We start from the raw sequence: 72,089 nt of genomic DNA, 5'->3' as shown, positions 1-72,089 counted from the left end.
AGTGGAATTGAATCCCCATCCCAACGCTATTTCCACACACAACCTTCTCTCTGTACAGAAGAAAAAAACTAGTGCTTCAGGGCACAAGTGTTAGATGCCTGGGTTAATGTTTATCCCTGGGTGAACATTTATCCCTGGGTGAACATTTATCCCTAGGTTAATGTTTATCCCTGGGTGAACATTTATCCCTGGGTGAACATTTATCCCTGGGTGAACCTTTATCCCTGGGTTAATGTTTATCCCTGGGTGAACCTTTATCCCTGGGTTAACATTTATCCCTAGGTTAATGTTTATCCCTGGGTTAATGTTTATCCCTGGGTGAACCTTTATCCCTGGGTGAACCTTTATCCCTGGGTTAACATTTATCCCTAGGTTAATGTTTATCCCTGGGTGAACATTTATCCCTGGGTGAACCTTTATCCCTGGGTTAACATTTATCCCTGGGTGAACCTTTATCCCTGGGTTAATGTTTATCCCTGGGTGAACCTTTATCCCTGGGTTAACATTTATCCCTAGGTTAATGTTTATCCCTGGGTTAATGTTTATCCCTGGGTGAACCTTTATCCCTGGGTGAACCTTTATCCCTGGGTTAACATTTATCCCTAGGTTAATGTTTATCCCTGGGTGAACATTTATCCCTGGGTGAACCTTTATCCCTGGGTTAACATTTATCCCTAGGTTAATGTTTATCCCTGGGTGAACCTTTATCCCTGGGTTAACATTTATCCCTAGGTTAATGTTTATCCCTGGGTGAACATTTATCCCTAGGTTAATGTTTATCCCTGGGTGAACATTTATCCCTAGGTTAATGTTTATCCCTGGGTGAACATTTATCCCTAGGTTAATGTTTATCCCTGGGTGAACATTTATCCCTAGGTTAATGTTTATCCCTGGGTGAACATTTATCCCTAGGTTAATGTTTATCCCTGGGTTAACATTTATCCCTAGGTTAATGTTTATCACTAGGTGAACATTTATCCCTAGGTTAATGTTTATCACTAGGTGAACATTTATCCCTAGGTTAATGTTTATCACTAGGTGAACATTTATCCCTAGGTTAATGTTTATCACTAGGTGAACATTTATCCCTAGGTTAATGTTTATCACTAGGTGAACATTTATCCCTAGGTTAATGTTTATCCCTGGGTGAACATTTATCCCTAGGTTAATGTTTATCACTAGGTGAACATTTATCCCTAGGTTAATGTTTATCACTAGGTGAACATTTATCCCTAGGTTAATGTTTATCACTAGGTGAACATTTATCCCTAGGTTAATGTTTATCACTAGGTGAACATTTATCCCTAGGTTAATGTTTATCCCTGGGTTAACATTTATCCCTAGGTTAATGTTTATCACTAGGTGAACATTTATCCCTGGGTTAATGTTTATCCCTGGGTTAACATTTATCCCTAGGTTAATGTTTATCACTAGGTGAACATTTATCCCTAGGTTAATGTTTATCACTAGGTGAACATTTATCCCTAGGTTAATGTTTATCCCTGGGTTAACATTTATCCCTAGGTTAATGTTTATCACTAGGTGAACATTTATCCCTGGGTTAATGTTTATCCCTGGGTTAACATTTATCCCTGGGTGAACAAATGCCTGTGTGCAAGGAGGGTAAGCTAGCTCTAGGACAGTTTTAGCCTGGGTTAAAGAGAGGGCTAAGGAGGTGCAGTCTGAAAAGCCCTAGAGGCAGAGAGAGAAGAAAGAGAGAGAGAGAGACGGAGAGAGCGAGAGAGAGGAGCACCGCAGCAGTCGCTCTGTGCAGCGAGTCTCCGTCAGTAGCCAACTCTAATGAAAAGATGTGCGTGTGTGTAATACCTCTGGTCACGTGTCTTTCTTACAGTTCTCAATGATCTGGTGTTTCCATTAGTGATGCCAAACAGGAGGAGGAGCACCTCACACACCATTGTCATTGTACACACAACGTGGTGTGTGTGTGTGTGTGTGTGTGTGTGTGTGTGTGTGTGTGTGTGTGTGTGTGTGTGTGTGTGTGTGTGTGCAGGGCCGGCTCCAGGCATAAGTGACTTAAGCGGTGGCTTAGGGTCCAAGGCCGCTAGGCACCCCCTACCCCAGAATGTTTAACAGTTACATTTTTATTTTTAGAACTCTGTCAGGATCCTAACTTACTGTTGAGAGTTAGAATAGTAGCATACACAATGTGCAAGTTCAATATTTGGTTGTGCATCAGCAATTTTTCTCTTGTTAGCCATGTCAGCTAACAGTTTTTAGATTGGTTAGTCTACCGATCAGTCACACAGGGCACGTGACCAGGTGCCCTGACCTCCAGGGGTCCCCCTTTCATTTTGTTAATCACTTTCACTCAGATATCATTAAGATGGCATAAGTCATGGCAAAATATGTAGAATTGCAGGAAATTAGCTTTAAAACTACCAAGAAAATGATCTGCCCCATGGCAAAATGAGTAGAATTGCATGACGTTTGTTAGAAACTTGCTAAAATGTTTCTATGCCCCATGGCAAAATGAGTAGAATTGCATGACGTTTGTTAGAAACTTGCTAAAATGTTTCTATGCCTCATGGCAAAATGTGTAGAACTGCAGAAATGAAAGACATTTTTTTAAATGTGCTCAGTGAGACGTATGGGTTAGCGTTTATCCCTGGGTGAAGAAATTCCTGTGTGCAAGGAGGGAAAGCTAGCTCTAGGACAGTTTTAGTCTGGGTTAAAGAGAGGTCTAAGGAGGTGCAGTCGTTATCATTAACATGGTATCAGTCATGGCAAAATGTTTGGAATTGCAGGAAATTAGCTGCAAAACTGCCCCATGGAAAAAATAGTAAAATTGGGATGGGAGAAAGGGATGGGAAAGAAGCAGGGATGGACAGAAGGAGTGGGAGGGAGGGAGGATAATGACACCTCACAACACAATTCCCTGGGCTCATAGCCCAGACACAGAGGAAAAATGGCCTTGGGCTCATAGCACAGACACAGAGGAAACAGTGACCCTGAGCACATAGCACAGACACAGAGGAAACAGTGACCCTGGGCTCATAGCACAGACACAGAGGAAACAGTGACCCTGGGCTCATAGCACAGAAACAGAGGAAACAGTGACCCTGGGCTTATAGCACAGACACAGAGGAAACAGTGACCCTGGGCTCATAGCACAGAAACAGAGGAAACAGTGACCCTGGGCTTATAGCACAGACACAGAGGAAACAGTGACCCTGGGCTCATAGCACAGACACAGAGGAAACAGTGACATAGGCTCATAGCATAGACACAGAGGAAAAGTGGCCTTGGGCTCATAGCACAGACACAGAGGAAACAGTGACCCTGGGCTCATAGCACAGACACAGAGGAAACAGTTCCTTGGGCTCATAGCACAGAAACAGAGGAAACAGTTCCTTGGGCTCATAGCACAGACACAGAGGAAACAGTGACCCTGGGCTCATAGCACAGACACAGAGGAAACAGTTCCTTGGGCACATAGCACAGACACAGAGGAAACAGTGACCCTGGGCTCATAGCACAGACACAGAGGAAACAGTGACCCTGGGCTCATAGCACAGAAACAGAGGAAACAGTGACCCTGGGCTTATAGCACAGACACAGAGGAAACAGTGACCCTGGGCTCATAGCACAGAAACAGAGGAAACAGTGACCCTGGGCTTATAGCACAGACACAGAGGAAACAGTGACCCTGGGCTCATAGCACAGACACAGAGGAAACAGTGGCATTGGGCTCATAGCACAAACACAGAGGAAACAGTGACCCTGGGCTCATAGCACAGACACAGAGGAAACAGTGGCATTGGGCTCATAGCACAAACACAGAGGAAACAGTGACCCTGGGCTCATAGCACAGACACAGAGGAAACAGTGACCCTGGGCTTATAGCACAGACACAGAGGAAACAGTGACCCTGGGCTCATAGCACAGACACAGAGGAAACAGTGGCATTGGGCTCATAGCACAAACACAGAGGAAACAGTGACCCTGGGCTCATAGCACAGACACAGAGGAAACAGTGACCCCGGGGGGGACTTTATACTGACATCTAAAAAAAATGATATCCTTATGACTCGCACTCAGTGAGACTCAGACTTTACCACTGTCTGAGTCTAACACTCAGTCTACCACTGAGTGTTCGATAATGAAACATCTGAATAAGAATATTATTTAAAAAAAGACAGTGTGTGTATGTGTTTGTTAGTTAAAATTACACAAAAATGGGCCCCAATTTTTATTTGCTTTAATTCAGCACTGCTAGGGCAATTCAGCACAGCAGGAGCGACCGTAACACAACCAAAATGTTGAAGTTTAGCACCACATGACAGTGGCCAGCGACTTTCTGGTGCACAACAAGAGCATCTATGGGTGCAGCCACTCCCCAGTACTGAGAATTCCTGAAGATAAATCCAGGAGAGTCAGAAAGTAATTAGCCTCCCCTACGAATTTACTCACTTGCTAGTTTGATTCAGCCATATTGACTTTTTCAATTCAAACTTCAGATTTAAATTGACAATTAAAGGAAATAGACCTCTCCATTGTTTTTCTGCCTCATGTCTAGCATAAGCGGTGCGAGGACAGAGCAGACACACATCACATCAGCGTTAAGGGTTAGTCGCACTGCAGCGTGATGTGTGTGTATCTGGGTTGGACTGACAGTTAGCCTAAGGCAGCCCTATCAGAGATGGACTTTACATAACAGCTGAGTCACACAGGATCTGTTTTTTTAATGTTCTGAGGTGTGTGTGTGTGTGTGTGTGTGTGTGTGTGTGTGTGTGTGTGTGTGTGTGTGTGTGTGTGTGTGTGTGTGTGTGTGTGTGTGTGTGTGTGTGTGTGTGTGTGTGTGTGTGTGTGTGTGTGTGTGTGTGTGTGTGCGTGTGTGTGAGATGAGGAGGGAGATGGGTTGGATGGCCTGTGTATGTGTGTGGCACTGAGTCCCACTGAGCCTTTTCCTGCTCTACTTTCTCAGGCTGTCACTAGAGCAACACACTCACCTGTCTTACACAAGGCAATCATGGACAAAGATTTGAACAGGCCACAGAGCCATCAGTGTATCACTGGCTGTTCTCTCCTCTCCCTGTCAGACACAGGGGAAATGCAGCATCAGAAGTGTCTCAGACAAAGTTTTCTCTCTGTCTGAAAGAATACACTACGGAGGTTTTGTCTGTCTGAAAAGGTTTACTAAGGTCTCCTTTTGTCTCCTCCTACCATTTAAAATAACTGATTTACAGAAGTTTGAAACTTTTTCGCATTTGTAATGAAGATTTTGTGGAACACATCTCCCAATGTGCAGACTGGATGGATTACTATCCATTATGAGATACATATAGTCAATGCATGACATACCGCTTGATTAGAGTATTGGTCACGTTAGATACACTACATGGCCAAAAGTATGTGGACACCTGCACGCCAAACATCTCATTCCAAAATCATGGGCCTCAATATGGAGTTGCGAGGACTTGTTTCCATTTAGCCACAAGAGCATTAGTGAGGTCGGGCACTGATGTTGGGCAATTAGGCCTGTCTCACAGTCGCCATTCCAATTCATCCCAAAGGTGTATAATGGGGTTGTGTTCAGGGCTATGTGCAGGCCAGTCAAGTTCTTCCACACCAATCTTGACAAACCATTTCTGTATGGACCTCGCTTTGTGCACAGAGGCATTGTCATGCTAAAACAGGAAAGGGCCTTCCCTAAAATGTTGCCACAATATTGGATGCACAGAATCATCCAGAATATAATTGTATGCTGTAGCGTTAAGATTTCCCTTCACTGGAACTAAGGGGCCTAGCCCGAACCATGAAAAACAGTCCCGTACCATTATTCCTCCTCCACCAAACTTTACAGTTGCCACCATGCATTGGGGCAGGTAGAATTTTCCTGGCCACCAAACCCAGATTTGTCTGTCGGACTGCCAGATGGGAAGCGTGATTTATTACTCCAGAGAACACATTTCCACTGCTCCAGAGTCAAATGGCAGCGAGCTTTAAGCCACTCAAGCTGATGCTTGGCAATACACATGGTGATCTTAGGCTTGTGTGCAGCTGCTCGGCCATGGAAACCCATTTCATGAAAATCGCAACGAACAATTCTCGTGCTGACGTTGCTTCCAGAGGCAGTTTGGAACTCTGTAGTGAGTTTTACAACCAAGGACATATGATTTTTACTCACTACACGCTTCAGCACTCGGCGGTCCCGTTCTGTGAGCTTGTGTGGCCTACCACTTCGTGGCTGAGACGTTGTTGCTCCTAGACGTTTCCACGTCACAATAACAGCACTTATAGTTGACCAGGGTAGCTCTACCCGGGCAGAAATCTGACAAACTGACTTGTTGGAAAGGTGGCAGCCTATGACTTGGCCACATTGAAAGTCACTGAGCTCTTCAGTAAGGCCATTCGTCAACCAATGTTTGTCTATGGAGATTGCATGGTTGTGTACTTGATTTTATACACCTGTCAGCAATGGGTGTGGCTGAAATAGCCAAATCCACTCATTTAAAGGGGTGTCCACATACTTTTGTACATGTGGTGTATACAGGCTTTAATAATTAAGCTGACATGAATGTCTAAGTAGCTTTCCTCTCTTTTCTCATGAGTAGTGTGGAAAATATTCCCAGAGGAGGAAAGGAGGAGTTGCTCGGCAGGAAAAGGGGGAGGAAGACAGAGAACCTTTTAAAACTCCAGAACAGTAGAAGGATTATTTTATGGGATGTGTTTGACACGTGTGTGACAGGGGAGTCATTTGGTCTTCAGGTCTGGGGTCTGGGACACTTCTCCTGTCAGTCTGCTCTCCATCTGTTTCTCTCTCTCTCATCATGTGTGTGTGTGTGTGTGTGTGTGTGTGTGTGTGTGTGTGTGTGTGTGTGTGTGTGTGTGTGTGTGTGTGTGTGTGTGTGTGTGTGTGTGTGTGTGTGTGTGTGTGTGTGTGTGTGTGTGTGTGTGTGTGTGTGTGTGTGTGTGTGTGTGTGTGTGTGTGTGTGTGTGTGTTGTGTGTGTGTGTGTGTGTGTGTGTGTGTGTGTGTGTAAGATAGTGTGTTTCTAGGTTGAGGGGCAGTGAATCGACCTATCCTTGTGTGTGTGTAGATCATATGGACCGAGGTTAGGTATGTGTCACACAGGTAGATGACATTATGGAACGGATGTCTTTATATTACTAACACTTTAGGTTATGGTTCCCTTCCTTTATGCAGATGAGCTTCCACATAGACAGTGCTCTGTCTGGGCTTCCACATAGCCAGTGCTCTGTCTGGGCTTCCACATAGACTGTGTTCTGACTGGGATTCCACATAGACAGTGTTCTGTCTGGGCTTCCACATAGACAGTGTTCTGACTGGGCTTCCACATAGACAGTGCTCTGACTGGGCTTCCACATAGACAGTGTTCTGACTGGGATTCCACATAGACAGTGTTCTGACTGGGATTCCACATAGACAGTGTTCTGACTGGGCTTCCACATAGACAGGGCTCTGACTGGGCTATGAGTGAAGTGATCGATGTTGGATGTTTGGAAAATGCTTCTGGAAAATGCTTCTGGACTCAGGCCAGTCAACCTTTCATGGCCAACTATATATTGTCTAGATAAGGATGAATATTTTCCCAGTATTTTAGAAAATGTTCCATCCCAAGAATAAATAACTTTTCTCCCAGGTAACCCACTATTTGTTACGGTTTTCTTCTGGTGAGAGAGAGGAGGACCAAAATGCAGCGTGGTTATTCATAAACATCTTTAATGAAAGATGAAAATACGAACAATTTACAAAAACAATAAACATAACGTGAAACCCAACAACAGTCCTAACTGGTGCAAAACACAGAGACAGGAACAATCAACCACGAAATACCCAAAGAATATGGCTGCCTAAATATGGTTCCCAATCAGAGACAATGATAAACACCTGCCTCTGATTGAGAACCACTCCAGGCAACCATAGACTATCCTAAACTACTTAACTAAACACAATCCCATAAACTACAAAACCCCTAGACAAAACAAACCACATAAATCACCCATGTCACACCCTGGCCTAACCAAAATAATAAAGAGAACACAGAATACTAAGACCAGGGCGTGACACACTATTTCCCCGCAAAATGGAAGAGTCATTCAAAAGCATTATAAAGCAAATAAATATGTCTGGATTTGATTAGAGCTTTGATCAGCATGAAAAGTCAAACCTGATGTTACCTGAGTCTGATGATCCATATATTAAATACATATTATGATCCCAAACCCAAAAAAGCCCAAATGATTGTTCCTCCAGTACATACAGTGGGGAGAACAAGTATTTTCAGATTTTCCTACTTACAAAGCATATAGAGGTCTGTAATTTATATCATAGGTACATTTCAACTGTGAGAGATGGAATCTAAAACAAAAATCCAGAAAATCACATTGTATGATTTTTAAGTAATTAATTTGCATTTTATTGCATGAAATAAGTATTTGATACATCAGAAAAGCAGAACTTAATATTTGGTACAGAAACTTTTGTTTGCAATTACAGAGATCATACGTTTCCAGTAGTTCTTGACCAGGTTTGCACACAATGCAGCAGGGATTTTGGCCCACTCCTCCATTCAGACCTTCTCCAGATTCTTCAGGTTTCAGGGCTGTCGCTGGGCAATACGGACTTTCAGCTCCCTCCAAAGATTTTCTATTGGGTTCAGGTCTGGAGACTGGCTAGGCCACTCCAGGACGTTGAGATGCTTCTTACGGAGCCACTCCTTAGTTGCCCTGGCTGTGTGTTTTGGGTCGTTGTCATGCTGGAAGACCCAGCCACGACCCATCTTCAATGCTCTTACTGAGGGAAGGAGGTTGTTGGCCAAGATCTCGCAATACATGGACCCATCCATCCTCCCCTTAATACGGTGCAGTCGTCCTGTCCCCTTTTCAGAAAAGCATCCCCAAAGCATGATGTTTCCACCTCCATGCTTCACGGTTGGGATGGTGTTCTTGGGGTTGTACTCATCCTTCTGCTTCCTCCAAATACAGCGAGCGGAGTTTAGACCAAAAAGCTCTATTTTTGTCTCATCAGACCACATGACCTTTTCCCATTCCTCCACTGGATCATTCAGATGGTCATTGGCAAACTGCAGACGGGCCTGGACATGCGCTGGCTTGAGCAGGGGGACCTTGCGTGCACTGCAGAATTTTAATCCATGACGGCTTAGTGTGTTACTAATGTCTTTTTTTGAGACTGTGGTCCCAGCTCTCTTCAGGTCATTGACCAGGTCCTGCCGTGTAGTTCTGGGCTGATCCCTCACCTTCCTCATGATCATTGATGCCCCACGAGGTGAGATATTGCATGGAGCCCCAGACTGAGGGTGATTGACCGTCATCTTGAACTTCTTCCATTTTCTAATAATTGCGCCAACAGTTGTTGCCTTCTCACCAAGCTGCTTGCCTATTGTCCTGTAGCCCATCCCAGCCTTGTGCAGGTCTACAATTTTATCCCTGATGTCCTTACACAGTTCTCTGGTCTTGGCCATTGTGGAGAGGTTGGAGTCTGTTTGATTGAGTGCGTTGACAGGTGTCTTTTATACAGGTAACAATTTCAAACAGGTGCAGTTAATACAGGTAATGAGTGGAGAACAGGGGGGCTTCTTAAAGAAAAACTAACAGGTCTGTGAGAGACAGAATTCTTACTGGTTGGTAGGTGATCAAATACTTATGTCATGAAATAAAATGCAAATGAATTACTTAAAAATCATGCAATGTGATTTTCTGGATTTTTGTTTTAGATTCCGTCTCTCACAGTTGAAGTGTACCTATGATAAAAATTACAGACCTCTACAGGCTTTGTAATTAGGAAAACCTGCCAAATCGGCAGTGTACAAATACCTGTTCTCCCCACTGTATATAATAGGCTACTGCATATTACACACGACAGAAAAACATAAATGCACCTAGATGTAGCTAGCTAAACTCAGCAAAAAAATAAACTTCCTCCCGCTGTCAACTGTGTTTATTTTTAGCAAACTTAACATGTGTAAATATATGTATGAACATAGGATTCAACAATTGAGACATAAACGGAACAAGTTCCACAGACATGTGACTAACAGAAATTGAATAACGTGTCCCTGAACAAAGGGGGGTCTAAATCAAAAATAACAGTCAGTATCTGGTGTGGCCACCAGCTGCATTAAGTACTGCAGTGCATCTCCTCCTCATGGACTGCACCAGATTTGCCAGTTCTTGCTGTGAAATGTTACCCCACTCTTCCACCAAGGCTCCTGCAAGTCCCCGGACATTTCTGGGGGGAATGGCCCCAGCCCTCACCCTCCGATCCAACAGGTCCCAAACGTGCTCAATGGGTTTGAGATCCGGGCTCTTCGCTGGCAATGGCAGAACACTGATATTCCTGTCTTGCAGGAAATCATGCACAGAACGAGCAGTATGGCTGGTGGCATTGTCATGCTGGAGGGTCATGTCAGGATGAGCCTGCAGGAAGGGTACCACATGAGGGAGGAGGATGTCTTCCCTGTAACGCACAGCGTTGTGACACACCGCCCAGACCATGATAGACCCTCCACCTCCAAATCGATCCCGCTCCAGAGTACAGGCCTTGGTGTAGCGCTCATTCCTTCGACGATAAACACGAATTCGACCATCACCTCTGGTGAGACAAAACCGTGACTTGTCAGTGAAGAGCATTTTTTGCCAGTCCAGTCTGTTCCAGCAACGGTGGGTTTGTGCCCATAAGCGACATTGTTGCCGGTGATGTCTGGTGAGGACCTGCCTTACAACAGGCCTACAAGCCCCCAGTCCAGCCTCTCTCTCAGCCTATTGCAAAGAGTCTGAGCACTGATGGAGGGATTGTGTGTTCCTGGTGTAACTTGGGCATTTGTTGTTGCCATCCTGTACCTGTCCCACAGGTGTGATGTTCAGATGTACCAATCCTGTGCAGGTGTTGTTACACGTGGTCTGCCACTGCAAGGATGATCAGCTGTCCATCCTGTCTCCCTGTAGCGCTGTCTTAGGCGTCTCACAGTACGGACAATTTTTTGCCCTGGCCACATCTGCAGTCCTCATGCCTCCTTGCAGCATGCCTAAGGCATGTTCACACAGATGAGCAGGAACCCTGGGCATCTGTCACGGCAGATTTCCTCCTCTTCCTCTGAAGAGGTGAATCAAGGATCGGTCCAATATGCAGCGTGGTAGAAGTCCATGGTTTTTAATAAGAAAAACTGAACATGAACACATACAGATTGAGAACCAATCTAGGCAACCATAGACATACAATTTACCTAGACAGGAGACAGCCCCATAAACATACAAACCCCTAGACAAGACAAAACACATACAACCCCCATGTCACACCCTGACCTAACCAAAATAATAAAGAAAACAAAGATAACCAAGGCCAGGGCGTGACAGAACACCCCCCCCCCAAAGGTGCGGACTCCCGGCCGCACACCTAAACCCATAGGGGAGGGTCTGGGTGGGCGTCTGTCCACAGTGGCGGCTCTGGCGCGGGACATGGACCCCACTCCACCATAGTCTTAGTCCGCTTTTGTGGCATCCTAGGAACGGCGACCCTCGCCGCTGACCTAGGATTGGCAACCCTACAAAATGGCCCCACTGGACTGAGGGGCAGCTCCGGACTGAGGGGCAGCTCGGGACTGAGGGGCAGCTCCGGAGTAAGGGCAGCTCCGGACTGAAGGGCAGCTCCGGACTGAAGGGCAGCTCCAGACTGAAGGGCAGCTCCGGACTGGCTGACGACTCTGGCAGATCCTGGCTGACTGGCGGCTCTGGCAGATCCTGGCTGACTGGCGGCTATGGCGGATCCTGGCTGACTGGCGGCTCTGGCGGATCCTGGCTGACTGGCGGCTCTGAGGGATCCTGGCTGAATGGCGGCTCTGGTGGATCCTGGCTGAATGGCGGCTCTGGCGGATCCTGGCTGACTGGCAGCTCTGGCGGATCCTGGCTGACTGGCGGCTCTGGCGGATCCTGGCTGACTGGCGGCTCTGGAGGATCCTTGCAGACTGGCGGCTCTGGCGGCTCCTTGTAGACTGGCGGCTCTGGCGGCTCCTTGTAGACTGGCGGCTCTGGCGGCTCCATGCAGACTGGCGGCTCTGGCGGCTCCTTGCAGACTGGCGGCTCTGGCGGCTCCTTGCAGACTGGCGGCTCTGGCGGCTCCATGCAGACTGCAGGCTCTGGCGGCTCCTTGCAGACTGCCGGCTCTGGCGGCTCTAGCAGCTCTGGACAGGCGGGAGACTCTAGCAGCTCTGGACAGGCGAGAGACTCTAGCAGCTCTGGACAGGCGGGAGACTCTAACAGCTCTGGACAGGCGGGAGACTCTAGCAGCTCTGGACAGGCGTGAGACTCTAGCAGCTCTGGACAGGCGGGAGACTCTAGCAGCTCTGGACAGGCGGGAGACTCTAGCAGCTCTGGACAGGCGAGGCGCATTGTAGGCCTGGTGCGTGGTGCCGACGCTGGTCGTACTGGGCCGAGGACACGCACCACAGGGTGAGTGCGGGGAGGAGGAACCGGGAGTACTGGGCTCTGGACACGCATAGGAAGCCTGGTGCGGGGGGCTGACACCGGAGGGCTGGTGCGTGGAGGTGGCACTGGATAGACCGGACTGTGCAGGCGCACTGGAGCTCTTGAGCACCGAGCCTGCCCAACCTTACCTGGCTCGATGCCCACTCTAGCCCGGCCGATCCGAGGAGCTGGAATGTACCGCACCGGGCTATGCAGCCGCACTGGAGACACTGTGCGCTCCACAGCATAACACGGTGTCTGCCCGGTATCTCTCGCTCTCTGGTAAGCACAGGAAGTTGGCGCAGGTCTCCTACCTGGTTTCGCCATACTCCCTGTGTGCCACCCCCCAAGAAATTTTAGGAGCTGACTCTCGGGCTTCCTACCGCGCCGCCGTGCTCGTTTCTCCAACTCCATTCTCCTGTAACCCTCCTCGAACTGCTCCAGCGAATCCCAGGCGGGCTCCGGCACTCTCCCTGGGTCGACCGCCCACCTGTCTATCTCGTCCCAAGTTGTATAGTCCAGATTCTACTCCCAAGTCCAATAATCCTGACATCGCTGCTCCTCCTGCCGCTGCCTGTCACCACGCTGCTTGGTCCTGTTTTAGTGGGTGATTCTGTCACGGGAGATTTCCTCCTCTTCCTCTGAAGAGGTAAAACAAGGCTCGGACCAATATGCAGCATGGTAGGTGTCCATGGTTTTTAATAAGAAAAACTGAACATGAACACATATACAAAACAATAAACGTGAACTAACCGAAACAGTCCCGTGTGGCACAAACACTGACACAGGAAACAATCACCCAAAAAATACCCAAAGAATATGGCTGCCTAAATATGGTTCCCAATCAGAGACAACGATAGACAGCTGCCTCTAATTGAGAACCAATCTAGGCAACCATAGACATACAATTTACCTAGACAGGAAACAGCCCCATAAACATACAAACCCCTAGACAAGACGAAACACATAAAACCCCCATGTCACACCCTGACCCAACCAAAATAATAAAGAAAACAAAGATAACTAAGGCCAGGGCGTGACAGCATCTTTCTTTTGGTGTTTTTCAGAGTCAGTAGAAAGGCCTCTTTAGTGTCCTAAGTTTTCATAACTGTGACCTTAATTGTCTACCGTCTGTAAGCTGTTAGCATCTTAACGACCGTTCTACAGGTGGATGTTCATTAATTGTTTATGGTTCATTGAACAAGCATGGGAAACTGTGTTTAAATCCTTTACAATCTGTTTAAACCCTTTGAAGATCTGTGAAGTTATTTGGATTTTTACGAATGATCTTTGAAAGACAGGGTTCTGAAAAAGGGAGGTTTCTTTTTTTGCTGAGATTATATGCTCTCTTGGGTAAATAAATTAAACTAGCTCCAGTAGGCTTATATTTTTAAGTGTGAACTGTATTACTGTATTGTAGTATACTGTATTATATGGACTGGAATTATGCACATCATTCAATTCATGATAAAGCAGCAGAGAACATGTGATTTTGGTGCAGCACATGCGTACTAGTTACAGTTACAAGTATAGGCTAGCGAATTTGATTATATATTTTTTTATAAAAGAGGGTCTATTTGTACAATGCGTATTTCCCCTAATGTTATTAGCCTACCTCTTCTTCCTCTATCTATTGTTTCTTCATTCCTTCCTCGCTTTCAACAGTTCAATGAAATAAGTGTCATTGTCCTTCTCTTCCTCATTCTAATGACATCATTGAATAATATAGGACTAGAATCAGATGCAGAAGGATTTCATTTCTCTTCACAGAAGATTGATGGAATGGTTATGAGTCTGAATAAATAACTGTTATAGCGCACCCCCATCCTCGTTCGCTCGTCTTTCAAACTAACTGTGAGTTCTATTGGCTGCTTTTTACAGATAGGTCAGCAAAGAACAGGTGCTTGGATATTTCGCAAGAGACAGAGGTTATACATTAGAAGCTTATTAAGCATAAACCATCATTAATGAGCTAAATTGAAGGCTAATACTGCATTGAATATATTACCTGAAAGAGGTAGGCTAGAACATCTATATATAGGGCTATATATCAATCTAGAACGGGGTTATCTCTCTTGGATGCAATTTGAATGGAGTTGATAGAGAGAAAGACTGAGAGTGCTCCCGTGTGCACTGATTTAAAGCAACGATATTCGAGTGGTAGCCTGTTTCAAAACTCTGCAGCTGCGAATTAAAAAATATATTATTTTTACAATTAATTAAGAAGTTGACCCCCGAAAGCCAGATGGAGATGGGTAAATTAGAGGTGCATTCTGTCTTTATATTACTGTAACATAGGCTATGCTGCAGCAAATGTAGGCCATACCTGTCACAATAAAAAAAAGTGACCATGATGAGATGACAGGTCTACATGCATTGTGAACTGCGCTCCAAACTGAGACGGGATGTCTGTCTGAGCGTTGATTCATCATGCTGAGGTGGTAGAGAAGCCAGATTTAGACATCGCCAATAATTGAACAGTTCCGTTCCACGCCATGCTGTTCAAATAAATAATGTATTACAATTGACCGGTTTCTCGCAATTACTTATCACCGGAAAAGGGAGTGGTTAAGGGTGGTAATTCCCGGTGAATCTCGGTAACCGGGCTCACGCCATTAACCCCCCACCCCCAAACATACAACACACAAACACACATGGTGTCCTTGATGTGTCCTTCAGCCCCTCATGTTGGATGGTTTATTTGTTTCCACCAGGCAGGAGAGAAGCTGTTATTCTGTCAGTCGGCTTCTACAGGTTCAGCTGGATCTGAACACTGTAGGATTGTTGATCTGTTGATCAGGTGATCCTTTATTTAAGTAAAGGGACAAATACAATGGATTTTCTACAGTCACATTAATTTAACAACAGTTAGTTATATTGCACCATCACACTTTATCTTGCGGCTTATCCATCGTTTCCCCTGAACCCACAACAGACAAGGTTCGGGTTTTCGACATGGTTACCATTAGGTCAACCGCAGTGGTAACGCAGAGGGATAATGTCATTCACTGAAACTCTCTCTCTCTCTCTCTCTCTCTCTCTTTCTCTCTCAATTTTCTCTCCCTCTCTCATTCTCTCTCTCTCTCTCTCTCTCATTCTCTTTCTCTCTCTCTTCTCTTTCTTTCTCTGTCTCTCTCTCTCATACATGCACGCAAAGAGCGCCAAATGTCAGCTGAAGTCAAGAACGCCTAAGCGTAAAAAGCAACATTGACTCGGCATGGCTATGATGATTAGCGGAATAAAGGGTAGAATAAATGGCACGCTCATCGTTATTCTTGGTACAAAGTCTTTGGGTGCAGGGTTGTAAAAGCATATATGACAGTAAATATAAAGCATATATGACATCTTTAGATGTTTTAATTGAGCAGCAGCAGAGGTCACAAACGAACGCGTATCGGCAAAAGTCTAGGGAATACAGTACCAGCGACAAACGTCAAATGATTGCTGCATGGCACAAGAAGACATGATATTCTATAGGGGGAAGAATAATCCTGTTTGTTTGATCGTGTTAAATGATAATGCCATTGCCAATGTCAGATCTTAGGCTACGAGATGAACTGAACATGAACTATGAAGCTCACATGCACACCCACACGCGCACGGGCGCACGCACGCACGCACGAACACACACACACACACACACACACACACACACACACACACACACACACACACACACACTGTGATTATAGATAAGTATTGCTAATGCATGTCTTACATCCAAACGCCGGTTCCCGCGCAGCCAACCTCTCCACTCAGACTGGAGAAGATAACATAACATTCCTGTAAGTGATGACATTGTGTCACCTTTTCTGATGGTGATGACACTATGGTCACAGCGACACTACTGTTACTGTTATTGGGGGAAGATGCATGAATAAGACCCCAAAAACTCTAAATGAAGACAAACGTATGCTCCTCGAATTGGATTGTGATTGGCCTAAAATGATTTTTCTTTCTTGCTCGGTCTCTCACAAAAAGAGGTTCTCAGCCTTAAGACATTTCTGGCAAATAAAGGTTAGGTAAAACGACCTTTCATAACGGACTGGAGGTGCCATCGGGAACCGGGTTATGCACGGCACTCTTTCTGTTTTTCTCATGATACTGATGCTGTTAGAGGAAACACTTGTTTTGTCACTTGAGCCACACACACACACACACACACACACGCGCGCGCGCGCGCGCGTAGAGCAGAGGAGGCATGCTGACTTACCAGGGTGACCCTCTGTCAGACGCGTCTCCGTTTTTCGGTGGTGTTCCCGGTGTTAATCAGATCAGATGCCGTGGTCACAGTCCACGTCTCTACAAATGTACCAAAGGATCACATAGAGGATGAGGAGGATGGCGAAGATGAACAGAGCTACTAGAATAGCCTTGTTCACTGGAGAGAGGAACGACTGCATGACAGCTCATCGGCAGACAGTGTGTGACAGCTCACTGTGTGTGTGCGCGCGCGCCTGTGTGTGTTTGTGCGTGCGTAAGGGTTTCTGTGTGTGTGTGTGTGTGTGTGTGTGTGTGTGTGTGTGTGTGTGTGTGTGTGTGTGTGTGTGTGTGTGTGTGTGTGTGTGTGTGTGTGTGTGTGTGTGTGTGTGTGTGTCGGAGTCCGCGCTGAGCGACGCAGTGAAGGACCACGTCTCAATAACACACGTCTCTGATCTCTGTCAGCATCAACTGTTGAGGATGGACGTGTGGACACACTCACTCACACACTCATCTAAACACACACACTCACGCATGCAAACAGCTCAGGGCTTCCCTCCAAATGGAACATCAATTCCTGAGGGCTATTAAACCAAACGGCATCTCCACGTATGAAATCCACAGTCAACAATACTAATAAATCTTAATAAATAATGAATATAGTGAAGGAGAAAGCCTAAATAATACATCTAATAAAATCCATCAGAACCCAGTTGAATAGGTGGATCTCCAAGTTGCGCGCTGTAGCTGCTTTCTGCGAGTCTCGAGAGAAAACCGTTGATTATTATTCCTCTCCGTGAGGCGTGTGGTCAACCCGGTTAAAGGCGCTCGAGGACGACCAGCAGGCAGCACATGCTGTGAGGGGCTTGGTAATAATGATAATAATAACACGGTCCTGTCTCGACTCGAGGCTATACCACATCATTATCGTGGCTATACATTCTCTCTGTTAGTAGTACATCTATATGTATTATATCATATTGTATTATAAGAAATCACAGTGAGGATACTTTTTTCATGCCAGCAATACGATTCGTTAATTTGAACATGATTGAGGTTTATTTCATAGAGCTATGTTATTCATTAGTATAGGTCTATATTTCTAGATTTATTTGTATCATCATCATCATCTTGGTCATCAACATTAGTCTATTAATTTCATTGGAACAATTCGGATAAGATGGTACCTTAACGGTTAACATGCAACAATTTCAAAGATTGTAAAGAGTTATAGTTCATATAAGGAAATCCGTAAATTTAAATAAATTCATTAGGCCCAAATCTATGGATTTCACATGACTGGGAATCTGTTGGTCACAGATACCTTTAAAAAATGTAGGGCTGTTGATCAGAAAACTTGTCAGTATCTGGTGTGACCACAATTTGCCTCATGCAGTGGGACACATAAGAGTTTGTTGATCGGGATGTTGTATTGTGGCCTGTGGAATGTTGTCCCACTCATCTTCAATGGCTGTGTTAAGTTGCTGGATATTCGAGGGAACTGGAACACGCTAGCCTACATCTCGATTCAGAGCATCCCAAACAGCCATTGAAAAGTCTGGTGAGTATGCAGGCTACGGAATAACTGGGACATTTTCAGCTTCCAGGAATTGTGTACAGGTCCTTGCAACATGGGGCCGTGCATTATCATGCTGAAACATGAGGTGATGGTGGCGGACGAATGGCACGACAATGGGCCTCAGGATCTCATCAGGCATCTCTGTGCTTTCTAATTGCCCTTGATAAAATGCAATTGTGTTCATTGTCCGTTGCTTATACCTGCCCATACCATAACCTCACCACCACCATGGGGCTCTCTGGTCACAACGTTGACATCAGAAACCACTCGCCCAGACAACGCGGTCTGCCATCTGCCCCATACAGTTGAAATCAGGATTAATCCATGAAGAGCACACATCTCCAGGGTGGCAGTGGTCATCAAATGTGAACATTTGCCCACTGAATTCGGTTACGACGCCGAACTGCTGTCTGGTCAAGACCCTGGTGAGGACTGCAAGAACGCAGATGAGCTCCCCAGAAAGGTTTCTGACAGTTCGCGCATAAATCATTTGGTTGTGCAAACCCACAGTTTCATCAGCTGTCTGGGTGGCTGGTCACAGATGATCCTGCAGCTGAAGAAGCCGAATGTGGAGATCCCGGGCTGGCACGTGGTCTGCGGTTGTGAGGCTGGTTGGATGTGCTGCCAAATTCTCAAAAACAGCGTTGGAGGCAGCTTATGGTAGAGAAATGAACATTCAGTTATCTGGCAACAGATCTTGTGGACATTCCTGCAGTCAGCATGCCAACTGCACGCTACCTCAAAACTTGAGACATCTGTGGTATTGTGTTGTGTGCACATTTTAGAGTGTCTTTTTATTGTCCCCAGCACAAGGTGCACCTGTGTAATGATACTGCTGTTTAATTATGTTCTTGATATGCCACACCTGTCAGGTGGATGGATTATCTTGGAAAAGGAGAAATGCTCACTAACATTGATGTAGACAAATTTGTGCACAACATTTGAGAGAAATAAGCATTTTGTGCATATGGAACATTTCTGTGATCTTTTATTTCAGCGAATGAAACATGAGACCAAAACTTTACATGTGTTTATATTTTTGTTCCATGTACATATGATTTTCTATTTTCTATACATAGAATATATAGAAAATCCATATAAATAAAACGCAATGATCAGCATGGTGTCAGTTTGGGCTTCGTTAATGACCATATTATAAGAGCACGCACTAATTCAGCGTATTAATTCATCTCAGTACCATTATGAATTACTAGATGGCGACAATAGACCATCCATTTGCACTGGTCTCACTCTCATATTGGTATCGTCACTACACAGGTAGGCTACGTAGAGTTGGGCCACTAAACTCCAGGTTTGTCTGCGAGTATTTGTCCTGTGTCTATGATTCGGTGTCATATTGTCTGTACTTTTCTCAAAAGTCACTGTACAGTTACAGTTCAATAGTACTTTCTTCCACATGGGTCGAAATGTCATATCTCTACACACAAATAACATGACATCGTATAAAGATTTCAGTCCATACTATTGTTAGTGCAGGCTTATGAAAACAGATTTTCAATTAGTCAATCACCTTCCATTCCCATAGAAATTTACGCGACGACTTCGCAGCCAGGCACGTGTTCGCAGCGCACGGTGTCTGATGGAACAATACAGTTTATGTCTAGGGTGTGGCTGGGAGAAAGACACGCCCATTAAAGTTGGTTCCATGCAGTGAAAAAGAAGGTGTAAGAAGATTGCTGCAGCAGAGGAGGCAACATGAAACTATAATCACATCACACACATAGCCAAGAAACTATAATCAGATCACACACATACCCAGTCTACATTACCAGAAACATAATCATTACTACTTGTATTATTTTCACTATTCAACAGAGAAGTCTAAAACTCCAGCTTTGTAATTCGGCACACTGTGTTCCCATGATGTCATACCTGTGGATTCTCCTGCTGGGCAGTTTGGTGATTGGAGCCAAGACACAGGGTAAGAACTTTTACATTCACTAATGTACATTGGTAAGCACTTTTACAACTCATTTTATGGTGCTTTATGTTTCTGTTTCTACTTAGACAAGTTAGTCAAGTACTCACACCTTGTACACCCACTACTTCTATGACATACATCCTCAATCCTTTTCTGTCTATCTCTACCTGAGGCTGATATGCAGAACAAAAATAATGTTGTTTAACCTGCTCTGATGTATCATTATAAATCCACACTGTAGGCTATGTGCCAGATAGCATCATTTTTTCAGCCTGATATGCTGTTGGTGTGTAGATATGCATTATATTGTATGTATATAAGGGAAGGGGGATACGTAGTCAACTGAATGCATTCAACTGTTCCGTGTCTTACGCATTTAATCGACATCCACGTCCTCAGGCACGGGGAACAGTGGGTTAACTACCTTACTCAGGGGCAGAACGACAGATTTTTACCTTGTTAGCTCGGGGATTCGATCCAACAACCTTTTGGTTACTGGCCCAAAGCTTCATAGTCCTATAAGGTGTGGCCTACCGCATGTACAGTATAGTCGTACTGCATGTATCTATAATGTGTGTACACTGGTAAACGTGTGTTTAATAAAGCATTTTGTGACAAATGCTGATGTAAAAAGGTATTTATAAAATTCATTTAATTGAGTGTCCTATAGGGTGTGTCCTACTGGACATGTAGTCATGTGGGTTGTGGACAATGTGATCGATCCCTTTACTGTCTCTGTCTGTGTCCATGTTCTGTTCCTTTCTTTCTTTCTTTCTTCCTTTCTTTTTTCTTTCTCTCTACTCCTGTAGGGTGATTCCATGCCAGCAGAATCTGAAGATATGTTTGGTATCTTAGATTGTTCTAGCAATTCTCACATGGAAACATTGGGAGGAAGGATATTTGAAATGCTTTTTACATTTGTATCACAAACCATTATTATTATTATTATTTTTAATCATGATGAAAGTGGGCATTTTAGGCCCTTTTTAGACCTATACATACCTCCTCTAAGACCCTATGATCTGTGAACCATACATGATACAGACAACATCTTGGTTCCATTATACTCCTTATAGTGTGCTCTAAAATATGGAGTGTCTTGATCCTGAAATACACATTTTCACATTAATTTATTCAACATTAAACATATTAATATTAATATCTCAAAACAACCCTTTTTGATTTAGTTCATTTGAAGACATATTGTTTGGAACAATATACTCTACAAGTACATCACATTTCCAGTGGGCTCTCTGCTAATTCTGAAGGTATGATACATTATATGAGCACCACCAACACAGTGAATGGGAAAATGGATTCAAAGGACACTCCCTCCCTGCCGCTGACTTGCTGAATGTGAAATCCTAAAGGAGTGCTGTGATTGGGTAATGACCTATAATCAGTGGTGCAAAGTATTTAAGTACAAATACTTTACTACTTCAGTAGTTTTTTTGGGTATCTGTATTTACTATTTATATTTTTGACAACTTTATACTTTTACTTCATTACATTCCTAAAGAAAATTCTGTGCTTTTTACTCTATGCATTTTCCGTGACACCCAAAATACTTGTTACATTTTGAATGCTTAGCAGGACAGAAAATGGCCCAATTTGCACACTTATCAAGGTAGCATCCCTGGTCATCCCTACTGCCTCTGATCTGATGGACTCACTAAACACAAATGCTTTGTTTTTAAATGATATCTGAATGTTTGAGTGTGACCCTGGCTATCCGTAAATAACAACAAAAAACTAGAAAATTGTGCCATCTGGTTTGTTTACTATAAGGAATTTTAAATTATTTGTACTTTTACTTTTAATACTTAAGTATATTTAAAACCAAATACTTTTAGACTTTTACTCAAGTTGTATTTTACTGGGTGACTTTCACTTTTACTTGAGTCATTTTCTATTATTAAGGTATCTTTACTTTAACTCAAGTATGAGAATGTATTACTTTTTCCACCACTGCCTATAATGTTAATTTCTCTGTATAAAATGGGTCATATCAATTAAAATAGCAGAGAGCCCACTCTGGAAATGTGATGTTTTTGAAGAGTATATTGTTATAAGCAAAATCAAAATCATTATTATTCATATTTTTTATGTTAAATATAAGAATGTGAAAATGTATATTTCAGAATCTATACACTCCATATTTGAGAGATCACCATAGGGAGTATAATGACACCAAGATGTTGTCTGTACCATGTATAGTGCAAGGATCATAGGATCACAGGAGTCATGTATAGGTCTAAAAGGGCCTAAAATGGCCACTTCTATCATGTTTGTCTAGAAAATGGTTTGTGATACAAATGTAAAAAGCATGTCAAACATACTTCCTCCCAATTAAGTTTCTATGTGAGAATTGACAGAACAATCTGAGATACCAAACACGTGTCCATGTTCTGTCACCCTTCCTCTATTTCACACATTTTCTCTCTCTTCCTCCACTCTCTCTTTTCTCTCTGTCTGTCTCCCTCTACCCCTGTACCCATATATCCTGTACTATCTCTTACCAATAGGCCTGTGTGTTGTCCTTTGACCAATCTCTATTCCACAACTAGCAGGGCTACAGGCATCTGGCTTTAAGAGTGATTGTGACCTGGTATTAATGTGATATCAGAGTTATTACAGTCTCATCTGGCCTAAGTCATGTTGGTTAATGTCGTGAAATAATAGTTTATGTTTTCCACAGACAGAGTCTGAGTCCTGGCTGCCACACCTCCTTCCCCTCAGGAGACTCTGATCTGAAGCCAGTTCATTAATGAAAACTTCACATTATACTGTGATCTCATTGTGCCAACATATTGCTGGAACACAGCTTTACTGTATATCACACATGAGATGAGTTCTGGTCTGTCACAGTGTCATGGTGCTCTAGGCTCTGTTTGGGTGTAGGTGGGTTTGTGTGTACATGATGAATGGGTTGTGTGCGTGTGCGTGTGTGTGTGTGTGTGTTTGTGCGTATGTATGTCAGTACTAAAGGGCTGGGCGCTGCCTCAGTAACCCAATCCAGCCCAGCTGCAGACTACACCCTACACTCAGAACCAGTCTCAGCCTCTCTCATTCCCCCAGGGTTATGTCTATGTGTGTGTGTGAGTGGGTGGGTGAGTGAGTGAGTGTGTAGGAGTGTGTGTGTATTATTGAGGGTGTGTATGGGTGTGTGTGTGTGAGAGAGAGATGATCCCCCACTGTATGTGTGTTTACACCTTTCAAATGTAAACACAGATTAAACAACACACACAAATGCACACACACACAGCTCAGAGCCAGACCAGATGACTTTGTGGCCTTGCCCGAAATCTGTCTTGCCTACTACTTACGAAAACGACATACAGCGTACTAATCGTCCTGCATACTATTTAGAACTTACTGTTTAGTAAAAAACAAATTCAGTAAGAAAGGAATAACAGCACACTAGGCTCATCCTACTGAGAATGTGACATCTAATGCACAGTTATGTTGTTTCCTGCCATTCGTTCATTTTGCTACATTCCATCCCGTTCTTTGATTATCAGTTGTTGTCAAACACACATGGGTCTGAAAAGACGATTCTCTTCCTCAATAGTGTGCAGAGAATTCTACTAGATGAGAGGCTGAAATTAGTATGACATCATTCCATTTAAATCATACTCAATTTAAAAAAAAATACATCCTATAAATATTCTATTTTCACATTCCCAAAATGGCTAATATTTAGAGCGCAAGTACAGGTATTTGGAGATGGCCTTACACCCAGCTCAGAGCCAGACCAGGTCTACATGTAGAGACAGGAGCAGCAGTATATGTTCTAGATCAGTGGTTCCGTAGAATGTTCTAGATCAGTGGTTCTCTGCTGTGAGCCACCTGGATTCTACTGTGACCCTCCAGATACTCAAAACAACTGGTACATCTGAAATGGCAGCCTATTCCCCATAGTGACCTATACTTTTGTCCATTGGGTTCTGTGTGGCCAAAAGTAGTGCATTTATTCCACAGGGTCAGCTGAAACAGGGAAAACAACAACAGGGTCCCTCCACGCCACCACACAATAGAAATACCTGAGAACACAATGTTCTAACTAACTGGAACATATCACCTGTCAACCACCTCACATTGTACTGAGTACCTGCTGTTACCAGAGAGGGCAAGGTTACCCACGCATACAGGCATGCAGGCACGCACACACACACACACACACACACACACACACACACACACACACACACACACACACACACACACACACACACACACACACACACACACACACACACACACACACTTACTCATTAACCATCACTCAAAGTGTAGTGTACTGTACAGTATAGATTCCCTGACATTATAAGCGTCCCAGTGTTTTAAAATGTTTCAGGTTTTTAGCATTATGCCCGGGCGGCGCTGCGTGTGTGAAATGGTGCCCATGTTTTGTATTCTCTTTAGGTTCCTATGGGAATGATAAGAGTAATCATTCCTGTACAGTACATAACATAATATTACATTACATTACAGTATATGTTACAGTATGTTACAGTATGTTGCTGAATGCCAGAGTTGGAGCTGCCCATGTTGTGATTTTCTCTTTTCTGTAGTAAAGCTTTCCTTGAGTTGCAGTTTGCCCTGTTTTTATTATAGCACTATGTGTAAGGGAATTTAAGTGTGTGTTTGTGTGGGGTATACCTGCCTCATCTATCGTTCCAATTGATGATGCCCAGCCCTCACGCTGTAATGTTACGGAACGCCCAAATATGAACATTATGTTCTCTCCTCTCCCTTCTGTTCCAAACTTCCTGTTAACACACACATGTAATACAGGGCTGTCTTTATTAAAGACACACACTCACACACACACACACACACACACACACACACACACACACACACACACACACACACACACACACACACACACATGCGTCTCTGGCATGTCATATATACACACACATGGGACTAGGGGAAAGGCATTGGCACTGCGTCAGTCTCAGGATAAGGTCTCTCTCATGTACATGAGTCATACAGCTTTAGAACATGTCTAATATCACATGAGAACAGCAACACGTATCATTTTTATGTGGTTCCCCCACACACACGTATGTACAGTATGTTTAAGGTACAGTAGTCTAAAGTCCCTGTCTTTCGTTTCCTGACGAAACTCTCACATACAGGACAGTACACACATAAGATGACAAGCCAGTCTGTCTGCCTTTGTCATTGTTGATGTTGGATTGTGTTTGACTATTGATTCTGTTCTCTAGAACAGGGAAGGGCAACTCCAGTCTCTGAGGGCTGCAGAGTGTTCAGGCTTTTGTCCCAACCCAGCTTGAACACCTTCAACTGATCAGCTATTCTGTGTAGACCAGTTGAATCAGGAGATGGATCAGAAGCAGGGCTTGAACAAAAGTCTGCATACACTGTGTCCCTCCTGGACCAGATGGCCATACCTGGTTTAGAGAAGTAAGAAGGTTGACGTGAGAAGGTTGTTTGCTGTTTCGCTGTTACACTCTCTGGCACATTGCTGCACCTTACAGACAATAGGGGAATGTCACAGCCCCCTCTGACTGCAACACACACACGCTCATTAGAGTACACCTGTCATATTTATCTGTGATGTCATAAAATGTGATGGGGTACACTGCTGCTGGCTAAATGAAAAGTCTGTTCCTCTCTCCAGAAGACCCTGCTACAGAGCCAGAAGCGAAGGAACCAGAGGCAGAAGCAGCAGAGCCCGAGGCCCCTGCAGAAGAAGTAGCTTCCGAGGAGGCCCTGGTACCTGAGGAGGCTCCGGCAGAAGAAGAAGCTCCGGCAGAAGAAGAGGAGGAGGCTGCAGAGGAGGAGGAAGTTCCAGCCACAGAGGAAAAGGCTCCGACAGTTGACGATACTCTGTCAGAAGAAGACGCTCTTGCAGAAGAGGCTCCAGCCACAGAGGAAGAGGAGGCTCCGGCCACAGAGGAAGAGGACGCAGAAGTAGTAGACGAACCAGCAGTAAAATCAGAGGCAGCCCCTGAAGCTGAGGCTGAACCAGGTGAGCCAGACACACACACAAACACACACACACATGCACAGCAGGTCAAACACCCCATACGCCTACAGTACATTCATGATCTTTGCATATAAGTGTATAGGACCAGTTTCAATTCATTTAGCTGTATAGCTTTGGGTTTGAGTTCTTGGATCCGTTTGTCCTCACTTTTTCGAAAACTGAATTGGAGGGGATGGAGTTACAGGTGAAGTGGGTGGGGAGGGTCAAGTACAATTTAGTTGGTCTTCTGAGGAATCTGATCGACACAGAGTCAACAGCCAGCCACAGTAACATATTCTGACATTCTAGCCGACGAACTTCTCGTAGGACACTGTACAAGTTCTATTCCAGACAGACAGAAGACACAGAAGAATTTTAGAATGTGTGTTGGAATGCCAGAGAAAGTGCTCTGAAAGCAGTCTTAAACTGTAAATCCAAACACTTCTGCCAGTGTGTTGACCTGAAGTTACTATTCTGTAACGCAGTGGTTCCCCAACTGTTATAGTCTTCTGATTAAATTCAATTTTCATAGAACCGCTTGTTCTCTTGTTCAGATATCAGTAAGTGGACTGGAGGCAGGGCATGAAAGGGATAATGAATCCAGTTGTTTGTGTCTTCCATTTCGGGATTGTACTTGCGTAATTGTGCACCTAGCTCACTCAGGTGGTTCGCTATATCACATTTGACATTGTCCGTAAGCTTGAGTTCATTTGCACACAAAATATCATACGATGATGGAAAGACCTGTGTGTTGTCCTTGTTAATACAGACAGAGAAGAGCTCCAACTTTTTAATCATAGCCTCAATTTTGTCTCGCACATTGACTATAGTTACGGAGAGTTCCTGTAATCCTAGAATCAGATCATTCAGGCGAGAAAAAACATCACCCAGATAGGCCAGTTGTGTAAGAAACCCGTCATCATGCAAGCGGTCAGACAAGTGAAAATTATGGTCAGTAAATGTCTCCCTGTCATGGCTTTTGCGCCATCAGTACAGATATCAACACATCTTAAACACCAAAGTCCATTTGATGTAACAAAGCTGTCCAGTACTTTAAACATATCCTCTCATGTTGTCCTGGTTTCCAGTGGTTTGCAGAAGAGGATGTCTTCCTTAATTGACCCCCCATAAACATAACGGACAAATACCAGCAGCTGTGCCAGGCCCGCCACGTCTGTTGACTCATCCACCTGTAACATAGAATTCACTGTCTTGTATGCGAAGCAGTAATTGTTTCAAAACATCTCCTGCCATGACACTGATGCATTGTGAAACAGTGATGTTTGATGAAGGCGTTGTCTGTATAGTTTTTGTTGGCCTTTTCCCTCAGCATTGTCCCAGCCATATCTGTGGCAGCAGGAAGATTTAAGTCCTTCACAGTAGCATGGGGCTCACCTGTCCTAGCCACTTGGTAGCTCACCATATAAGATGATTCTAGCCCCTTGTTAATGGTATCTGTTGCATTTATACATGTCTTACTACTTTTATTTATTTATTTTTCTTTAAAAAAAAATCAGAATCACATTTTTATTTGGCGTACCCCCTGACGGCATTGCGTGTACCCCCGTACCCCAGTTTGGGAATACATGCTCTGACGGATTAAATTCAAATGAATCGGTACTGGGTGTACCCCTAACAACATACACACCCACACACCCCTCCCTCTCTCTCCACCCTGGCCTCAGACTAGATGTAACATGGTCAAAGTAAATCTGTGAAGCTTAAATTAGTCTGATATGTTATGTTTGTCATGGTTACATAAGACAGAAGGTTACTTAAGCCAAAAAATCGAAAGGAGGGAGGTTGGTCAGTGAGGATGGGTGGGTGTTTAACGTAAATGTCTTGCAACCCAAAGGTTGGGTGTTCGAATAACATCACAGACAACTTTAGCATTTTAGCTAATTTGCAACTATTTACAAATATTTTACTGCTTTGCCACTACTTAGCATGTTAGCTACCCTTCCCCTAACCTTAACCATAACCTTAACCCTAACCTTAACCCCAGTTCCTAACCTTAACCCCTAATCTTAACCAGACGAAATGGATGATAATCTATAGCGGCTGAGTAGTAGTGAGTGATAGATGAAGGTAAAACACAACATCAACACTTTCACACCCCTTATCCCTTAACCCTCACCTCTCACCTGACCATATTTACAGTTAGACATTGACATCTGGGCCCAAAAAAAACCACAAAACTTTTGAAATGGAAAAACTGAAATATAGCTTTCTTTGACAAGTTCAGGTAGTACCTGCTCCTTTTTAAAGAGTTTTCCCCCATTTGCTCTAACTGAACAAACAACTCTGGCCTCTCAGACAGTCATAAATCAGCCTGAAGGTGCTGCTCATATTTCTTTGTGTTTATGTCTGTTTCTATGTGTCTGTTTTTTTTTGCAGATGAACTAGATCTGTCTGAAGCTTTTGAACCAGGTAAGAAAGGTTTATTTACTTTGGTAAATCGGACTGTCAGTACTAAACATTTCCGCTTTCCCCCCTACATTTACAAGACTGCAGTTTTCTGGTGAACCAGTAATGTTAGTTTACTATAGAAGTAGAGACACAGTTTGACTGTGTTTGAGAAGCTCTGATGTCAGACTTTAGTGAGCTGGTTTTTATTTATTTCAGGTCTAGCTCACCTGCCAGTGCTGCTCTTACAGCTAGGCCTACAACCCTGGAGTCACAGATACCACGTCTATACAGTGTGCAATGCTACTTTAGTCCTGTAGTCCTTTATTCACCTCTCCTCCCTCTTCCCTGACAACACCTGTCTCACCTCCCCTCCCTCTTCCCCGACAACACCTGTCTCCACTCCCCTCCCTTTCCCCTGACAAAACCTGTCTCACATCTCCTCAATCCTTCCTTTTACAGAGGCGGAGCCTGAAACACCAGCAGAGAGCGAGCCCACGGAGGAGAAGACAGGTGAGAGTCTCAACGGCCTGTGTGACTAAGCACGTGTTTTTATGTGTGTGTGTGTGTTTCAGGGGGAAGGGCTAGTTTGGCTTTACACGCCACACTAAAGTTGACACCACATCGTTGATAAATGAAAACTCATTGTTTTAATGAACTGAAACAGGGGGAGATTTGGATCTGGAGGACGCTGTAGCTGAGAATGAGGAAGACACACCCGCGGGAGGGAAGAGGCGCAGCGGGGGCTCAGTTGGTTAGTATCTTATACTGCTGCTGCTAGGGGCTACAACACATGTGGTATGGAACTGGGCAAGAAGAGTTGGCTCCAGCACAGTATAGAACCAGACAAATGTCTGTTAACTGAAACTGACACTTGATATAATAATGGGAACTTTTCTACATCATGATTACATTCTCATATACAGTTAGATATGGAGTCTCTATGGATGAGTCAGAAAACAGCTTCTACAATATATTAACTGCTCAGGGCTCATTGTGGTCTATGACCAATAAAGTGACTAATATAGACTAATGAGTCACATGCAGGAGGTTTATCATGCTCCAACATGCATGAGAACCAGAGACAGAGAGGCCTTCAGGTGCTGCAGCTTACAGACATTTCCAGTCATTAATGACTCACATTCACTATGATCCATATGCAAATATACACTTGGTTAAGTACAGTACGTGTGTGTGAGTGTTTGCATGTAGATTTGTCCTTTCCAACCGGTTAGAGCAGAAACTCTATAGCAGTAAATACCTTCAGGGCATCAACTAGATTACCGACTGGGTTTGAATAATGCCTCCCCCTTCTCTTTTTCCAGCCCATGCAGCAGAAGCAGAAGGTAAAGGCCTTGCTTCCTCTAATGATATATTATGTCAATAATAGGGGGGTGTGTGTGTATGTTTTATTTGTGTGTGTGTTATGTGAATAATTGTCTGTTTCTTTGATTTTATTTCTTCTATTTCTTCAGGCACAGCTGAAACTCAAGGTGAGTCCTGCTCCCTCACTCTCTGCCTCTCTCTCCAATGTGTGTGTTCTGGATGTTTACATACTGTGGAATAGTTTGGTTTCCATACTGTAGAATAGTTTATAGTTTCCATACTGTGGAATAGTTTCTAGTTTCCATACTGTAGAATAGTTTATAGTTTCCATACTGTAGAATAGTTTCTAGTTTCCATACTGTAGAATAGTTTCTAGTTTCCATACTGTAGAATAGTTTATAGTTTCCATACTGTGGAATAGTTTCTAGTTTCCATATTGTAGAATAGGTCCTAGTTTCCATACTGTAGAATAGTTTCTAGTTTCCATACTGTAGAATAGTTTCTAGTTTCCATACTGTAGAATAGTTTCTAGTTTCCATACTGTGGAATAGTTTCTAGTTTCCATACTGTAGAATAGTTTCTAGTTTCCATACTGTAGAATAGTTTCTAGTTTCCATACTGTGGAATAGTTTCTAGTTTCCATACTGTAGAATAGTTTCTAGTTTCCATACTGTAGAATAGTTTCTAGTTTCCATACTGTGGAATAGTTTCTAGTTTCCATACTGTAGAATAGTTTCTAGTTTCCATACTGTAGAATAGGTCCTAGTTTCCATACTGTGGAATAGTTTCTAGTTTCCATACTGTAGAATAGTTTCTAGTTTCCATACTGTAGAATAGTTTCTAGTTTCCATACTGTAGAATAGTTTCTAGTTTCCATACTGTGGAATAGTTTCTAGTTTCCATACTGTAGAATAGTTTCTAGTTTCCATACTGTAGAATAGTTTCTAGTTTCCATACTGTGGAATAGTTTCTAGTTTCCATATTGTAGAATAGGTCCTAGTTTCCATACTGTGGAATAGATTCTAGTGTCCATACTGTAGAATAGTTTCTAGTTGCCATACTGTAGAATAGTTTCTAGTTTCCATACTGTGGAATAGTTTCTAGTTTCCATACTGTGGAATAGTTTCTAGTGTCCATACTGTGGAATAGTTTCTAGTTTCCATACTGTAGAATAGTTTCTAGTTTCCATACTGTGGAATAGTTTCTAGTTTCCATACTGTGGAATAGTTTCTAGTGTCCATACTGTGGAATAGTTTCTAGTTTCCATACTGTGGAATAGTTTCTAGTTTCCATACTGTAGAATAGGTCCTAGTTTCCATACTGTGGAATAGTTTCTAGTTTCCATACTGTGGAATAGTTTCTAGTTTCCATACTGTGGAATAGTTTCTAGTTTCCATACTGTGGAATAGTTTCTAGTTTCCATACTGTGGAATAGTTTCTAGTTTCCATACTGTGGAATAGTTTCTAGTTTCCATACTGTAGAATAGTTTCTAGTTTCCATACTGTGGAATAGTTTCTAGTTTCCATACTGTAGAATAGTTTCTAGTTTCCATACTGAAGAATAGTTTCCAGTTTCCATACTGTAGAATAGTTTCTAGTTTCCAAACTGTAGAGTAGTTTCTAGTTTTAATACGGTAGAATAGGTCCTAGTTTCTATACTGTGGAATAGTTTGGTTTCCATACTGTGGAATAGTTTCTAGATTCCACATTGTGGAATAGTTTGGTTTCCATAGTGTGGAATAGGTCCTAGTTTCCATACTGTAGAATAGTTTCTAGTTTCCATACTGTGGAATAGTTTCTAGTTTCCATACTGTGGAATAGTTTCTAGTTTCCATATTGTAGAATAGGTCCTAGTTTCCATACTGTAGAATAGTTTCTAGTTTCCATACTGTAGAATAGTTTCCAGTTTCTATACTGTGGAATAGTTTGGTTTCCATACTGTGGAATAGTTTCTAGATTCCACATTGTGGAATAGTTTGGTTTCCATAGTGTGGAATAGTTTCTAGTTTCCATACTGTAGAGTAGTTTCTAGTTTCCATACTGTGGAATAGTTTCTAGTTTCCATATTGTAGAATAGGTCCTAGTTTCCATACTGTAGAATAGTTTCTAGTTTCCATACTGTAGAATAGTTTCTAGTTGCCATACTGTGGAATAGTTTCTAGTTTCCATACTGTGGAATAGTTTCTAGTTTCCAAACTGTAGAGTAGTTTCTAGTTGCCATACTGTGGAATAGTTTCTAGTTTCCATACTGTGGAATAGTTTCTAGTTTCCATATTGTAGAATAGTTTCTAGTTTCCATACTGTATAATAGTTTCTAGTTGCCATACTGTGGAATAGTTTCTAGTTTCCATACTGTAGAGTAGTTTCTAGTTTCCATACTGTGGAATAGTTTCTAGTTTCCATATTGTAGAATAGGTCCTAGTTTCCATACTGTAGAATAGTTTCTAGTTTCCATACTGTAGAATAGTTTCTAGTTGCCATACTGTGGAATAGTTTCTAGTTTCCATACTGTGGAATAGTTTCTAGTTTCCATATTGTAGAATAGGTCCTAGTTTCCATACTGTAGAATAGTTTCTAGTTTCCATACTGTGGAATAGTTTCTAGTTTCCATACTGTGGAATAGTTTCTAGTTTCCATATTGTAGAATAGGTCCTAGTTTCCATACTGTAGAATAGTTTTTAGTTTCCATACTGTGGAATAGTTTCTAGTTTCCATACTGTAGAATAGTTTCTAGTTTCCATACTGTAGAATAGTTTCTAGTTTCCATACTGTAGAATAGTTTCTAGTTTCCATACTGTGGAATAGTTTCTAGTTTCCATACTGTAGAATAGTTCCTAGTTTCCATACTGTAGAATAGTTTCTAGTTTCCATACTGTGGAATAGTTTCTAGTTTCCATACTGTAGAATAGTTTCTAGTTTCCATACTGTAGAATAGTTTCTAGTTTCCATACTGTAGAATAGTTTCTAGTTTCCATACTGTAGAATAGTTTCTAGTTTCCATACTGTAGAATAGTTTCTAGTTTCCATACTGTGGAATAGTTTCTAGTTTCCATACTGTAGAATAGTTTCTAGTTTCCATATTGTAGAATAGGTCCTAGTTTCCATACTGTGGAATAGTTTCTAGTTTCCATACTGTAGAATAGTTTCTAGTTTCCATACTGTAGAATAGTTTCTAGTTTCCATACTGTAGAATAGTTTCTAGTTTCCATACTGTAGAATAGTTTCTAGTTTCCATATTGTAGAATAGGTCCTAGTTTCCATACTGTGGAATAGTTTCTAGTTTCCATACTGTAGAATAGTTTCTAGTTTCCATACTGTAGAATAGTTTCTAGTTTCCATACTGTAGAATAGTTTCTAGTTTCCATATTGTAGAATAGGTTCCTAGTTTCCATACTGTGGAATAGTTTCTAGTTTCCATACTGTAGAATAGTTTCTAGTTTCCATACTGTAGAATAGTTTCCTAGTTTCCATACTGTAGAATAGTTTCTAGTTTCCATACTGTGGAATAGTTTCTAGTTTCCATACTGTAGAATAGTTTCTAGTTTCCATACTGTGGAATAGTTTCTAGTTTCCATATTGTAGAATAGGTCCTAGTTTCCATACTGTAGAATAGTTTTTAGTTTCCATACTGTGGAATAGTTTCTAGTTTCCATACTGTAGAATAGTTTCTAGTTTCCATACTGTAGAATAGTTTCTAGTTTCCATACTGTAGAATAGTTTCTAGTTGCCATACTGTGGAATAGTTTCTAGTTTCCATACTGTAGAATAGGTCCTAGTTTCCATACTGTAGAATAGTTTCTAGTTTCCATACTGTAGAATAGTTTCTAGTTTCCATACTGTAGAATAGTTTCTAGTTTCCATACTGTAGAATAGTTCCTAGTTTCCATACTGTGATATGCGGGGCTCAGTGTATTAGTGTCTCAGTGTCTTAGTGTCTCAGTGTCCCTTCTTGTCTCAGAGAGTTCTCTCCCCCACATTCCATTTCCATTGTGTGTGTGTGAATGTGTGTGTCTGCGTGCATGTGTGTAGGAGTGTGTGTGTGTGTGTGTGTGTGTGTGTGTGTGTGTGTGTGTGTGTGTGTGTGTGTGTGTGTGTGTGTGTGTGTGTGTGTGTGTGTGTGTGTGTGAGTGTGTGTGTATGCGTGTGTGTGTGTGTTAGACAAGGTTATTATAGTTTTGTGGGGGGTTTTCTATCCGTTTTTTAAATATTATTTGAAATTCTGTTTAGTTTCAGTTAATTTTCAGATCTGATTGCTAGTTTTTATTTAGTTTTAGTTTCATACATGATTTAAATTTGTTTTTTATATATTATCTAGTTTTGGTTTTAGGGTTAGTGTTAGAGACAGAAACATGCTTGCTCTTTTAGGAAAAAAAGTTATATCTAGAGCCTAAAAGGGTTCTTTACGGTCCCCATAGGAGAGCCCTTCCATGTAGAACCCTCAGAGGGTTCAACATGGAACCCAAAAGGGTTCTACCGGGCACCAAAAAAGGTTCTCCTATGGGGACAGACAAAGAACTGTTTTGGAACCTTTTTTCCACAAATTGGGAGTCTAGGAGCCATTCGTGTTGTATAGTTTTTGGGGGGTATGCCACTTCTTGCAACTGGGGGCAGTAATACATAAGTTAATGGGTCAGGCTATAGGTTAGGTGAAAAACAAAATAGCTTTAATACAAAAAATATATTTATACCAAACAAAAATATAAATGCCACATGTAAGGTTTTGGTCCCATGTTTCACAAGCTGAAATCAAAGATCCTAGACATTTTCCATGCACACAAAAAGCTTATTTCTCTCAAATTTGTGCACTAATTTGTTTACATTCCTGTTTGTGAGCATTTCTCCTTTGCTAAGATAATCCACCCACCTGACAGGTGTGGCACATCAAGAAGCTGATTAAACAGCATGATCATTACACAGGTGCACCTATTGCTGGGGATAATAAAAGGCCATTGAAAAATATGCAGTTTTGTAGCACAACACAATGCAATTGGCATGCTGACTGCAGGAATGTCCACCAGAGCTGTTGCCAGAGAACTGAAAGTTAATTTCTACCATAAGCCGCCTCCAACGTCGTTTTAGAGAATTTGGCAGTACATCCAACCGGCCTCACAACCGCAGACCATGTGTATGGCGTCGCGTGGGCAAAGGGTTTGCTGATGTCAACGTTGTGAACAGAGTGCCCCATGGTGGAGGTGGGGTTATGGTATGGGCAGGCATAAGCTACAGACAACAAACAAAATTGCATTTTATCGATGGCAATTTGAATGCACAGAGCTATCGTGACGAGATCCTGAGGCCCGTTGTCGTGCCATTCATCTGCCGCCATCACATCATGTTTCAGCATGATAATGCACAGCCCTATGTCGCAACGATCTGTCTCATTGTGCATATCTAGACTCTTGTTCCTGTAAATACAAATGTGAATCTGCAAGAAAATCATATTTAAATGTATATCAAACCATTGTTTTTGATGTCACGCATTATAGAAATACCTATATACTGTAATAAATAAAAACAAATAAATATCTATTACAAAAGTGTAATAATGGTCAACGTTCAGAATCAAATTAATGTAATGAAAAAACAACAACATTAAAGTAATAATAATATTAAAATATATATATATATAAGAGAAAAAGGAAAAATATTGTTGGTATTTATATAGTCTATATACTATAATTATAATTTATGGAGAAGATAGTACATGTTTTATTTCCTCCCTTAACTTGTGGCAAGCTGTGACATATTGTGCTGCCAACTCTATCACCACATACCTTTGCACCAAAAGTAAAGAAAGTGTTTGATTGTTGTTTGATTGTTCTGTCCAATTTCTTGACATTTTCATGATGAATTTGGGGGAAAAGGACTCTCTATGTAATCTATATTTGGGACAGAAGATTAGAAAGTGTTCTTCACTTCTTATCTCTCCTGACCCACAGTTCTGACATACTGTAGTCAGTCTTCTCTGGCCAGCCATGTTTTTTGATGGCGTCCTGTTTCAATTGCCAGGCTATCATCACTAATTCTGTATTTGGTTTATGTTTTTCTTTGTTTGGGGTCTTTTACACGTGTTAAGTATTCTGCTTAAGTGAAGTCTTTCTCTGAACTTCAACCTCACTTTGCCAATCGTCGATGTATGCATTCTTATTATTCACCTCCAGCTGTCTAAGTTTTGCCCTTGGGGACAGATTATTTGTGTTCATGTCAATCTTGTGTATTTGGGCCAGTTTTGTTAACATGCCACTCTTTGGGCAAAGACTGTTCACTATAAATGCTCTGTACTTGCATGAACCTTCCAAGTCCTGCCCTGCACTCATGGTTTGTGGAATTTCTTTGTACATTTTGGATGTTTTAGCAACATTCTTTCTGTGGATTTTCTGTGGGTGTTTTGTCCCATGATGTATCTCTCTCTCTCTCTCTCTCTCTCTCTCTCTCTCTCTCTCTCTCTCTCTCTCTCTCTCTCTCTCTCTCTCTCTCTCTCGCTCTCTCAAATTCAATTCAATTTAAGGGCTTTATTGGAATGGGAAACATGTTTACATTGCCAAAGCAAGTGAAATAGCTTTTACAGTAAACATTACACTCACAAAAGTTCCAAAAGAATAAAGACATTTCAAATGTCATATTATGAGCAAATAGTTAAAATACAAAAGGGAAAATAAATAAACATAAATATGGGTTCTATTTACAATGGTGTTTGTTCTTCACTGGTTGCCCTTTTCTTGTGGCAAAAGGTCACAAATCTTGCTGCTGTGATGGCACACTGTTGTATTTTACCCAATAGATATGGGAGTTGATCAAAATTGGGTTTGTGGGTCTGTTTGTGTTTGTGAACAGAGCCCCAGGACCAGCTTGCTGGGCCCAGGTCTGACAGGGCCCAGGTCTGACAGAATATGTGCAGAAGATCTAGGTGCTGCTGTAGGCCCTCCTTGGTTAGTGACAGAAGCACCCGATCATCAGCAAACAGTAAACATTTGACATTTGATTCTAGCAGCGTGAGGTCGGGTGCTGCAGACTGTTCTAGTGGCCTCGCCAATTAGTTGATATATATGTTGAAGAGGCTGGGGCTTAAGCTGCATCCCTGTCTAATGTTGTATGTTCTTCCCCCAACACCACTTTCCATCAATTTGTATAGCAGACCCTCATGCCAAATTGAGTCAAAAGCTTTTTTGAAATCAACAAAGCATGAGAAGACTTTGTCTTTGTTTTGGTTTGTTTCTTTGTCAATTAGGGTGTGCAGGGCGAATACATGGTCTGTTATACGTTAGTTTGGTAAAAAGCCAATTTGGCATTTGCTCAGTACATTGTTTTCACAGAGGAAATGTATGAGTCTGCTGTTAATGATAATGCTGAGGATTTTCCCAAGGTTGCTATTGACGCCTAGGTAGTTATTGGGGTCAAATTTGTCTCCACTTTTGTGGATTGGGGTGATCAGTTCTTGATTCCAAGTATTGGGGAAGATGCCAGAGCTGAGGATGATGTTACATAGTTTAAGTATAGACAATTGGAATTTGTGGCCTGTATATTTTATCATTTCATTTAGGATACCATCAATACCACATCTTTTTCGGTTGGAGGGTTTATATTTTGTCAAGTTCAAACCCCCAAGCTTATTAAAAGAAGCGAACACTGAAACAAAACAATAAAGGACACGTGAAATAACCATCCGAAACAGTTCCGTGTGGAACACACAGACACAGAAAATAAACACCCACCAAACACAGGTGGGAAAAGGCTACCTAAGTATGATTCTCAATCAGAGACAACTAACGACACCTGCCTCGGATTGAGAACCATACCAGGCCAAACACAAAACACAACATAGAAAACAAAACATAGACAAACCCACCCAACTCACGCCCTGACCATACTAAAACAAAGACATAACAAAGAAACTAAGGTCAGAACGTGACAGTCTGTGTTTATATGGGGCGGCATGGTAGGGGCGGCATGGTAGCTTAGTGGTTAGATTAGTAGTTGGATTAGTAACCGGAAGGTTGCAAGGTCAAACCCCCGAGCTGACAAGGTACAAATCTGTTGTTCTGCACCTGAACAGGCAGTTAACCCACTGTTCCTAGGACGTCATTGAAAATAAGAATTTGTTCTTAACTGACTTGCCTAGTAAAATACAATTGTTTTAGTGATTCACCGTAGCGAAGGAGTAGGCTCAGGTTTTCTGGGTCTCTATGTTTTTGGTTGGATAGGTTTCTCAATTTCTTTCTTAGGTTTCTGCATTCTTCATCAAACCATTTGTCATTGTTGTTAATTTTCTTACTTGACATGTTTTTATTTGATAGGGAAGGTGAGAGGTCAAATATACTGTTTAGATGAAGTTTATACTTTCACTATTACAGTGAAATGTTTTATCCAGGAAGTTGTCTAAAAGGGATTGAATTTGTTGTTACCTAATTGTTTTTTTGGTAGGTTTCCACACTGCTTTCCTTCCCTCTATAGCATTTCTTAATATTATTCAGTTCCTTTGGCTTTGATGCCTCATGATTGAGTATTGCTCTGTTCAAGTAGACTGTGATTTTGCTGTGATCTGACAGGGGTGTCAGTGGGCTGACTGTGAATGCTCTGAGAGATTCTGGGTTGAGGTCAGTGATAAAGTTGTCTACAGTACAGTCGTGGCCAAAAGTTTTGAGAATGACACAAATATACATTTTCACAAAATTTTGCTTCTTCAGTGTCTTTAGAACTTTTTGCCAGATGTTACTATGTAATACTGAAGTATAATTACAAGCATGTCATAAGTGTCAAAGGCTTTTATTGACAATTACATGAAGTTGATGCAAAGAGTCAATATTTGCAGTGTTGACCCTTCTTTTTCAAGACCTCTGCAATCCGCCCTGCCATGCTGTCAATAATCTTCTGGGCCACATCCTGACTGATGGCAGCCCATTCTTGCATAATCAAAGCTTGGAGTTTGTCAGAATTTGTGAGTTTTTGTTTGTCCACCCGCCTCTCGAGGATTGACCACAAATTCTCAATGGGATTAAGGTCTGGGGAGTTTCCTGGCCATGGACCCAAAATATGTTTTGTTCCCTGAGCCACATAGTTATCACTTTTGCCTTATGTCAAGGTGCTCCATCATGCTGTTCCTGAATGGTTGGGAGAAGTTGCTCTCGGAGGATGTGTTGGTACCATTCTTTATTCATGGCTGTGTTCTTAGGCAAAATTGTGAGTGAGCCCAATCCCTTGGCTGAGAAACAACCCCACACATGAATAGTCTCAGGATGCTTTACTGTTGGCATGACACAGGACTGATGGTAGCACTCACCTTGTCTTCTCCGGACAAGCTTTTTTCCAGATGCCCCAAACAATCAGAAAAAGATTCATCAGAGAAAACGACTTTACCCCAGTCCTCAGCAGTCCAATCAATGTACCTTTTGCAGAATATCAGTCTCTCTCCCTGATGTTTTTCCTGGAGAGAATTGGCTTTTTTTGCTGCCCTTCTTGACACCAGGACATCCTCCAAAAGTCGTTCGCCTCATTGTGCATGCAGATGCACTCACACCTGCCTGCTGCCATTCCTGAGCAAGCTCTGTACTGGTGGTGCCCCGATCCCGCAGCTGAATCAACTTTAGGAGACGGTCCTGGCGCTTGCTGAACTTTCTTGGGCGCCCTGAAGCCTTCTTCACAACAATTGAACCGCTCTCCTTGAAGTTCTTGATGATCCAATAAATGGTTGATTTCGATGCAATCTTACTGCCGGCAATATCCTTGCATGTGAAGCCCTTTTTGTGCAAAGCCATGATGACAGCACGTGTTTCCTTGCAGGTAACAATGTTTGACAGAGGAAGAACAATGATTCCAAGCATCAAACTCCTTTTGAACCTTCCAGTCTGTTATTCAAACTCAATCAGCATGACAGAGTGATCTCCAGCCTTGTCCTCATCAACACTCAAACCTGTGTTAAGGAGAGAATCACTGACATGATATCAGCTGGTCCTTTTGTGGCAGGGCTGAAATGCAGTGGAAATGTTTTAGGGGGATTCAGTTCATTTTCGTGGCAACGAAGGACTTTGCAATTAATTGCAATTCATCTGATCACTCTTCATAACATTCTGGAGTATATGCAAATTGCCATCATACAAACTGAGGCAGCAAACTTTGTGACAATTAATATTTGTGTCATTCTGAAAACTTAGGTGTACCTACTGTAGGAGTCCCCTTGAAGCCTACCATTGACTATGTACATACCCAGCGTCCGACAGAGCTGCAGGAGTTGTGACCCTTTTTGTTGGTTATGTTGTCGTAGTTGTGCCTAGGGGGGCATATGGGTGAGGGAATGCTGTCACCTCCAGGTAGGTGTTTGTCCCTTGTGTATTGTGGGTCTCAGGTTCTTGTCCGGTTCTTGTCCAGTTCTGGCATTTAGGTCACCACAGACTAGTACATGTCCCTGGGCCTGGAAATGATTGACTTCCCCCTCCAGGATGGAGAAGCTGTCTTCATTAAAGTATGAGGATTCTAGTTGGGGGATATAGGTAGCACACAGGAAGACATTTTTCTCTGTTGAGATCATTTCCTTTTGAATTTGTAAAATGTTCCTGTTTTGATTCATTTAATAGAGTGAGTTAGTTCTGCTCTATACCAAATTAACATAGCCCCTGAGTCCCTTCCCTGTTTTACACCTGGTAGTTTGGTGGCTGGGACTACCAGCTCTTTTAACCTAGAGGGCAACCAGTGGGTCCATCTCCTCTATACCATATTTCTTGTAGGATGACAATGTTGTTAGTCGTGTGGTTTGGCCTCAGACCATTGGCTTGGTCTAGTGCTCTCTTTCTCTCTCTCTCTGTCTGTATTACAGGGTGGTGACTGATACAGCTCCAGGCTCTATATGAACCCTAGTATTAAAAGTCCAATAGAACAGAGAGGCAGTTTTCCCACTTAATGATTAAGCTATGTTCATCCATACACAGATACTAGCCATGTAGGTCTACACACAACACATTAAACCTGAAAGTACACAGTGCAGTTTTTGTTGCTGCCCCTGCACATCAAACAGAATATGAAAATTAATAAATTACTCATATAAATAAATACATTGGATAAATAAACATATTTTTATGTGTGTACACTTTTAGAAAAAAGGGTTCCAACAGGGTCCTTCGGCTGTCATCATAAGAGAACCCTTTTTGGTTCCAGTTAGAACTCTTCTGGGGTCTATGGAGAACCCTCTGGGAAACATGTGGTATCTCTACTGTGTGGTTGGTTGGTATTTACTTGACAGTGGTATTCATTCAGTCATCTACAGGTTGATTTGCAGGTGCATTGGGAGATTCAAAAGAAAATAAACTTCCTCACAGCTTACTCTCAAAGTATCCCTTGTTTATTGCACTAATGTATTGGGGAAAGTGGAAAAGTGATACTTAGCAAGTGAAGTGTGAGGGGGCGGGGGGTTCTATTAATTTGAACTATGGTTGTTATTTCTTGTATGTAGTGACTCGGTTGTGATAGTATTCTGTCGTGTTACATTGTCTTATGTGGAAGAAGTCAGATTGACGTGGTGACAGAGTTAACAGCTGTTGACATAGTGAGTTAATAGCTGTATCTGCTGACAGTTGTGTGGAAGGTAACATATTGTAATTATTGGATGTATGTTTCAGAATAATCTCTGCTGTAGCTGGTGTTACAGACACACACCTCACACACACTCGTCACACACACGCAGCACATTTCATAGGGAACGCCACTGCTCTGGACACAAGCAGAGCCCAACAGTGTATATACATATGGTTATGGATGCAACTGCATCACTCTGCATCTTTGTTGCGAAATACAGTATTGCATATCTACTGTAAAAATACTGTATATAACCACCTAACAGAACCTTTCAACAAGCTGCATTATAAGCAGTGTTATAACCACTTTTGTCTCTATAGGGTCTAGCTCTGGCTCGGTGGTGGGCATTCTGTGTGCTATCGGCGTGGCGATCGTTGGAGCTGCCACCGGATACTTCACCTATCACAAGAAGAAGCTCTGTTTCAAGAACAGTGGAGGTGAGATATACCATCAACTACATACTGTCTGCTGCTGTAGCTGGCCTGTTCCACGGAAAGAGTACCTTTTGCGTCCCTTTGATATTTTAAGTAAAATTGTACAGCAATATTTATTCAATGAAGTGCCCTTTGATATAGACCACATGGAAAAATTCAATAAATCTGATTTTCTATATGAATAAAGACTTGCTTAAGTGCCAAAATTCATCCTTTTAGCATATCCCTCTGTGACTTCTAGAAAGATTTTAATCCACTGAATCCCAACATTTCTCAATGTTTTCACCAGTATTGTAAAGCCCTAGTCATTTTTTTGCTTTGACAGAGTCATTTCTGAAGATGATTATTTATGTCATGTGATTTGTGATTAATTTAATAGTCAGATTATTCTATCCCTCATTTTAAGGTCTACCCTGTTATATGAACTGAACTCTCTTTTTAATATGGTGAAACTATTCATACATCTAATAGTCAAATCCTAGTGTAAAAGCCGGTGAGCTGGTTCTACTCTTTTTGGCCATGTGGTAGAAAACTGAACGGGTCGAGCACAACACTTCCACTCTGTTACCCATAGATAGACAGGCTAGAAATGTTTGAACAATTCAGACCTGGACTCAATAAGAATCAGAGTGTAAAAGCGATAGCCAACATAACGATAACATAACGATAACCACATAGTTGATGTTTTGTTGGTGGTGGAACTGCATTGGATCTGTCAAATTGGTGAGCAGCTGCTTTTGTGATCATAGTCTCGAAGCCACACCCACCCAATGGCATTAGAAGTTCAGAAGGAGAAAGTGTAGGCTATATAGAAATAATGACGCTCAAATTCAAAATCATTAAACAAAATAATTAGGATTTCTTTCGGCCTTCCAGTGTTCGAACTTGTAAACAAGGCTGCATGGGATTTCTCTTAATGCGACTTCGTGCAGCCAATAGCAGTGTCTGCTTTAGGTATAATGCCGGGATCCGCTTGTGGATTTGACAGTGCTCACGCAGTTCCACCTCCAACACCGTCAAAATATCAGCTATGAGGATTTCGGCTAAAGCAGATCTGATCAAATCGGGCCCTAAAAATGTTGGTGAGCTTGAATTCAATTGCCCCTCCCTGTTGCACACAACCAGCTTCCTTTCCCCCTGTCATAAAAAGGGATTATGGCTGATTTAAGATGAAATTGTCAACCCTGTTATTTTAATTGTTACTTTATAGGCACTTACTATCTTCTTTTTGAAATTTAACCTCTTGAAATGGGAAAACATTTTTTCTCACCAAGATACACTACCTAATGACACAGCTACATTGAGAGAAATAGTAATGAATTCCCTGTCTCTCCATCAGGGGATGTAGAGAGTGCCCGTAAGGAGGAGGCTGAGACCCAGTCGAATCCCCAGGGTACGTAGTATCTTAATAAGTCAAACACATCAACCACTAGTCTGCCGGTGTTGTGATTGTCCGTTGTTAACCCAGCGTGTCCTTTTCTGGTTGCAGTTCTCAGCAACTTGCTGACTAAATCCTCCTAGATCGTCTGAGATTCCAATGGAGAAGAACCAGAACCAGCAGTTTACCATAACACACACGCACACACTCATACACAGATCCATCCCAATCTTTAGGCCTTAAACTGATTATAGTTGTAAAACTGTGAGATGGTTTGGAGGTGATTAACTTTCAGCACCACGTTAGAGTGAGACCAATCAGTAGTATCTCAGTGTCTTCTAAAGATCACATTTGTAATCCGTTAAAAAAGGGGTGATATTTTCCATCCACTTAACAGCACCGAGACAATGTAGGCCTATTTCTCTGTATACAAGTACTGGGAAGTTCACCTGGGTTCCTCTGTCATTTTAGCTAACATTCCACTCCTTGCCACTCCTGTTATTTGCCAAAGAGACTGGCTTATCGACGTTCCTAAAGTTCAAAATGCAAACCCGGATTTACAATTACATTGTGATTGGAGGATAACTGTGACGGTTATCGAATCAGGATCAAATCCTCTGATCTTCTCAAGCTCATAATGATAGAATGTTCATATTTGAAGATTGGCGAAAGACAATGAATACAAGGAGTGGCATGTAATTGGCTGAACAGCAACCAGGCTACAGTTCCCAGATTATTTAGGATAAAATGGACCCTCCTTTATTTGAAATGTTACCGTTGTTTGGTTCTTTACAATGATTGAGGGTTTGATTTAATCCGTATTGCTGAAGATCCATGATATAATGCTGATCTTCAGTGCTACAGATTGAATCAAGCCCTTACTGTGTGTGCTGTAGCCAACTCTTCTAGCCTGGTTTCATACTGTAGCCAACTCTTCTAGCCTGGTTTCATACTGTAGCCAACTCTTCTAGCCTGGTTTCATACTGTAGCCAACTCTTCTAGCCTGGTTTCATACTGTAGCCAACTCTTACATTTTAGTCAGTTAGCAGATGCTCTTACCTAGGGTAACTTACAGGAGCAATTAGGGTTATGTGCCTTGCTCAAAGACACATTGAGAGACTTTTCACCTAGTCAGCTCACCACAAGTCAGGAATTTGAACCAGAGACCAATCAGTTACTGGCCCAATGCTTCTAACCGCTAGGCTACCTGCCACCTCTGGCTACCATTCTTCTAGTCTGGTTTCATACTGTATGTGCTGTAGTCCACTCTTCTAGCCTTCTCCCATAATTAATGTAGCCAACTTCTCTATCATTGTCAAGCCATACATGTTTTGTGTGACAATGAAGGAACTCAGAGAGGAGTTGGCCAAAGCACCAAAAGACTGGAACACCAGGCTAGTGGTGTTGTTCTGTGAAAGCGGGTTAGAGGAAGCTATGTGAGAGCTGGTACAAGGACCGAAGATATCACCCCTGTTGTGTGTTTGCTGGGTATTTGAGGGGCTTGGGGACCTTGTCTAAAATACAACAACGTATGAGAACATTTAGCTCTATTGAAATGTTCAAATAGTATGTGTTACAATATAATACTGTACTGCTCTGTAAGCGCCTTACATTAGATGTTTCACCTGGGAAGCCTTTTTATGATTCTATCTCACTACTAAGGCCAGTCTGAAATGGCTCCCTACTCCCGCTATAGTGGAATACTTTTGAAGCCCTGCTATAAAGGGATAGGAGGCCATTTCAGACACAGCTCTAGACTCAGGCACGGGTCTCCAACTGCCCACCCAGCAGCCTTCCAGGACCAGAGTTGGAGAACCCAGTGCCTGCTTAACGCCACAGGGTTCACCCAAACAGTACTGTGCTGGCCAGCATATTTTCTTTTCACATTATTCTTTCCAACATGGGTCCAGCAACTATGGGAGATGTGTAACTGGGCAAGCCAAGTACAGCTTGGTTTGGCGTAGTAGTGTGAAAAGGGTATACGACTGTATGCAGTATAACCCTGGGCAGGAGTCAGCCTGGGAGGAGCTCACCACTGAACACACAGTAAGAATGTTCCAGTTCACAGTGAAAGACTGTGAGACTCTTGGAGAAGCAATTTCTGACTAGCCTGGTCTCATGATCTGTGTGTGCTTTAGCCAACTAACTCCTCTGAATATCATTGTCTTGACAATACTTCTTTTGGAGAATAACTTTCCTCTCCAAAAGAGTTTTATGGTAAGTGTAATGATGATATGGTGGTACACAGAGTACTCCACTCTTATATTTAATGAATCTGTCTTTGTTATCGTGTGTTTGAGAATTGTGTGATTTTAATCCGTTAGCACATATTTCTTTTTGAATTGTGTAAATAATGCTGGAGATAGAAATAAAGAAGCTGTTCAGGGGGAACTATGTGTCATGTGTCTGTTGTGTGTGATGGGCGTGACAAACAGTGTCTTGTGGCATGCAGGTGACCAGGGTTGAAACCCAGTCAGTAACATATGGATCAGTGCTGCTAGAGACACAGCTGCCTGTATGAATCAGCCATGAAGACATGACCAGAACAGCTTGATATGCCAGGTATTCATCATCATAGGGCGGCCACACACACATACACACATGCACTTACACACACACACACGCACTTATACACACGCACTTATACACACACACACACACAGAGAGAGAGAGAGAGAGAGAGAGAGAGAGAGAGAGAGAGAGAGAGAGAGCAGTGTGTAGACTTGGTAGTGATCGATAGTGACAGGCCCATAAAGCAAGGCCTGGGGCGTCAGGTTCATTACTGCAGGTATATGTGGGAACCTGCTGGGAAATTCTTCTCAACACACATAGCATCATGGCATCCATAAACCATCACTAGCTAATTAGATCAGCAAGTAAGGGCTTGGTTTCGTTGAATATTTGATTGGAAGTTAAAAGGATTGCTTCACAAGAGACTATTAAACTTCAGTAGTTCAAAGCAAGACAAGTGATAGTAATGAATATTGAAAAGTCTAGTACCTAGGCTATTGTATTGAAGTGAGCCAAGACATAAATGTATTAAAGCTGAAATGTCAGAATGCGCTGTTGGCTAGACTCAAATGCATTTAAATATATATTATGTGTGTTGAACATGGATATTTATATTCAGCTTTCCTATCCTAACTTATCCTCAACTCTAATCCATCTTTTGCACCTGGCATTGACCTCGGTGCTGGAGGAAGGTCTTCTCTAGAGCTGATAAGATTCCCTATTCTACATGACATGTGTGTCTGTGAAGGAGTGCCAAACTACATATTCTGTGAAGGATGCCAAACACTTCCCTGGTTTTGATGCTAATGATTCCCTTGGTTTGATCAATCAAGGGGGGCATCTAGTGGCACAGATGTGGTATTGCATACACTTTGATATTTCTATAGGTAGTCGAGCAACTGCCCCTGTAGTTTTATAAGCAATTGAGCACCCACAGCTGCGCATTTAATACCAACATAGTCTTATATTAGCTCATATGCCTGTAACTACGGTAAAAGGGGGAAGTAGAGTTGTAAAGTAGTGTTTAGATTTTGGAACTTGAATCAAACGCGTTATTGTGGTTCAGAATTAAGTAAGAAATGGTGATGTGGCAGACAGTATGACTCTCAATGATCCCAATAGCACTGGCTGTTATTTTACTGTATGGTTTGACCTTCTCAACCAGTGGTCACCTACCATTCCTAGTCGATCACCAAACATTTCTGTAAAAAACCTGGATTCAGCAGCACTAGCTATGGGAAGGCAACGTTTTCCGATGTTGAACCATTTCATGTGTCTGAATTAGTGATGGGTCGTTCGGGAACGAGTCGGCTCTCTAAGAGCTGGCTCGCATATCAGAAGAGCCGAATCTATTTATAAAAATATAAACAAATTAACATATGAATAATCAAAATATTTAAATGAATATAATTAACTAATTCAAAGAATGAAAAAATAAATAAAATAATGCTCATGTGCACACACGTTCGTTCTGACTGTCTGCTCAGACTAACAGCCTCACCTGTTGTTCCTGTCAATCAGACACGCAGTGTCAACCAATGAACCAAAGATGCGTGAGGGAGGGCCGAGCCAACTCACTCACAGTCACACACTTAGCAGCCGAGGAGATAGAGGAAGGACAGCTGTGAAAACAACAGCTTGAAAATGAGGGAAAGCAGAGTAGCATTTGGATGCATTTTAATAATGTAGACAATGTTAGAGCACAGTGTAGAATTTGTCAAAACAAAATCTCATATAAAGCCGGTTCTACGCACAACCTACACCGGCACATGCGAACTGTGCACCCAACTGTGAAGCTAGCTGTATCGGAGCTTCGATAATCTAGCGGGTCTGCTAGTGATAGTGGTGGAGCCAGGTAACCACTCAGTCAAGTAGGCCTACTCCGCGACCCACAGCAATGCAGTCTTCTATGGACCAGTCTAAGTCTGTAGCAAAATAAGGCCAAATTGATATTGCATTGGATAAAATGATTGCCACCGATTTCCAGCCATTTTCGATCGCGGAGGACAGAGGTTTTAGAAATTATAGCTATAGTCTAAATCCAACGTACACTATTCCAAGCATGAAAACCCTTTCAAAATGACTTATTGTTGAAGATCTTTCGATGTCTAGCTGTCTTCTGGACTGCTTTGAGTTCAGCAACAGACACACTTCAGAGAACTTGGAAGAAGAACTGTTGAGAGTGGCCAGAGAATGGCAAGTAGATAAAAAAGTTGTCTGTTGTGTTAGCGACAATGCAGCTAACATAACCAATGCCATGAAGATTTTAAAATGGACCCATCATCCATGTCTTCAAATCAAATCAAATTTATTTATATAGCCCTTCGTACATCAGCTGATATCTCAAAGTGCTGTACAGAAACCCAGCCTAAAACCCCAAACAGCAAGCAATGCAGGTGTAGAAGCACGGTGGCTAGGAAAAACTCCCTAGAAAGGCCAAAACCTAGGAAGAAACCTAGAGAGGAACCAGGCTATGTGGGGTGGCCAGTCCTCTTCTGGCTGTGCCGGGTGGAGATTATAACAGAACATGGCCAAGATGTTCAAATGTTCATAAATGACCAGCATGGTCGTATAATAATAAGGCAGAACAGTTGAAACTGGAGCAGCAGCACGGTCAGATGGACTGGGGACAGCAAGGAGTCATCATGTCAGGTAGTCTTGCCCACACACTCACAACCTGATTGTATGAGATGCTCTGAAGGTGATGAAGCCCACTGTGGACAAAGTGAAAGCAGCTGTGGAATACTTCCACAGGGGCACAGTAGGTGCTGAAAAACTAAAGTCTACACAATGCCAGATGGGGACGCCTGAGCTGAGGCCTAAACAAGACTGCACTACAAGGTGGAATTCAACATTTTATATGTTGAAGCGGTTTCTTGAGTCAGAGGATGCCATCATCTCTACCCTGGTCATTGTCAAGGCACCTGTTGATGCTCTGACCCAAGAGGAATGGGAGGTGGTGGAGGAGGTGTGCAGAGTCCTGGAACCCTTTGAGCAGGTCACTGTGGAGATCAGTGGAGAGAGGTACAGTAAGCAGTTATTACTACATCATTATTTAATCCAGTATATTATATGTATATGAGAATGTAGTATCAGTAGATAAAACATGAAATTGAAGTAATAAGTTACTGTTCTCTCTTTTCAGCTAGGAGCCTCAAAAATGATACTCCTGTGTAAGGGTCTGCAGCGAATCACAGCCAGCCGCCAGAGAGAAGTAAATGTAACCCCAGGACATGTGACAGAGTTGATGGACGCCCTATGTTCATCAATGGACAGAAAGTTCCACAGAATAGGAATATAATCACATGCTATCAGCAACCTCTGCGCTTGACCCCAGGTTTAAGAAGTTAGCCTTCAGTGATGCCAGAGCGATTGATGAGGCTCTTCAAAGAATAACCTCAGCAGCAGGGAGGGACTTCCCCAGCAGTCAGTTGGCTCAGGAACCAGTGCAACAGGAAGAAGAGGGATCAGGTGAAGCACCAGCAGTAGTGCCACAAATGTCTGCTGTTTGGATGCTGTTTGACGAGAGAGCAACTGGGGATGCAGCATGAAGGAATCCCTCAGCAGATGTCATAATGGAGGTCCGATCCTATTTGGAGGAGCCCTCCAGGTCCTCTGAGCTGGTGGAAGAACAAGGCCTCTGTCTACCCACAGCTTACTAAAGTCATGACAGGGAGACTCTGCATAGTGGCCACATCCGTTCAATCTGAGAGGGTCTTCTCGAAAACGAAACAAAAAATTACTGAGAGAATGAACAGAGAATGGTAGAGTATGATTTCATGTAATAATTGAATTAGAATTGTTTTAACACCAGTCATAGTCAAACTATCGCAAACTGTTTGACTTGAAAAAATACAAAACATATTTTTTTTACAGAGCCGTTTGCGAGCCAAAAAAGACGTCTCTTTTTGGTGAGCTGAGCCGAGTGAGCCGGCTCACTGAAAAGAGCCGGAATGCCCATCACTATTCTGAAAAAAGTTGATAAAGTGAGAATTCAAAACTTTTAAAAACGTGACTAGAGAGAGACTCAACGAATACAGCGTAGAGCTTCTGTTTTTTTGTTAACTTACCATGGTTAAGTTGTTGTTCCACACTGTCAACACTTTGTTCAACACTTTGTTCCATACTTTGTTCAACACTTTGTTCAACACTTTGTTCAACACTTTGTTCAACACTTTTATAAGCAATAAAATGTGCCATGTTTCAAAAAACTTGCTTTGTTATTATTTGCGGCTCGTCTTTTTTAATATTGAGGAATATTTCACTTTCTCTCGTCATAGGAGTAACAGCATGAATTGGTGCATGAGACGGAAATAATGAATTGTGAGTCAGTGGCGACCTAGTCATTCAGGGCAGGTGGTTCAGCATGTTTTGCATGTTATTTTGGCATTCATTCGTGTCAGGTATCCGTTTGCAAACAATGTAAAAACAAATTTATTGAGTGAATAAAGCCGCATACAAACATGGTCTCTGTCTTGCTTTCTTGAGTAAGGCAGCTCCAACATGCAGGTGTTTCAGCCTGCTTTCTGTGGTGGAGGGGCAGCTAGCGGAAAATACAGAGCGTAGGCGTTGGTAATCTTCTCCCGTGATTGGCTCAGTATTTTGTCACTCATGGGGACCCTACATCACTGCAGAATCTACAGGGAGAGCTAGGCAGTTCAAACCCCCTTGGGTCCTGTCCTAGATTTACATTATAAGTGCCCATCCAAGAAGGCTCAAGGTCATTGGCCACAGATAAAATCACATCAAATCATGTTATATCTACAGTAGCTTTGATTGGACTGATCATGTCAACATCTACTTTCAAAATCTTAGCTAGCAAGCTAGACAAGCAGTCATCGTCATGAATCACACCGACAATCTACTGGTACTCTTCACATGAAGAGAAATTATAGATAAAACGTATCGGTGCTCATTGGCCATTGGACATAAACATTACACAACAAGTCGGAAATCACAAATTCAACAATGAGTGGTTTGGAAAGAATCAGTGGCTAACTGAAAGCGTTGCAAAGCATTCATTATTTTGATACCCTACCTGCTATTCAGTGGAGAGGGTGTGTGGTCCAAGTATGGGTTTAAGGATTTAAAACATCTGTCTGAAAGGGTTTCTTTTCCAAGCTTAAAAGGATAAACATTAAATGCAACACCATGGGCTAGAAAAGGTTGAACACATTGGCTATGCTGTCCATCCAGCATGACTTCTGCTGCTTTCAAAACAACTGGAAACTCAGAACTACTGTATGAAATCTCAGACCTCAGTGAGTTCAAGACATCTGGGAACTTGTAAAAAATGAGCTCAGACTGGGAGAATACGTTTTGAACAGTCATCCAACTTGGAATTCCAAGTTGGGAACTCTGGCCTCTTTCTAGAGCTCCGACCAAAAGATCAGTGAAGTCATTATTCAACCTTGTTTTTTCAGAGTTCCTAGTTGTCTTGAAAGCACCATAAATCCTGAGAATGACAGACTTTGATGACAATATTTGCCCACAAGAAGGACTGCCGTGCCAGTCCAACAATGTCTTTTATGCTGCTGCATAAATTATGTAATATGCCAGGTATATGTGTATTGCTTACTGTAGCTAAGAAAGTAATACTAAGTGTATGTTGTGTAGTAAGCTGTTAGTAGCCCATGTGTCACACCCTAACAATTTGGTCCCTTTCCCCCTCAGAACTTAGCCTACTGTTCTGACTTGATGGTGCACATGTAGCCTATAGCCTCTTTTAAAGAAATGTCATCATCAAATTGTAAGAGCTTTCTTTGTGTGCTTATATGCCCCCTTTATTTATCCTACGGTTCTGACTTGGTGTACAGGGAGAATACTGTAAGAACGGCCCATGTTCTGAATTCTGTCACTGTACATTTCAAAAGTGCTGAACAAATAGTTATGTTGACTACGTCCATCTTAGCTCACTCATTAATGTCTTAACAAGCACATTTGCGAAAAAAGCACTGTCGTTGCACCAATGTACCTAACCATAAACATCAATGCCTTTCTTTAAAATCAATACACAAGTATAAATCTTTAAACCTGCACATTTAGTGCATATTGCCTGCTAACATGAATTTCTTATAACTAGGGAAATTGTGTCATTTCTCTTGCGTTCTGTGCAAGCAGTCAGGGTATATGCAGCAGTTTGGGCCGCCTGGCTCATTGCAAACTGTGTGAAGTCCATTTATTCCTAACAAAGGCCGTAATTAATTTGCCAAAATTGTACATAATTATGACATAACATTGAAGGTTGTACAATGTAACAGCAATATTTAGACTTAGGGATGCAATCCATTAGATAAAATATGTAACGGTTACGTATTTCACTGAAAGATTAAACGTTTTGTTTTCGAAATGATAGTTTCCGGATTCGACCATTTTAATGACCAAAGGCTCGTATTTCAGTGTGTTACTATGTTATAATTAAGTCTATGATTTGATAGAGCAGTCTGACTGAGCGATGGTAGGCACCAGCAGGCTCGTAAGCATTCATTCAAACAGCACTTTCGTGCGTTTTGCCAGCAACTCTGCTGTTTATGACTTCAAGCCGATCAACTCCCGAGATTAGGCTGGTGTAACTGATGTGAAATGGCTAGCTAGTTAGCGGGGTGCGCGCTAATAGCGTTTCAAACGTCACTTGCTCTGAGACTTGGAGTAGTTGTTCCCCTTGCTCTGCATGGGTAACGCTGCTTCGATGGTGGCTGTTGTCGATGTGTTCCTGGTTCGAGCCCAGTTAGGGACGAGGAGAGGGACGGAAGCTATACTGTTACACTGGCAATACTAAAGTGCCTATAAGAACATCCAATAGTCAAAGGTATATGAAATACAAATCGTATAGAGAGAAATAGTCCTATAATTCCTATAATAACTACAACCTAAAACTTCTTACCTGGGAATATTGAAAACTCATTTTAAAAGAAACCACCAGCTTTCATATGTTCTCATGTTCTGAGCAAGGAACTTAAACGTTAGCTTTTTTACATGGCACATATTGCACTTTTACTTTCTTCTCCAACACTTTGTTTTTGCATTATTTAAACCAAATTGAACATGTTTCATTATTTATTTGAGGCTAAATTGATTTTATTGATGTATTATATTAAGTTAAAATAAGTGTTCATTCAGTATTGTTATAATTGTCATTACTACAAAAAAATAAGAAAAATCGGCCGATTAATCGGTATCGGGTTTTTTTTGTCCTCCAATAATCGGTATCGGCGTTGAAAAATCATAATCCGTCGACCTCTACTCTGTAACCATGTTTGCCAGTTATAGTCTCTTCCCTTTCAAATATTTGTTTTCAACAAAAAGTTCAGGAATAGACCCATGTAATTCCATTTGATATGGCAATGGTTGTTTTGTTTGTGCAAAGCGCTGTCAATGCGTCTGTATATTGTCTATAAATGTGGATCCTTGTGATTCTATTTTTCTTCCTTTTTAGAACACATAGGCCTAATAAATTACTTCAAATGGTAGGATAACCAATTCTCTCTCTCTCTCTCTCTCTCTCTCTCTCTCTCTCTCTCTCTCTCTCTCTCTCCGTGTGGTGACTTAAAGAAGAGCAAAGTTAAGGCCTCAAAATCTTGCTGAATTTATCTGAACTTACATTTATCTGATTTTCTGTCTGTGTCCATTTTGAAAGAGCTGAACAAATAGGCCTACCTCATTGCAGCTCATTTGCTTGCACTTGCTTATACTTAGAGCTAAGTGTTAATGATATAAGAATAAACATTTACTGAACATAAACGTAATAATGGCTGTGTATAGTTTTAAATTCAAAACTAATTTTGGCATTTGTTATTATTGAAAGAGAATGAGGTTCTTATCCACAAGGAGTCAGTAGTAACTACATTTGCCATATCAGCTATGGTTTTAGGCAGTAAATGAGGCTGAATGAACTGTTTCGCTGCCAGACAAGGCTCAGCTGATAGCCAGGTGTAGCGGTGGTAAGGATTCACTCCATGGTGCTGAAAGTGAAGTTTTGCTGTTGGGACAGCTTTATGTTTGTGGGCCCCGTTTGTCACCGTTGTAGTGCAAATAATGTACTGTTTAGTGTTGTGTTGTGTAGTGGCTTTGCTGGCATGCATCTAAAAAATAAATGTTGAGTTTTCCCCATCAAGACTTACATGCTAAAATCGCCACTGGTGCGAGTTAAATTTTGCCATCTGCTGGAAGACTATGTCCCCTTTTCTCAGCGGAGGGAGGGAGAGAGAAGGGATGGTGAGTTGGGTGAGAGGCAGCTTCACTGCTGCTCCCTCCCTCCAATCAGACTGACCATCAGATGCAGCCCATCAGTCCAGTAAAAAAGCACTGCCTCACAAGTAATCAAATTATCTATTGACAATGTGATTATGCATACTCACTTCAACTATACATTCATGTACATACTACCTCAATTGGCCCCCGCACATTGGCTGCATTGTGTCCCACCACCCGCCAACCCCCTCTTCTATGTTTCTGTTACTCTCTGTTTATCATATTTGCATAGTCACTTTAACCATATCTACATGTTCATACTTCCTCAATCAGCCCGACTAACCGGTGTCTGTATATAGCCTCGCTACTGTTATAGCCTTGCTACTGTATATAGCCTCCCTACAGTTATTTTTCATTGTCTTTTTACTGTTGTTTTTATTTCTTTACTTACCTATTGTTCACCTAATACCTTTTATTCTCTGTTGGTTAGAGCCTGTAAGTGAGCATTTCACTGTAAGGTCTACACCTGTTGTATTCGGCGCACGTGACAAATAAACTTTTTGATTTGATTTGATATGCCTAACATGTTTAAATATAATTTCAAAATTAACAACATTGGCAGGGCAATTCAAGCGTAGCCAATACGCAGTGATAATGTATTGGGCCTATAGCCAACGGCACAAACCACATTGCTACATAACTGTTTTTATTTGGTTAATGTTGCATAGGCTGTTTTTTAAGTCATGTTTAAAAAAAATCTGAGTGGTAGATCTCGGCATGCATTTTGACTCAAAAAGTGATCTTGAATCCGAAAAAGTTGGTGACCACTGTTCTGGAGTGTCATAATAAACGTTCATCCATCCTCACGCTCTTACACATTACGCAACACTGACATTAATGAGTGACTTGTTTCCGGACACAAAAAAACTGTACATTTTGCAGAAATGGCCTGTTGTTGAGTTCAGAGTGACTATATTGTGCAGGCCATAGCCTACTTTGTGCCTTTACCTGAATGGAGCTACGGAGAGAAGCTTGAGGATGTATCAGTAAGTCGGCTGTGTAGAGCAGAGGAAGATAAGAGAGACAATTGTATCTGTTGTTCACAAAACTAACTATGTCCCTTTAACTCAACGTTCTACAATGTTTCACCATCCTGTACAGTCCGACGCTATAGATCACTGAGGTAAGTTAGTGCTGACTTCACACACCCCAGAATAACAGAATAACGTTCATCCATCGATTGATGTCAATAGGAATGTAAAGGTTATGGAGCACCATTTGTCTCTAAGGTATGATCTATTTCTCCCTCAGACTGTCCCGTGGTGTTCCATGAGATGAAATGTTCAGAACCGTTAGACAGAAACACAATTAATTTATTAATTTATTTGAGATCCGGTAGTTGGTGGGGTTGTAAACTGTAAGTTACCTCATTAACCCTCCAGAGGACCTTGAAGGGCTCACAAACTGGGGACTCAGCTTCCAACAGGGCAGGCGGAGTGTGAGGCTCCTTGTAGAGAGCCAGACGCAATCACCAGGATGGAACATGGGAGCCTCACTGTGGTGGCAGTCCTCCTGATCCTTCTGACAGCGGAAAGTGCGCTGGAGCCTCATGTGGGTGTCGTTCCACACCTCCTCTGTGCGTTGGAACCCCTCGTCCACTGCAGGGATCTCGGTCTGGCTCGGAATCCAAGGAGCCAGGGCCGGCTGATATCCCAGGACACACACGAATGGAGTCAGCCCGGTGGAGGAGTGACGAAGTAAGTTCAGGGCGTATTCCTCCCAGGGAAGGAACCGGGCCCACTCCCCCTGCCGGTCCTAGCAGTGACTCCTTAGGAACCTCACCAGCTTCTGGTTGGTCCTCTCCACCTGCACGTAAGACTGAGGCCGGTACCTGGATGTGAGGCTGACTGTGGCCCCTAGCTTCTCCATAATGACTTTCCAGACCGTGACGTGAATTGGGGACCATGGTCGGAAACAATGTCCTCCGGAAGGTCATAGTGCCGGAAGACCTGCTGGAATAGTGCCTCAGCCATCTGGAGAGCGGTAGGTAGACCAGAGAGAGGGATAAAATGGCAGGATTTAGAGAATCTGTCAACAACCATAATGGTGATAAAACCTTAAGAAAGGGGAGATCTGTTACAAAGTCTATGAACAGATGTGACCAAGGCCGCTGAGGCTTGGGAAGTAGTTTCCCTGCTGGAGGGTGCCAGAGGAGTTTGGATTGGATACATATGGTGCATGAGTTGACATAGTGGGCGACGTCCTGCACCAAGGTCAGCCACCAGTATTTATCGGAGAGGGATTGGATAGTGCGAGTGATACCTGTGTGTCCAGCGGCGAGGGGTGTGTATGCCCAGGTCAACAGCTGATCCTTCACCCCCTTGGGGACGTAGGTGCGCTCTGGAGGGCAGGTAGCAGGAGCGGGTTCCTTCTCCAGAGCCTGTTGAATGTCCACATCCTAGTCCCAACACACGGGGCCAACAATTTGTGAGGGCAGATTGATAGACTGGAGGTCACTCACAGGACCCTCCACCAATGTGGAACCACAGGGTGCGGGAAAGCAGGTCCTTCGGCATTCTAGAGAGATAACACTAGAGGGACAGCCAGCCAGTGAAATGGGAACCAGAAAGGGTTTGGTGGAAAACGATAATAATGGAATATTCACACCTACCCTGGGAGACGGAAGGTCACGGGCCGCCCCTCTGCTCTAGTAGACCTCGTGTTGGGACCAGACACCGCTGAAGCTGGTGCCCCTCCTGGCCGCAACAGGGACAGAGCCCCAGCTGTCTCCGGCGACGGATTGGAGAGGTGTGTGGCCTCTAGCCTCCATGGGTTCAGACTCTGCTTCAGGACAGTCAAAGGAGGGAGGTGAGTGGTGAGGTGGACACCGGCACTCCCAAAGAAGGTTATCCAGACGGATGGCCATCGCGATGAAAGCGTCCAAGGATATGGTGTCATCCCGACTCTGTCTGGACCTCCTGGCGCAGTCCACTGCTGAATAGAGTGTGGAGCGCCAGAGGGAATTAATCAAGGGGAAGTAATCAAGGGGAAGTCCAGGTGTGCATAACGATGGGAAATAGATGTGCGTAATGATGGTTGTCAGGTGTGCGTAATGTGAGTTGCCAGGACCGGTGGTTAGTAGACGGGTGACTTCGAGTGCAGGAGAGAGGGAACAGGAGTAGGCGGGAGAGAGGGAACAGGAGTAGGCGTGCAGGAAGGATATGTACTTTATTCTGTACTGCTGTAATTGCTAAATCATTCCAATAGATGGCAGCACAAGGTCAAATGACATTTTTGAAGATTCGTTTTCACCCTGGCTACACCATTTCCTCACAGGAAAACTCTTTTGTGCTTTTCCTCTGTCCCATAACACACTTCTAACACAAGAGGAGGACTGACAAAGCATTTAAAAGATTACTGTGAATTAATATAATGTTTAATATGAACTGTTTTTATGATCATGTTTTGAAATGATACTTGATCACTATTTCAACATTAATTCACTGTGTTTTCCTAGTACATTCATTGTCAATTCATCAACCAGCATGACTTCTCCGCAAGTAGCCAACTCAACAAGCCCTCCCACAAACTGGTGCTGTCAGCGGCAGCGAGCACTCTGGGGGCATGTTGAGGTCATTTGCTAACCCCAGGGTTGCATGATGTCTTGGCGGGCACTGTCATATATTAACATATTTCATTATGCATGCATACTAACTAAGGTTGAGGTTAGCGCATCTGAAGAGTACTTATTTAAATACCAGCAATATTTTTTTTTAAATATGGCTCTCCCAAAAGCAACGCAGGACTAATATAAATGGAGTTGATGGAGAGAGAGAAAGACTGTGAGAGTGCTCGCACGTGCACTGATTTATATTTGTATTTCACCTTTATTTATCAGGGCATCATACTGAGACCAAGGTCTCTTTTACAGATGAGCACTGAAAATGTGAAAGCAACGAAATTTCAGTGAGGCTGTTTTAAAACTCTGCAGCTGCAATAAACGTTAAAAAATACAATTAGAAAACAAGGTGACCCCCGAAAGCCAGATGGAGATGGGTCAATTAGATGCGCATTCTGTCTTTATATTACTGTAACATAGGCTATGCTGCAGCAAATGTAGGCCATACCTGTCACAAGAAAAAAAGTGACCATGATGAGATGACAGGTCTACATGCATTGTGAACTGTGCTCCATACTGAGATGGGATGTCTGTCCCCACCCTGAGCGTTGATTCATCATGCTGAGGTCGTAGAGAAGCGACATTTAGACATGGCATATAATTAAACAGTTCCATTTCACGCCATGCTGTTCATATAAATAGGGGAAAGGGGGGTGGCTAGTTGTGGTAAAGGGAGTGGCTAGTTGTGGTAAAGGGAGTGGTTAGTTGTGGTAAATCTTGGTACAATCTCGGATACACCATTGGACAAGTAGGTAAGACTCACACACACTAACACACTTCTGAGTACATGTAATGTAGGTAAATGGCACCTGCATGTGAACTGTGAGCATCGAGGGGACCACCTACATCTAAACTGGTCTACCACACTCTTCCATGGCAGATAAATGTGAAGACAAATATTAAGAAAAGAGAAATGTGAAGGGAAATATGAAGATATGTGAATGGATCAACTGCCTTTAAAATTATAATGTTTTTCAGACTATCATTTTGCAATTATGTCTGGACAGTTGTACATGTCTATATAAAATATGATAAAAATGAGCTCAAAGATAATGTATCTGTTTTGATATCTGAACCAATCCTGTCAGTTACTGCTCTTCACCACAGGCTGGAATACACATTCCTTTCTGCTGCAGTATATGTATGCTGTATCCTGTTCTATCTAGTTCAACTGCATCAATGTTGACGCTGTGCTGGATTAGCTCCCAGCAGTCTGGGACACTCAATTGAATCACAGTTACTTTGCTAGTACAGGCCAGGATTACTGACTCGTTTGTGGTAAATTTGAGCAGAGCGCTGTGTTCTGAGTGTGTAGGCGGCTCATAGTACCACCAGGTGGCACTGCAGCCATAAGTATAAGAGACAGACAGCCCCATAGACGTAAGTACAACGTGCAGGCTGTACAATACACCCAGGGTCAGTAGGATTAATATTTCATATGCGGTACTGTGGACCCACTGAATTCAAACCAATCAAGGTTCTGTGTTGCTTATAAAAGTGATGGATGCAGGCCAAATGATTTGTTCTGTACTGTCAATTACCCAGAAGAGAACTGATGGGCACTGGACTGGAGGGCTGGAATGTGTGGAAGCAGTAAAAATACTCCACTAAACTGAAACTCAATTCTGTCTGGATTAATTTTCATGACCTGGGAACATGAGCTGAACATGGATAAAACAGTAATAAACTTTAATGAACTTTAAATTAAAAAATTAAAAAATGCCAACTGTCACTGACCCAAACCCAGTCACTGTCGTATTCTGCTCCAATAACTCAATAACTGGCCTACCTGGTCAGTGACAGTTGGCATGTAAAAAAATATAGATATTTTTTCATTGCACCTTCATTTAACCAGGTAGGCCAGTTGAGAACAAGTTCTCATTTACAACTGCAACCTGGTAAAGCCAAGGTAAAGCAAAGCAGTGCGACACAAACAACAACACAGAGTTACACATGGAATTAACAAACATACAGTCAATAACACAATAGGAAAGTCTATGTACAGTGTCTATATACAGTGCACAGTGTAGTTTTGGCATCAAGTCCAAAATGAGCATTTAGCAAGATGTTCTTCTGACAGGATTAAAAACCTCATCTCTCTTCTGTTAATTCTTCAAGATATTATCTGTTCTGTATTCAATGGTTATTTACGGATAATATTTCCGGGTTCTTTAAGTGTTATACATCACACTGGCATGAATAGCTCTCTACCTCAGTCATGGGCCATGACTGCTATTCTCTGAATAGACAAGACATCAGTCACTGTGAACCTATACTAGAAGACATGGGTAGATTTAAGAGAGTGTAGGCTTCCTGTAGAGTCTACCTCTCTGTTATGAGAATTTTGTTATCAATGTTCATAAACTTCAATTAATATACTCAGTCTGCAACCCAGAGTTTGTAAGATTCTGGTTGAATGAAACAGACAAGAGTCCAAGCTTACAAAAGTCAAAGTGTTTATTCACGAGAACGTTCTAACATCAAAAATGAAAACCCAGTCTTTATAACACACACAAACACATTCAAATCTTAAGCTACGCCTTGCTTAGACAGTCTGTGTTTTTCCACTACACAGATACATTGTTTAATCTGCAATATGTTTCATAATTTTCTGCAAGGCTAACAGTTTCTCCCCTCCACGGGTGGAGATGTCACACCCTGACCATAGTTTGCTTTGTATGTTCTATGTTTTGTTTGGTCAGGGTGTGATCTGAGTGGGCATTCTATGTTGGATGTCTTGTTTGTCTGTTTCTGTCTTTGGGCCTGCTATGGTTCTCAATCAGAGGCAGGTGTTAGTCATTGTCTCTGATTGGGAGCCATATTTAGGTAGCCTGTTTTGTGTTGGGTATTGTGGGTGATTGTTCCTGTCTTTGTGTTTGTTACACCAGATAGGGCTGTTTTCGGTTTTTTCACGGTTTCTTGTATATTGTTCTATTTTCATCTTTATTAAAGATGTATCACAATAACCACGCTGCATTTTGGTCTGCCTCTCCTTCAACAGAAGAATCCCGTGACAGGAGACAGAATGTCCTGTAAGGAACACAGTAGTCCAGCTTGTCTGTCGATAGCTCCTCTTATCATTTGTTTCACACTTGCACCCTACTTACATACTGAAAAGGAACAAAAGGTCCTTGTTCTAATTCTGACTAAAACTACACACATCATCAGATTATAGTTTTATGATTTTAATAAATGTCATACAATTATATGGTTTTAGAGTGGAATTATTTAATCATTTTCTTTAGACATAAATTATTTTATCAATCCACCCTTAATGACTAAATAATACACACTGATATATCAAACACTATATGGAAACATAAATGTTATACAAGAATTAACCAAACCAATACCTGTATTTACATTCGATACTCATCAATGACTGTCCTGGGCCTACATCCAATTATGACCCTTATCAGGATTCTCATCATTTTCATGAAAGGAACAGTCTGTCTAAACATTGAAAATAGTCTCATCTAACATTGGCTCGTCGTGGTTAAAAGAAACAGAGCCATCTCCTAGGCCTGGAGACCTGTATTCGTCATCCCACTGGTCGGAGCTCGGAATCGGTCCGTATCTCACCATCTGTTGCGTCATCGATCTCTCTAGAGTCCTGGTGATCAAACCTCTCACACATGGGACCAAACAGCATCCACACAAAAACCAACACACTCATACAGGTGAAAGTTGCCCACAACACAGTGATTATGACATTTTTCCATTTCCCAAACATACTGTCAAACCAATTTGTTAGAGAATTATCGTGAGCTAATGTGGTTAAACCAGCCAGTGCCTTGGTCACTGATCTGTCTGGAGCAGTGTTATTAAAAAATAAACGTACAGCAACGAACCCCTATCATTCTACATACCCTGCCCTTTTCTGCCAATAACATATCGAGAGCCAGTCTATTTTACCAGGTCATGAGGGAGGTGGCGGATAATTGGTCAGAGAACCCCTTTACTGCATCCCCGGTTTCATTCATGAATCTCTGTTAATTATAATAGATGTAATTAATCCAATCCACATTTTTATTTATTGTCAAACACCAAAATAAGGTAGTGGTAAAGTTTTCACCTATTTGATTCTTCTGGAACTTCCCCGAGGATGCCAATAGCATCCATCTAGGCTCCCATCCTGGTCAACACTCCTCCTGTGCCTATTTTAGCCTCATATAACTGACTAACTCAAACTGGTTGGACCAATAACGCCGAGGCGCAAGTTCCTAACCACCCTTTTTGGTAGTTTCTGTCGTATGCATCCTTTGCTGGTACGAGCCCACCCTACATCAGTTATAGGTGCTGTGATGTTAAGCATTTTCTCCTGTACTTCCAAACCTAAGTCAGTCACATTAAAGATGACCTTTCAGCCATTAAAATCATCTAAGTTCTCAGTGCCATTATTGTATCTATAACACTGGTACTCATCAGGAGTTAAAGTGAACCGAGGTGTGTCGGCTGAGTACTTCAATCTGGCCAACCCAATCCCTGTAAAGTTATTTGCTTTCCTAGGGAATTGTTTAATGTTTACCTTAAATCCTACATCTTGATCTTCTTTGATTCCTTATTCTGTAAGTCACTCATCAGTGTATTATATAGTTTATCTTTTACTTCTTATCAATGACAATGGCGTCATATAATTAGTACCGGAAGGTGGTGGATCTGGATGTATCAGAAAGATTACCAATACTATGATGCAGCTCAGAGTCCCTACTCTTCCCAAAACCCGCCAACCCTCTCCTGCCCTTAGTCTGTCTGCTAGGTACCACCCCATACTCACACTTCTAGGATCACCCACAGTGATGAACGGTCGGGATAGGAAATCTTCGTTAAGGAGGTAACCCCCAGACCCTGTTGGTACTCGGTTCTTCTCCCAACTGTGTGTGATCAGCCGTGCTCATAGGTGTACATACCTTCTTGCAGTGGGTAACGTGGACCCAAGTGACAAAGGCGATGGTTTAACAGAACCTGGTATGAGTCTTCCCAACGGGGCTGCTTGACAGTCTGTTCTCCTCAGGGACTGGATCCACACCCAGTCTCCTGGTTGGATTGAATGAATTACCTTCTCCTGGTTGGATTGAGTGAATTACCTTCTCCTGGTTGGATTGAGTGAATTACCTTCTCCTGGTTGGATTGAGTGAATTACCTTCTCCTGGTTGGATTGAGTGAATTACCTTCTCCTGGTTGGATTGAGTGAATTACCTTCTCCTGGTTGGATTGAGTGAATTACCTTCTCCTGGTTGGATTGAGTGAATTACCTTCTCCTGGTTGGATTGAGTGAATTACCTTCTCCTGGTTGGATTGAGTGAATTACCTTCTCCTGGTTGGATTGAGTGAATTACCTTCTCCTGGTTGGATTGAGTGAATTACCTTCTCCTGGTTGGATTGAGTGAATTACCTTCTCCTGTAATTCACCTGTTGGACACAAAATCTTGGACATACGGGTTTGATAACCAAACAGTCTTCTCATGTGTTCTGCTAGTATATCTTCAACTTCTATGTCTACATTGTTCTGGTCCCTAACTCTGGCCTTCTATTTGTTCTATCTGATTAGCTAAAATGTCATCCATTATTTAAATAAATAGATCCTAGTAAACCAACTCTAGGGATAATATCTTGACCTAAAATTTTAACTACCATAATTGTGTCTGCCAAGTAAGTTGGGAACGCTTCTACCCATTTAATAAACTTATCTATTATTGTTAAACACCCCTTCTTTCCCTCACTTCGGGATAGTTCAATGAAGTACATTTCCAAATGTTGGAGTGGATATTCCACACATTTTCTTTATAAAGTAATTATCCTCTAGGCCATAAAGTAGTTATCCTCTAGGCCATTAAGTAGTTATCCTCTAGGCCTTTCCTAACCTGCAGTATTTCCTAACCTTCTCATTCTCAATACGTTATTCCAGCAGACCATTTAGGCAAGACAACGTATTACATCGAAGTCGCCTCGCTATTATTTAGAATGAATTAGTCTTTCAATTTAACCTAAACAAGCTATTAAAACGTTCAGTTTATATCTTAAACAAACACAAACAACTGTATCTTTCCAGGCAAAACATATCAATAGTTACAATTACAATTACAATTACAATAAGAAACCCACATTTTAGTCTATTGGTGCATAGGCTGGAATACAAACCTGGGTCTCCAGCATGGTAAGTGAGAAATATACACCTGGACAACCAAAGCTATTGAAATGATGAAGACTCCTCGCAAATAACCCTATTTATAATTGTCTGTAGTTGTAAAATCAGGCACGTACTACAGAGACAATTCCCAGAAAATAGCCCTAATTTAAAAGTCCAAGCATTTCTCCGGCAATGATTCTCCTTCCTCTCTCTCTCGTTGTCTCTGCCTCTCTCTTTCTCTCTGCAAGTCCCCTTATCTTCTCTTTTCCTTTCCTCTCTTGACTTTTGTCACTCTCTCTATCTCCTACTCAGAATTGAGGAATAATTACTATTGTGACTTTTAATAAGTTATTAGGTCTCACACGCACATAATTATTCCGCTGCTGATATCCTTCTTGTGACTTTCTCTCAGCCTTTCTCTACACTTGGCTTCTTACCTTCTTTCCGGGCTTCAGACAACCAGGTCTCTATCCCTCGACCTGCTGTTTCCCTTGACTATCTACACATGTCTTATGTATCTACTTTATCATTCATTCTCATTTTTCTACATCTACATGTCTCTCAAATTCGTACTTCTTTCTCCATTTTGGGCATTAGATTTACCTCTCATCCCCGGTTAATTCCGGGACCTCCTTTGAGGATTTACTTCCCATTATTAGTTAAAACCTTGTAGTTATAATGACTATTAATTTTGATCTATGATTAGTTTACCTCGTTTCGTTTAATTCAAATCTATTAATTTGTATCTATGACTAGTTTACCTCGTTTCGTTTCATTCAAATCTCTCGCCTCTCGTCCTTTTTGGACTTTATTTCAGTATTGTCTTTTGAATCGGATCTATGGTTAATTCACCACATGTTAATGAACCATTTAAGTTATCTTGTTCGCATAGAATTACCGTCCTATCTCACAAACCCTATTTTAAATCCTCGCCTCTCCTCAATTTAGGACTTTATTTAGGTATGTCTTTTGAATCGGATCTATGGTTAATTTACCATATGTCAATTAACCATTTAAGTATCATATTTGCACAAAATCAACGTCCTATCTCCCAGCACATATTGTATATCCTTTCTTAATTACCTCTTGGCCTTTTCTCACAGACCTCAATTATTAAGCTAGTTTTATTTATAGTAGTGCACATGTACCTCAGGTCCTCGCGGACCTGCTCCCTTATTGATTATGTTAATACACAAAGTAAAAACCGTCACAGTGAATCTGTTTAGAATACCTAAGTTCCTATCCTTGATTAATTCTAGGTGTTTGGAATATCAAGTCCAAGATGTCTTAAAATATTCCCCCAAATTCGTGAATAAAGACTTACTGACCTTGTCTTGTAGGCTGGGGAAAGCAATGTCGGTTGGATTCCGTCACTGTCTCTGTCAACCTTAGATATATACCGGCCTGTTATGGAACCCCAATGTCAGGGGACAGGTCTTTAATTTACGGGTCAACGACCCACCCGTGCACAGTTTTCGGCGTGTTACCTTCGGACGACAGGAACAGGTATTGCAATCCGGCTCGATGGACCAAATTGTTATGAGAATTTTGTTATCAATGTTCATAAACTTCAATTAATCTACTCAGTCTGCAACCCAGAGTTTGTAAGATTCTGGTTGAATGAAACAGAACACAGTAGGAACACAGTAGTCCAGCTTGTCTGTCGATGGCTCCTCTTATCATTTGTTTCACACTTGTTCTAATTCTGACTAAAACTACACACATCATCAAATTATAGTTTAATGATTCTAATAAATGTCATTCAATTATATGGTTTCAGAGTGGAATTATTTAATCATTATCTATATAAATTATTTTAACAGTCTCTTAAACAGTATACAGTGCATTCAGAAAATATTCAGGCTCCTTGACTTTTTCCACATTTTGCTACAGCCTTATTCTAAAATGGATTCAATTCGTGTTATTATTTTTATTTTTATTTTTTTTAAACATTTTTTAAAACTGATATATCACATTTACATTCAGACCCTTTACTCAGTACTTTGTTGAAGCACCTTTGGCAGCGATTACAGCCTCTAGTCTTCTTGGGTATGACGCTACAAGCTTGGCACACCTGTATTCGGGGAGTTTCTACCATTCTTCTCTGAAGATCCTCTCAAGCTCTGTAGGGTTGGATGTGGAGCGTCGCTGCACAGCTATTTCCAGGTCTCTCCAGAGATCAGCCCTGTAGTCATTGTTTCAAGCCTGGCAGAACAGATCACTGACCAGTGGCCTGACTCAGTGTTTCATGTTCATATTTATGTGGCCTTGCCTAGTCTGGCCTGGACTGGACGAAACCCTCTGTCAGGACCGGCCCAGATCAACCGTAACCACTGGTTCAGATGTCACTAAGGTCACCAGCCCTTTCAATGCTTCAAACCATAAAGCATCTTTACTGGTGTATTTCCCAGCCCTGGCTGCTCTATAGATAGAGAGCCATAGGAAGGAAATCACTTCCATACATCCAGCATAAGATGCTTAGGGTTAGGGTTAGTTCCACTGAGAAACAAATGTTTGGCAGCGGAGTTCATTGGTACTGCGACTTCTAAAGTCCTCTGTAGCGCTGTCTGGAGTCAGAGACCAGAGTTTTGTAATGTAATCAATATAGAATGAGAGGAGTGACTGAACAATGTCAGAGCAACTGAAGGCTATCACATTCTCATCGGATTGGCTTTAAAACATGGCTTCCCTCAAACCAGACATAGGATCAAGGGAAACGCAGGCTTTTTATTTTAGACAGTTAAACCAGTTCGACTCTTTCAAAACAACTCCTCCATCATGCCAACTGCCATGTGTTCTAAAGAGGGATGTGTGGAGCACACTTAGGCCTGACAGACCCACAGCAATGGCTTCCATGCCGCCTGCAAATCTAAATCATGCACGCACGCACACACACACACATACACACACGCACACATTTACAAACACAAACACAAACACACACACACTATATGGAATTGTTTGTCTTCCTTGCTGTTGGCCAGTGGTCCAGTGCTGTTTGGGATAATAGAGCAGGTTTAAGTGTTTCATGGTTGTAATTTCACACAGTGCTGCTTCTATATGGATCTCTGGCCCAGAACTGATACACTGACTATTCACATAAAGTCCATTCAACCTCTCTACCCTGAACTCCTCTGATTTTCCCACCTCTGCCCCCCATCTTCCAACATCCCTTAATCTCCCCTCTCTCCCCCATCCTCTATCTGCCTCCCCCAGTCTGCCCTGCCCTGAGCAGGGAGAGAGTTCAGTCAAAAATCTGTTGTTGACTCAGAAATGCTCTGCCAAATACCAATAGTCAATAATCAAACAGTCAGCCAAATCCACACAGATGGCTTTTAGTCAGTGCCTGGGTGGAGTTATGGCGGGTCTTACTGGACTCAGGTTACTCTCTCTGGCACTTCAGATGGACTCAGTATAAATGAGTACAGTCAGTCCATTGTCCATTGGCGACGGCTTCCTATTCCCTATACAGTGCAGTGCAGGACTTTGGGCCAGAGCCCTACTGTGAGGTGTCCTATGCCTCTCCCCATACTGTATCCTGCTCTCAGTCCCCTTAACCAAACCCAGAGTGATGATGACATGTCTGTGCTCTGAGGATCCACTGTAAGCCCTGACCTCAGTGGAAATGCTGACACCATGTCTTCCTGAAGGGGAAAGAGAGAGGTTAGAGAAGGGGTGGGGAGAGAGAGGGGGGGATAAGAATGAAAGACTGTGTCTTTGTACCCAGCGTGTAGCCAACACCCCCTTAGTTAGGTGGAACTACTCCATTGGATGACAGTTCTTTCCATTAGATATGGCTGCACTGCACTAAATGCGTCTGAATGTGTTATCTTGTAGTTTGCCAGTAATGTATAATAAATGGAAATCTTCGGTCAATTTATGGTTGTGAGGATATTGGAGTTAGTACAGGTCTCTGTGTTGGTCCAGGCTGAATGGTTCCTGTGTGAGAACGCTGCAGGGTTATAACACTGTAACACTCTCAGCTGGAGAGCTTTCATTCTGCACCCCTAGTTCACCACAGTGTGTGTGTGTGTGTGTGTGTGTGTGTGTGTGTGTGTGTGTGTGTGTGTGTGTGTGTGTGTGTGTGTGTGTGTGTGTGTGTGTGTGTGTGTGTGTGTGTGTGTGTGTGTGTGTGTGTGTGACTTGTTTAGTGTCTTTTCTAACTCAGGATCCCTGTGGCTTCGCTGGGTTTATATTCTCATTTGGAGCTTTCAAAGACATCCCTCTCTCTCCTCTTCCCCTCTCTCTCCCTTGTCATTAATACCTGTCCCACTGTCTTTCCCAGTCTCTCTCTTTCTCAATCCCTCTCTGCATGGATGTGTATGTATGATGGTTTTAGGAATTTAACTTTGCATGCAGTTGTGAGAATATGTATGGTTAAATATTGTGATATGATATGTCATGATGTGATATGTCGTGATGTGATTATGTTAGCTGTGGGTGATATTCTCTGTCTCTGTTTTATTGTTGTATTGGTAGACAGGCGGCCCATCTGTTCAGCATTATCATGCTCTTCACAGGGGACCCAGCCTGTGACTGGCGACATGGCTTTAAAAGAGTGCTTGCTCCAGTGTGTGTGTGTGTGTGTGTGTGTGTGTGTGTGTGTGTGTGTGTGTGTGTGTGTGTGTGTGTGTGTGTGTGTGTGTGTGTGTGTGTGTGTGTGTGTGTGTGTGTGTGTGTGTTTGACCCGTCAGAGCAGTGTCCCATCTGCTGCTTACGTGTCCCATAGGCACACAGTGACGGTATCCCACAGGCACACAACTACCAGGCCTTCACCCCACACACTTCACTGAGCTCATTAAAAACACACAGGAAGTATTTACAGAGGTGGGCCCTGATGAAGGACAGATAAAGGCACTGGTCTGGATTTAACTCACACACACACACACACTCACACAAACACTCCTCTGCAGTAACAGAACTATAATGCAGCTACAGTTTCTGCATTCCTAAACACTCTGGGTCAATAATTGTGTTAAATTCTACAGGGGAAAGAGGTGCATCATGGGTGTGAGAATCCAATGCAATCAGCCACAAGAAATGCGGCAAGCAAATTGCAGTGTCTAAGGGGCCTCAACCACATCTCTAGCTAGCTTCCTTTTCTTAGTTTACAGTTTTAAAACATAGTACAACCACTATGGTCAAACCATTGTATGTGGGTTAGCGAGGTGGACAGACAGAGACAGATGGGAAGGATGGAGAGAGAGAAAGACAGAGCGATGGACAGACAGAGACAGATGGGGAGGTTGAGAGAGAGAAAGACAGAGAGATGGACAGACAGAGACAGATGGGGAGGTTGAGAGAGAGAAAGACAGAGAGATGGACAGACAGAGACAGATGGGGAGGTTGAGAGAGAGAAAGACAGAGAGATGGACAGACAGAGACAGATGGGGAGGTTGAGAGAGAGAAAGACAGAGAGATGGACAGACAGAGACAGATGGGGAGGTTGAGAGTGGCATTCTGGGTCGTGGATTATGTTTCTGGGAATCAGTGAGATAAGATCATAACAACATCTGCAGAGGGGACACTAGATGGGGAGAGGGGGAGACGGGGAGAGGGGGAGAGTGGGCTTGTCAGTAACAGTAACCCTGGGACTGCTCTCAGCTGGCTCTACCTTTCATCTCTCTGACAGACATACTGAACCTGTCCTGTCTCCTGTGGGTCAGTCCTGTCTATGTCTGATGTAGAGATATATTGCAACAGCTGGTTAGTCTTTATGAAACAATGTTGGCTTCATCTGAACTGAAAGGCGTTGTTTGAGACATGCAGAAGGACACAGCTCTCCTGATCCTCTAATATGTGAAGATAAACCAACTGAATAGAGTGGATTGGTTGGACTGCTCTGTCTATTAGTTGAAGCATTTACCAGCAGTCTGAGAGGCTGTCACACAATATAATATTCTCACAAAAAATAAGATGAATTCCAGGTGGATGGATAAGACTGGAGGAGATTGAAAATGGGAGGGAGCATGGGAGGGTGAGGACTGGGGAGGTTCTGGGAGGAGTGGAAGTAGGATGAGGAAAGGAAGGAGGAAAGGATGAGGAGACCGGTGTGTCGAACAAAAGACAGACCGGCTGATGACATTTTGCCGAGACGAGCCTGGGTCAAAGAGAGGAGATAGAGGGATGCCGGGAGAGAAATGCTGGTCCTGTGTGGATGAATTAGTAGAGAACGGCACTTTAAATGCTGGGCTTGTAGTACAAAAAAAATATGAAAAAATGTATGTGCTCGTTACTGGGTCACTCTGGATAAGAAATTGAGAGAGGAAGGGAGTGGTGGTGAGGTCATTCTGTTATAAAACCCAGCTGCACATGGTCACCCTCCTCCCCTCCTCCCCTCCTCCCCCTCCTCCTCCCCCTCCCCCCCCCCTCCTCCCCCTCCTCCCCTCCTCCCCCCCTCCTCCCCTCCTCCCCTCCTCCCCTCCTCCTCCTCCTCCTCCCCCCCTCCTCCCCTCCTCCCCTCCTCCCCTCCTCCCCTCCTCCTCCTCCCCTCCTCCCCTTACCTCTTTATTTCGGTCTTTCTTCCTTTCCTTGTGTTTGTATATGTCAACACCTCCCCATGTCTCTCTCTGAGTGCTTTAGGGTTGGGGCACACCTGTTTGGGAATGATAATGTGATAATGGGAGAACTGGAATGTACTGTACTGTAACACGGACATGTGTCATCTCTTCTCCAAGCCAGTTATACAGTAACTACTTATTCATCAGGAGTTGCTTTAAGGTTGTGGTCCCCTGTCTCCATTTTATTCCTGGTGTTGGATGTCTTCACAAGATATTTGCTTCAGAAACGGTAGATACATTTTATTGAAGGGTAACAAGCTGAGCAGAGTCCACATGGAAGGCTCTGCCCCAGGCCCAAATAGAATCTTTCTGAAGGGAGAAGTTATTTTCTCTAAGAGTGGAGAGGGGTTATGGGTTACTGTCTCTGTCAAAGCAGCTGCTCACATAGATAAGTATGTTTTTGTAGTAAGTCAAATATGCTTAGGCACCAAGTCTTTGAAGAGATCTATTGTCATAAATGTCATACATTATTATCAAATGCACATTTAGATCAATAGATATTTTAGGCTGAGTCCAGTGCTAATGTCAGAGATGTGCAGTATTCCATCTGTAATCCAGTATTATAGTGTAAATGCTGCAGGCGGTATCTAGTAACCTATAACCTATAACCTATAGGCCCTCTGTCCAGGGGGGACGTTTCTCCAGTTGTCTCCAGATGTTTCTATTGAGCAGAAGGGACAACAGTGATACAGTAATAACTAACAGAGCCGTGACACATACACACACACACACACACATGCCCCCACACACACCCACATACCCCCCACACACACACACACAGTAATAATACAGTAATAACTAACAGAGCCGTGACACACACACACACACATACCCCCACACACACCCACATACCCCCCACACACACACAGTAATAATACAGTAATAACTAACAGAGCCGTGACACATACACACACACACACATACCCCCACATACACCCACATACCCCCCCACACACACACACACAGTAATAATACAGTAATAACTAACAGAGCCGTGACACACACACATATACACACACACACATACACACCCTCACACACATACCACCCCCACACACACACCCCCGCACCCCCCACCCACCACACACACACAGTAATAATACAGTAATAACTCCCAGAGCCCTTATCAGCCTGTCCAACTGTAACACCCCACCCCAGTCTGACCCACATACTGAACTATCCCTGTGTGTGTATGCTTTTGTGTGTGTGTGTGTGTGTGTGTGTGTGTGTGTGTGTGTGTGTGTGTGCTTTGTGTGTGTGTGTGTGTGTGTGTGTGTGTATGCTTTTGTGTGTGTGTGTGTGTGTGTGTGTGTGTGTGTGTGTGTGTGTGTGTGTGTGTGTGTGTGTGTGTGTGTGTGTGTGTGTGTGTGTGTGTGTGTGTGTGTGTGTGTGTGTGTGTGTGAGATAATCAGTAGGATGGACACTTCACGACTCAGTGTTTCCCCTAAGCACCCCTCTTCTGTTTAGGTATTAAAACAGATATATATGGAATTCAATAGATTACATGGGATTCAATAGACTTTGGTATGTTTGGATCGTTTCAGTCGTCATCTGGGTTTCCATGGTGACTGAGTCATATCTAGTGTACCGACCGTCTGAACCCACCTGCTGACTAAAAGTAACAAAACAGATGAAACACTTCTATCCACCTAGATGGATTTGGTTACATCTAGATTAAGTCATGTCTATAGACCCTTCCCATCTGTTCTGTAGATAAGTGAGACATAT

At 42.5% G+C, this 72,089-nt stretch overlaps 1 protein-coding gene across 1 annotated transcript; it reads left to right on the top strand.

Annotated features, from left to right (window-relative positions):
• Nucleotides 1-19,917: 19,917 nt before the first annotated feature.
• LOC112239788 (fibrous sheath CABYR-binding protein) lies at nucleotides 19,918-45,682 on the top strand. Its single transcript, XM_024408199.2, has 10 exons — nucleotides 19,918-20,184; nucleotides 25,838-26,188; nucleotides 28,583-28,615; nucleotides 29,054-29,104; nucleotides 29,259-29,345; nucleotides 29,917-29,937; nucleotides 30,067-30,084; nucleotides 41,800-41,916; nucleotides 43,253-43,306; nucleotides 43,403-45,682. Exons 1-10 carry the CDS (start codon nucleotides 20,124-20,126, stop codon nucleotides 43,432-43,434), a joined length of 825 nt encoding a protein of 274 aa, XP_024263967.1. The 5' UTR covers nucleotides 19,918-20,123; the 3' UTR covers nucleotides 43,435-45,682.
• Nucleotides 45,683-72,089: the final 26,407 nt, after the last annotated feature.

The sequence above is a fragment of the Oncorhynchus tshawytscha genome, linkage group LG03, assembly GCF_018296145.1.
Source record: "Oncorhynchus tshawytscha isolate Ot180627B linkage group LG03, Otsh_v2.0, whole genome shotgun sequence".
NCBI lineage: Eukaryota > Metazoa > Chordata > Actinopteri > Salmoniformes > Salmonidae > Oncorhynchus > Oncorhynchus tshawytscha.
Note: the sequence above shows the minus strand (reverse complement) of the source record. Positions and strands in the feature narration are given on the sequence as shown.

Bases quoted from the DNA above. Each gene is read 5' to 3' on its own strand.
- LOC112239788 (XM_024408199.2), top strand. From the start codon at position 20,124: ATGATGTCATACCTGTGGATTCTCCTGCTGGGCAGTTTGGTGATTGGA. The intron at 20,185-25,837 runs GTAAGAACTTTT...TCCTCTCTCCAG, and splicing joins GATTGGAGCCAAGACACAGG to AAGACCCTGCTACAGAGCCA. The intron at 29,105-29,258 runs GTGAGAGTCTCA...GAACTGAAACAG, and splicing joins GCCCACGGAGGAGAAGACAG to GGGGAGATTTGGATCTGGAG.